Source organism: Diorhabda carinulata, chromosome 1 (genome assembly GCF_026250575.1).
Source record: "Diorhabda carinulata isolate Delta chromosome 1, icDioCari1.1, whole genome shotgun sequence".
Lineage (NCBI taxonomy): Eukaryota > Metazoa > Arthropoda > Insecta > Coleoptera > Chrysomelidae > Diorhabda > Diorhabda carinulata.
The window spans coordinates 22,669,651-22,721,976 of NC_079460.1; the positions used below are offsets into that span (position 1 = coordinate 22,669,651).

Sequence of the window (52,326 nt, forward strand, 5' to 3'; positions counted from 1 at the left end):
ATTCCATTTATCAATCTGATATCATTAATTTTGGGTTTTCCATTTAATTTCCTACGATTAAGCCACAGACAGAGTTTGAACAAATACCTTTGATAGTTATAAACGTATTATATTATCATTAAAGATTTTACAGTCTGTTAACTAATCGTAAGAATAAATTAGATATTTTTTAAAATACGTTGTTGACCTCAACAAAATCATTGTTTCTAAAGAATAGTTTAAAGTCCATGTTAAGAAATTCCGTTTATGTTTGTACTTTGTACTGACTACGTTTAATTTAAAACTCAAATTATAGGTACTTTATCTAGAAAATATTCCAACTGTTATTTTTATTATTAGATCACTAGTTTAATTATTCCAACAATCATTGGCGTACGTAAGACAAAGCAAGGGGCGATATTCCTCTTATCATTTCAAATTGAATCCATTTTTTGGAATTGCATGGCAATGTGAACAATTGACAAATATTAAAAGTTGATTAATATGGATAAAAAATTATATTAATATTCTCCAATTAATGTTCTTATTAAAAATTTTTTAAACATTATTCTATTTTCAATATGATCGGCAAGTCCATACGTTACAGGTTCTCCAGCCAAATGGCCGACGATAGGGAATAATGCAGCCGCAGCTGTACCCGCCCGCCCCTTTTTAAATTTAAAATAAACCAAAAAAACACAAAACATTTCAAAAATAAAAAAAACTGAAACTGAGAAGAGCCGTTTTTGCTTACAAGTTTCATTTTCGTTTTCTTTTGGCCAAAATTTTCCTTCAGAAATAGTTGGACAAATACAACCCCACACAACCAACACACCCCAGCCCTGCAGAGGAGCTATTCCTATATCAGGGCCTACTCCAACAAACCCCCTCCTTACAAAAATCCTTCTTTCCTACCAAACATTAACCAACGAATCTCTCTCTCTCTCTCTCTCTTTCGAGATAAATGGAAATCTGAGGGTGAGATATCGAGCGAGTAGGGTGGATAAGATTTATTTATCCCCTTCTTCAATTCAAGATTCGTTTTGTAGTGTGCAGCTTCTTTTATTAACAATATAATTCTTAACAACGATTTACATTAACAATTTGTCCAGGTTTAAGTACTTCAAACAATTCTAGCTCCTCCATACACACAGAAGCGTTTTGTGATGTTTAAACCCGGCTTCGCTGTTCTTCGTGGCGATTAATTTTGAGAGAGCTACTGATTTGGGAAAGAGGGATAAAAAATGGTTTTGTATAATGCCAGACATATTCTGGAGGATACAAATACGTCTAGTTCCTATTTTCACAATTTGCGGCATAATTTTTTAAACGAGTAAGGGTTTTTGATAGTACTTCGATTGTCCGAGATGGATTTACTTCCACCTCTGCCTTTATTATTTCGCCGACTGATGTTGTTGATCTTCTTGATAGACAAGAATCAAAGAGATCAAAATTATGTAAAATCTTTGGCATTTACGAACTTGATTAAAAATTGCAAAGCTTCAAGAAACTCAAATCTTGTTCCTCTTAATGCAGATTTGACCTTAGAGAAGGGGTAGAAGTTGCACAGTGTAAAATCCGGCGTGTAAGGTGGGTGGTCTGAAAAGTCGTACTAGGGTAGAATCTTCTTGACGGATGGTGAGGAATGAGTCGCAGTTTTCATATAAAATTTCCTACACACATACGAAGATGGTCTCAGCAGTACCTGGCCTGACCTAGAGATGGCGGTAATTGCTTGAAAACTACTACTGTATTAGAAAGTACAAAATCTATACAGCTTAAGTTTCAGGTTTGGAGACGCCATTGTTGTTTAGTGTTTGTTTCGCAGCCAGAAATAATGAACGTTTTCAGTGAATGGAAACAATTGGTCATACAAACATTCATTGCCATACACTTGTTTCGATAAATTCGTTGCTCTGGTTTAACATCGATCATTTTTACCGTAAAACAAAAATACTACCCCTATGTCCTTTGTATTTATTGATGTTATTTATTAGGAAAATTGAATTGGGTCAGTTTTCTATAATTCATATTTCATTGTAAGTATGCAAAAGTTTACCATTAATGTTTACTGACCTATCACTGAATATTCAAAAATTTCTTTCGATATTAGAACAATGGTCAATTGTCCACTATAGGTGAACAACAATGAAATAGTTTCCGCTATATAATTTATTAATTCGAGTATTAATATTTACAAGTTAAAAGTTATGTTATGACGCATTTACTTGAATAATATTAGCAATTTAATTGCCTAAAATCTTCTACGCCGCTTCATTTTGATTTATTTTATTGTTTACCGCAAAATAAATATATCTTAATATGTCTGTTTCTGCCTATAAGACTTAAGAAACATTCGTATTCATTCTATATTCATAGTTTTCCGCTAGATGACGCAAACTATGACCTATAAAATATAATTGTGGTTATAAAGAACTACTTATAAACATATACAGGTCAATAAAAAAATAGAAGTATGACCCAGTCGTTTAAAGAGGAGAAGGCACTTTCCACTAAATATTCCCTCAAATTATTGCGATAAGCGGGAAAAGATGATATCGATTCGATTTTATTTGGCAAGTGATTGTGCATTTTTTGTATTGTAAAATAATGAGCCCTTAACTTAATCTGAACGTGGAGTGGCTTTGTAAAGGTCGTGCCCGCCTTGCAACGATCTTTCTGAAATTGTACATTAATGATAAATTGTTGCATTTTCAATGAAATATGAATTATAGAAAACTGACCCAATTCAATTTTCCTAATAAATAACATCAATACAAACGATTTTACTACACAGCCTCCACAAAAAAGGATCCCTCATAATAGAACCTTCAAAAAAAATTTTTTAGATTAATGATTTCGATATCAGATAATTCTCGTACAAGGTATGGCTATTAAGTAACGAGACTAGCGATGCTACAGAAAAACTACGCATGCTCCAATGGTTAGCGACAGTCAACTGTTAAGCCTGAAGCCTACTTTTTCGAATGTGATGTCAGTAGACAAACCAGTGTAGCAGTGGCCTTCGTTTGTATAGGGACAGTATTTTTGTTTCACGGTAAAAATGATCGATGTAAAAACAGAGCAACGGATAGTGGTAAAATATCACATGAAACTTGAAAAAACTACAACTGAAACTTATAATGTATCGAAACAAGTGTATGGTAATGAATGTTTGTCGCGTCCACGTGTCCATAAAAAGAGAACTGTTAGATATTTACTCGGGCTTAACAGCAGGGCTCACTACAGGGACGTCTTTCCTACTCATCCTCATCTTCAGTGAAATGCCTAGTCATTAAAAAACGATTTCACTGCCGATTTCTATCGACTATAGAATATCTGATGATACGGCGACATAGGGTTTTTGCCTGTCCAAACCTTTTCCTATGGTTTTGTACAATTTATGGATATAAAAGACCGGGTAAAATCATAATAATTTTAGGAAATATTTGGTTATTCTGTATAAATATTTATAATGATTTTACTAAGTTTTTTATTAGGAATTATGTCTTATCGTGCATAAAAATATACTTTAACAAAATAGCTGCGTTCATTTCGGTAGACCTATGCTCATCATTTGATAGTTATAAGCTGCAATGTTGATGAGTAAAAATATCTCGGGGGCTGTTTTATTTCATAATACGGTACTGTGTACGTATTTCCACCGCGTTAAAATTAATCCTATTTATAATGGATGATTGAAAATAAAATTTAGTTATATATTTATTGCAGTAATCACAATTATAATAATTGTTTAATGAAGCAATATAAATTGAAAAATAAATTGAAGTTTTATAACATTAAACACTTTTCTACGAATGGTTTAAAAAGTAAATACGTAGTTACATTTATTGAGGATCGAAGTGAAACAAAAACTGAATGCTATAAGTGACCGTACTATAGCGAAACTTGAATATGGTGCTACTGATAAGATATCTACATACTCAACGCACTACTTGTTTTTTACCTCATCCATCTAGGGCGCCCTCTGGGGGCGCAATCTCGTTATTTAATAGCCAGACCTCGTAGTTTATAATGTTATTTCAAAAAAAAAACAATAGATAACAGTTTTGCTCATTTAAACAAAATTCGACAATATCTTCAAGTGGCCCTTGGAGGAATTTCCGTTTAATTTTTGATAATTCCTTGATTCAAGGTTATATAAATTGCTGGCGGTGATAATATAATTTGTTATCAGTGAGGTTTTTATCGCGTATAAATAATTATTAAATATTCTAAAATAAATTTGATATGACTTAAACTTCGGTTTTGCAACAAAAATTTTTTTAGGGACCATGTATATATTTCGATAATGGACGACTCTCAAGTCGAACGGTTTAAAAGTTTTTTTTAGGAAACCACCCCTTGAAAAACTATAGCCAATTACAAGTTTCATTATAACTCTATAGGAAGTTCATACTCAACGTATTGAGGCTCAGTGGCGACCAAGAAAAAGCTTCTTCCGTTGCGAATTTATTTATTACTTTAATTTATTGATAGGTTAGGTTAATTCGGGTTAGACTTAGTTAGGTTGGGTTACGTTATCGTTGTGGGGATCATGTGCAGAGAAGCTGTTGTAACGTTATCTATGGATTTTACTGTATATTAAAATTTTCCATAGGGTTTTAATGAGACATATAGTTGCTTATCAAGGGATCGTTTCCTAATAAAACTTTTGAGCCGTCCGGCTCACGAGACGGACCTCCATAGAAATATATAAAAATACTTATATTTTTAATCCGATGTTTTATCCTTAAAACTTTATCATAAGAAGAAAAATAAATTCTTCCAATTTTTATTTTGTAGTTAAAAATTTCAAAATAACTACTTGCGAACCTACCTTATATAATAATTTCGATCATCTCACAGATGCATGGTAACCCCTTTTTCATTTGATACACTCACTTATAAAGATAAAATTATTAATTATGGTACTTTGTACCAAATAATGTTTACAAAGTAACTTGTATAAATTATTGTGTGATTAATTTGAGTGTTTTGGCTTAAATAATAATTGATTCATTCACTTGTCTGGGTGATAGTTATCATTAGAACCTTTACTCGGTTAATTTCCTATTATAAATGGATCAAATTGCAGCATAAATTGTTTATATTCAACAACGAAAAATTAGTTTTAGACATATTGTTACTTGCATTATTAAATGATGATGGGGAAGAACTAAGCGCAAATGAAAATAAATCAGAAGAAGAAATTTGTGAAGAGGAAGATCTAGCCACAACGGCACCAACAAAGTTAAAAGTGTGAAGAATAATAATAATGCAGGAAGCATCGATATTCCAATAGGAATTTTCAAAATATGGGGACGAACAAACTGATTATGTCTCCTGTTGACACAACTACGGCTACGAAGAAAAATTCTCGAAAATTGGAACAAGGAATTGTCCATACGAATCCACAAAAATTTCCCAAGGAAGAATGTTATAACTACCGCGGAATAGCACTGTTAGATACAAAGTTCTAGTAAAAATACTTGAAAACAGATTAGACAAATACCACAAAGAAAATTTTAGACAGTACCAAGGGGGTTGTAAAGCACTATAGACCAAATATAGACCCAAGTTCTTCGTATGTGACCGTGAAAAATTGGACTGCAAGCTTCAAAAAACGTAAATTTTCCATTGAAGATGATGACCGATTGTGAAGGCCAGTTTCTATGTCAGTCCCCGAAAATATCGATGCAGTTCATGACATGATTTTATCAGACCGTCGAATTGGGCTGAAACGGATCTGATCTGAAGCACTGAATATTTCATACGAACGCGGTCATCATATAGTTAACGCCAATTTGGACATGAGAAATATTGCTGCAAAGTGGATCCTCAAATGTTTGAATGTTGACAAAAAGCGTGCAAGGGTAGAAGCATCGCGTTCGATCTGTGCTCGATTTGAAAACGATGTAGACTTCTTAAACCGAATTGCTATTATGGATGAGACTTGGGCACATTTCTACGATCCAGAAACAAAGCAACAATCGATGGAATGGTTCTCCCAGACCTAAGAAGTTTCATGTCCAAAAATCTGCTGGAAAAGTTCTTGCTTCAGTTTTATGGGATTGCCATGGAGTAATCATGTTTTATTTTTTGGATAAGGGTAGAACAATAACTGGAGATTACTATTCGACATTACTGACCACTCTACGGGAAACAATTAAAGAGAAAAGACGCGGAAAGCTATCCAAGGGTGTTTTGTTTTTGCAGGATAAGGCCTCTGCACACAAATATCATGTTGCCATGCAATAAAATTCGTGATTTAGAGTTTGAATTACTAGAACACCCCCCTTATTTCATATACTATTAATTGATAACAGACGAGCCTATGATACAATCAAGAAATAAAAAATGTATGAAGGGATATAAAGTTGAATTGAGGAGCCTAATGGATGGTAATGGTAACCAGACCTTGTCAACTAAGGAAGAAGCAGGTGTTTAATGAGGCGACAGTGCCCCTGTTAGTATACGTAGATTGTTTCTACTTAGGTTGATACATTCAGTAGATCTTCTCTGGTTATAGTTTCCCAGAAGAATCTTTGACTGTCTCAGCCACTATAGGTTGTCCCAATAATTGGTTTAACCCCTATCCACCTTTTTTATTATTGCTTTTTCGATTGTTCTGTAGCTGATGCTACAGAAGGGTTTAGGTCCTATCAAGGATATGTCTGCCCCTACTTTCGCGAGCCTGTCAGCTATTTTATTGACCTTCACTACGGTGTGTCCCGGAATTCATTGCAGGGTAACTTTATTTTTGTTATTTAACTCGTTCAGGAATTCCCAAACTAGTTTGGATTTTATGATAATTCAGTTTGAAATCTAAAGGCTGCTTGGATATTGGACAAGATGATAATCTTCTATTTGCCATATCTTTCCACATTGAATACATTCTCCGATTACATATATTTCTGCTTAAAAATATTTAGTATATTGCCCAAGCTTACTGAGTATTTTTTTCTGGATCAGTACACTCCTAAAGCAGTTCTAGCTGCTGTTTTAGAGCTATCCGTGTACCATTCGATGGTATTTCTGTTAATTTTTAGGTCAATTAATATCTAGGATTAAATCACCATTTGAGTAAAGTCTCAGCTGATGAGTCCTTCTCTAAACATTCCAATAATATCTAGAGAAATAGAAGATTTAAAATTACTTCTAGTGAAACCATTTGTGTAGGTCAAAAATTTTTGCCAAACCCATAATCGGTGTCTTGCAAACCAAAAATTATTTGTTTACTTTTGATCGATAGGGTGTACAGTCTTTGCAACTTTGAGAGATGGCTGCCCCATAAGTGACGATTGGTCTAACTAACTACTCTATACATCCATAGCAGGATCATAATTACAACCCCAATTCCATCCTGCAAAACTTCTGTACACCATCAGGGTTTTCGTATGTTTACTGGTAATTTTCTCCTTATGTTTGTTCCACAGGAGATTACTATCTAGAGTATTTTCTATTGAATGACTTGTCCGTCGAAATTGATGAGGTTGAGTTTTTTCTTTAGCGAGGATTAACTTACATAACGGTTACAAAAATGATGCAATGAACAATCACTGATAACCGTTTAATGCATTAAATGTCTTCAACGTGAAAACTATTACTTTTGAAAAGTGGTTTAATGATATGGAAAAATTAGAATCTATGGGAACTTTAGGTAAGCATTCACTGACGATAATTTGTCACGAAACAAATTTCCTAATGGAAATTAACAGTTAGGAAGTACTGATTAGTCGAATATATTCCATAAAGGAAACTTATCATCTTTTTTTATTGTTAAGAAAATTTTGTTGATAATTATTTAAAAAAACCTGAAAAATTTCTGTCACGGGTTAATATACAGTTTAGGAGGTGATAGCTCGTCAAAAATTAAAATAATCTTTTTTATAATAAAATTTTCCTAGCCCAGCCCTTTCCGAGATATCACCCTTAAAAGGTGGTGACTGAAATTGAGTTTTTCAAAAGTTTTAGTAAAGCTAGAAAATAAAAGACTAACTACGGTTATTTATTCAATATTGCTGTACATTATACGAGGGTGAAATGAACAACACTTATTTAATTTCGGTAATTTTATACTTTCGCGGTCCCCCCAGATTTATTAAAAGAAATATGGGAATGAGAAAAAAAACCTATATTGGTTAGGTTAGGTTAGGGGGTGTGCTAAAAATTAAGAGATACCATTTTTTTAATGGTGAAAATTTTCAATTTTTCAAAGTACAAACTTTTAATATTGTACACTTGATTACAATAAGTGATTTCAAAAATGTTTTTGTTCATAAAACTTCAATGATTACTTAATAAAAAAGGTACAAACGATTATATGTGAGAAAAGTCAATTTTAAGAGAGATTGTTATTATTTTTAATTCTAAAAACATGATAAATCAACATTTTTGTATAAATTTTCTTTCCAATTTGTTCGTTTTTCTGTGTAGATTACGAAAAGAAATATAACAAATTCATTTGCTTATTCGGAAAAAAGTTATCAACAATTATACGTAAAAGAATGCATTTTCAAGAATATTTAAGCCCTCAAACCAATATAAGTTTTCGTTTTTGATTATTCCCATAATTTTTTTCGTGAATCCACCGTAAAAACGAAGAATTAAAAAAAAATCATCGAAATCGCATGATTTTTCGATTTTCTAGAGTCAAAAAACGAGGGGACCGCCAAAGTATAAAATTACCTTGATTTCAAATCAAAAGTTTCATAAAATAAAGTTATGACTCATACCTTTGTTTTATTAAAAAATATTTTTTTAATAAATTGAGTAGAAAATAGTAAATGTGATACGATTCACCCCCGTATAATATAACAAGAATATTGAGAAAATTCCCGAAGCTAATCCTTTACTAGTGCACGAAAATTACAGAATTTCAAGTTTTTAGCTTCACTGAAATCTTGGAAAACAAAATAATTTTAGTCACCACCTTTCCTGTCGCATGAATTTAGAAACACCCTGTAGTTGAAACAAACTATGACAGATCTATTCAACTGCGTGGCTGTGTATTATTGTCGTTAATTATACTAATTGAAATTTCAACATTTCTGAGTGTAATTTGTTTTGATTATGCAATGATTTAATGAAATAATTTTTCATATAAAAAAAACGTCATTAAATGTGAAAAACATTGTAGCCATTGAAAAATGCACTAAGAAGTATGAAAGTAAAAAATGCAGTGATTCAAGAAATATTAGCATTTCTATAAAAAGAAAAATGTTTATACACGTTAACGTATTTACGTAATTGCATAATTACCAAATAATTAAATAATTTATATTCGGAAATTTACTAATTTGTGAGTCAAATTGTATACAATTTTTCAATAATTTCCATTGTAAATGTACACCTCAAAAAATTTCCTCCAATTTAACATTAAAAATGTATCCACTATAAGAAAGAAATTGACATAATTTTGCACCAGATTCATAAGAAAAAAATGAGGAAACAAAACGGAAAAGCAGAAAATTACACAACAATATACTTTTCTCTGCTCAGAGGAAAATAACATTCTATGCCGCTTGATGAATTTAGCGTCATGCACGTATGTTATAGTCTAATTCTATGAATGAGAGAGTAATAAAATGATTAAGCATTCGTAATCTATATCACTTATTTCACTAGGCAGTTGAAATATTTTTTCAAGTTATTGCCTATGGATTTTGGTGTTGGCCGAGTTTATTGGGGCGGTTGCTTTGAACAACGACACCAGCTGGCTATCGCAGGCAAAGCCATAGATCGAGTTTGCAGTTTTCTTCAGTATATTGTTGATGTACAGAAGAAAGAGAATAGGTGATAAATTACATCCCTAGGGAATACCAGCGTTGACCACAACTTTTCCTGAGGTGTGTTCGTCGATAGCGACCTGGATGGATACATCTTTGAGTACTTTACTAAGCCAGTTGATAAGTGAAGACGACAAACCGTACGATCTTAATTCATTTAGAAGATTGGCATGCCAGACTCTGTCAAAAGCCTTCGATATTTCCAGCGCAATTGCTCTGGATTCCCCATATTTCTCTATAGTTCCAATCTATACGTTGGTGACATAGACCAGGAGATCCCCAGTCGATATATGTTGGAGAAAGTCGTATTGATGGGCGCTGATGATGTTAGCAGACTTAAGATATCTCAAGATTTGTTAATTAACGAGTTTATCCTTGACAAGGACTGGTACTAGAGCAATCGGACGGTAGTTGTTGGGAACCGTTTTTTCTCCTTTTTTTGTTATAGGTTGAACTCGATCAAGTTTCCAATCCACAGGGAAGAGACTTGGTTGGTGGTATTCAATCGGGGCCAGTGACTTTATTGATGAATTGGAGAAAGAGAGTAGGGGATAAGATGTATCTATCCCTAGGGAACACCAACGTTGACGTCAACCTTTTCTGAGGTGTGCTCATCGATAGCGACCTGGATGTCGGCGTCGAAATTCTATTTCTGGCATCGATGAAACAACTAAAGGCAGGCTCGGTGGTTGTTTTACCTGCGAATCAACACTTGAATTTGAAGCAAACATGTGACCCAATAAGTCCACCTCCTCTTTTGTGGTCACTGCGATTGACCCACCTTTTCCAGTCAATTTGGGAATTTTTTACTTACAAAACCCTTGACTAAGCGCTTTTGTCACAGATCAGAAAGACCTTGATCCATTCGAGCCATTCGACCCAATCGAACATCTATGGTTTGTTGCAGGTATTTCTCTAGACAACGAAAGCTTGTACGATTTGAGCGCCATTCGCGATAAACAGCGTTTTTGTTGTTGACCGCTCTAGCGTTATTTTTATGAAAACATCGATTGTTATCCTTGAAGGAGTAAGGAATATAAACTCCATACGAGTTAAGATCACTTTCGAAATCTCGATCATTAATTCAACTGAAAATAAACTTATCTTGATGTCTAAGCGTCAAAATTAACTTTGTTTTCTCTAATTTCTTAGTATCTGAATGTGCAGCAGAATCAGCATCAACAGAAAGTTCACTGAAATACATGAAGGTATATCGTGGTTTTGATGATTTGAAGAAAGCTTAGAGCTACGAAAATCAATGTCAACGAACTATTGTCAATTTTGATCAAGTGACTATATGAAAATCGAGGCTATTATTAGCCATTATCAAAATATATATTTGAATTTAAGGTGTTACAGTTAAGATTAACTATGTGAGGAAGTAATATGAAGATAACCTAGTTTCCCTTTGTTACTAATTATTGATTAACCAGGACCGATCAAGATTTTCTTGATATAAATACCATATGATCAATTTCGTTGATAACAAAAACCTTGATGTTTAGTTCAAAGTTCAGTTGTACATTCGAGACGTGATATGATGTTATGTCTATCAAAGGACAATCATGTATGAGGATTTTGTATCACATTAATCGTCTTCAGAGTTGGCCCCTTCTATATTGTAACTAATAACTCAATTCCACTTTTCGGTTTTCATCTGATCTAAACGGCCGCTCATTGATTACCACTTCGAATTGGTTGGTCATCAAGCATTTTGCCAACAACTCCAAAATACAGAGTAAATAAACAAATAAACATTTTATAAACATTAACCATAGTTTTCTGGCCATTTTGGCAAGTTTTTCTTCGTCTTCTGCTATTAAAATGTGTGTGTGTGTAGTAAAACGGTTATCCATGCTTAAAAGGTGAGTGAAGTTCAATGATAGGGAGTTGTTTTGTTTAAGAAGTGATTATAATAAACTGTTTGTTTTCTGAATGTAAATGCTGTATCCAAAGAAAATCTGATATCTTCCTTGACTAATCTTCACTCTAAAAATACTTGCCAGATAAAATTTTTAAGTTGGTGACGTAGAGTAGATTTTAAAAAAGTGTTATTTGAGGATCGTGTAGGGATATCCCAAACAGGATGCGAAATTTAATCTTTTATTGGATTAATCGCATCTTTTCCAATACGTTAACAAAAACACCAAATTAAATTTGGCGGTTTTGATTATCTAGATTCTGGGATACTGAATAAGTTTCGAAATTTTGGGACTTTAAACTTGAGAAAATTTTGAAACGCGAATAATTCAAAAACTACGAAGAATTTGTAAAATAGTACCGGAACAAAAAATGTACAGCACAAAATTCTCTACAAATTGATTCGTAAGTATTTTTTCCTAGCCTCAAAGTTTTCATCGTAAAATGGGTTCATGTACTCAAAAACATTTTGAACTGCGGATAACTCGAAAACTATGATGATTTCGGCACAAATTGCGGGGATAAAAAATGTTAAGCACAACATTCTGTAGAAAAAAAGTTTCAATTCAAAATTTCCATTATAAAACTGTAGAGCACCAAATGAGCACCCACATTTTTTTTAAAGTAAAACTATTAAGAACTCCGTGAATATTGAAATAATAATCAACGGAGAATGAAGATTTTTTAAAAGTTAGTTCATTTGAAACCAAGAAGTAGTTCATGTGTGTTATATACATGAAAATATTATTGATAATAATACGAGTGATAAATCTCTCGTTGGATTTGCTTGTTTATAAGGCGCCTCTTCAACTCGCAAGATTTTCGAAAATTATGCTAGCTCACTCCAGTAGAAAATAATTGATTTTTTGAAAACGCAGTAGTTTTCCTAGAGTTAGAGCAGTTTCAATGTGCGCCTGGAACGTAAATTGGCTTGAATTCGCTCTGGAGGGATGCTCCGGCTGATTGGAGGAGATTTACTGAGAAATAGTGGTTCTAACGTAAAAATGATTACAGACCTTTTTTGTAATAAAGTTTGTATACCACATTTTTTGTTCGTACTGTTTTGTCGAATTTCTCTTAGTTCTCGAGCCCTTAATATTTTACAAGGCTTATTCAGTAACCAAAAACCTCTGAGAATCGAGAAAATCAGAAGTGCCCAATTTAATTTCGGGTTTAATCCTATTCTACCTGTACTAATTATTGTCTTGACAGTTAACGATGCTATTATAGTATGGATTTTAACAAAATTGTATTAATGCGGTAAGATTCCGTATAATTAGGAATTATGACTTGAAATGAAGGTTGGCAAGGAATTTTATCGTAGATGTTTTGCACTTTCTCGGCCAAAAAAGCAGTCCATATAACTAACTATATGACAAAAAACGTAAATTCGTTCATTATAACTGCTGCAGTTTGACACCAATACTTATTTTCTTATTCGAAAAACAATATTGAATTTAACACAATTACATAAAAATTTTAAAAACAAAATTGTTGTTATGTTAATCCTGGAGGTTAATGAAATAATTCAATTGTTGACTATTGTATGGTAATGTAAATAATGTTAACAGCCTAGGTTAAGTGGTACTTCGAATTTTAGTCATTATTGAAAAGTCAAGGAATAATTTATAAATTGACAATTTTTTAAGAAGGTCCCAAGTTTTAAGTAATTCCTCTAATATGTCACAAAAATATATTTTGACATGACACCATCCGTCATGTTGTGATTTGTCGTGACGTCACATAAATTGTAAACAAAATGACTTTTAGTAAAGATTTCAGTGGAAATGATCCTATAGTCTATTTTTATTAAAGAGAGAGTAATAAAATGATGATTTGTAATCCATAGGCGTATTACTTCTTTTAGTAGACAGTTAAAAAATTTTTTTCAAATTATACCTCGAGTATTATCATATAAAATAACATTTCTATGAATATATTTGCACATAAATAACTTGCTTATAACTTTCAAACAGCTGAAGGTAAAGCAATTTTTTTATGAAAGAATTGCTTCATTTTTCCCTAAGATATTAAGAACTTTGACCTTCAAAAAACCTTACGTTCATAAAGGATAATTTTAATATAAAAACTCACTAGTATAAGTAGAACTATTTCTTACAAATCAAAATTGGAATCAGGAGGTGTCGCAACCAATACTGAAAATGATAATCAGAAATATTGCTTTTTCTCAGTTTTCCAGCTCCTGATTATTTACAGCCACCCAATTAACTCATTTAAAAAGAAACTTCCCTTTTTATCTGGGAGCATGCTAATTTGGTTAGTAGTGATATGCAGATCAAACTACGATTCTTCCAATTTAACCGATTCTGTAAACCTATTTTCAACCACTTGGTTGTGGGCAATTTTTTTACAAGTTTTGTGCGATGAATTTGTTCGAACCATTCTTCAAAACATCAGCACGGAAGTTGCCGAAACGACTAGATTCAAAAGTCAATAAATCACCTTTAACAAGAGTGTTTGAACTGCCGATGTGTACTATAGGCTAGTTGACAAAATTTGGAAATTAGTTCAAAACTATAGCTTATCATCTATTTCACCCCAAAAATATATTATTTTAAGAAAAATGGTTTTTTTACGTTAGTATTTTGAGTTTTTAGAAATGAACTTGAAATTGACCGCGAAAAACGCCAAGACTGTTATGCCGTCTTGAATGATGTTATACGTCGCAAAACAGCCATGATTGTTTATGACAGTCAATTGTGTTTCTTTAATACATAACGAATTCCTTGTAATATAAATACTGTATAGTGCCCCAATGTGAAAGTACAACGATAAAAACGCCAGACAAATTATTTAATACGTTATGGTACAAAATCTACCATAATATACCACACATATCATATAAAATATTATGTTAAAGTTATTGAAACTTTGTATTCGCTAACCTCAAAATCAGTTAAGTATTTTCATTCGAATGCGACTCTCTGACTGGTAACTGCTAATTAAATAAGACTTTATTTGTTTTTCACATAATATTTACATATAACTTCTAACACTGCGGACTTTCGATGAACAAAACTATGAGTTCAAGGCAAAAAATTTTTCAAGCATAACTACGTCAATTTTGGGCAAATTACTGCAGTTTGCTTTGTTAAATCATGATTCCATGGCAAATTATACCCATCTTTCAAGGTTAAACTAAAATCGAACTTCATTAATTTAACAATAATTGCTGAAAACTCGAAATAACCTGCTTACTTTATACAAAAGTGACAGCTACAATATAGCGTTTCGCGAGGTGTGACGTCACGCTTTTCTGATTGGTGTTCAATGTCACGTGATTAAATGCCTCATTTTTTCGATTTTATTTTCTAAAAATGTTATCAATCTTTTATTATTTTTGCAGAAAAATTGTTTTTTTATTAACTTATTATCATGGTTAATCATTAGAAACTCAAAGCCATCCGATTTATTCTTAATGGAAACAAGCCTATTATCGGTCTGCGCTCCTGTCCTGTGCTGTTGGTGTATTTGGACCAACTGTCCAAATGTTGTCTTCGACTTATTAACAGTTTCATCTTGTCGAAATTTATTCGGTGTTTGTCCTGTAATATATCTTCGGGCTAACCGATGATAGTTGACCATATTCGTTGTATTAAAACATCAAAACTATTATGAAATAAACTATTTATTAAATAATAAAATGAGTAGCTAGACGACTATACTCAAACGAACACCAGATTATTAACACATCTATGTGTTTACAGACCGATCTTGAATACTGAAAAATCCTAGTATAAGAAAGGTATAATTATCAATAAATATGGTCGTTAGAGTGACATCTATACAAAATAAGGTACGTAATTAATGGAACTCAAGTGTCCAAGGGACACCCGGAATCAATCATTGATGATGTGGGTCTCTATTAGGTTCGTTTACCATAAATCTTAATGAATACAATAAACCTTTCAGTAGTTTAATTTATGATTCTTCACAGTAATATCAATATAAAACAAAAATTTCGTAATCCGAGAAGATACGTTACTGAAGGATAAAAATAAGGAACGTTTTTGTATCCTTCAACTAAATGACCAACACATTTACACACAAGAGAGTGTATCTCTGTCTAGGTTACATTTTGGCAATGTTTTTAAATTTGAATAATTTTAAATGGGAATTTATTATGTCAAAAACATGTTCCTCATTAATCCATGTTTTATCTATATATTTCTTCTTTCTTTTCTCGTTTCTTTTATAGTCCTTACGTAATTTAATAGACTACATAATAAACATTGATACACTTCTATGAAGTCATATTCGAGCAACGTTGCCAGACTTTAAATTAAGTATTAACAAAATGTGAAGAAAAAGTCATCATATGATCAAGTAGCCCTTAAAGTTCTACAAATGGCGTTATACATTTCTGATATTGTTTTGAATGACCAGTTACTTCATTTTTAGAATTACTTTTCTATTTAGCCATCATCACACAAAACCTACCAATCTATTTACAAATATTTTTAAGGCAATAACCTATATTCACCATTTCCGTCTCACTGAATCCACGTCTACTTCCCTTAGAGTTTTGTTACTAATAGATTTCGATTCTAATAAGTAATTGATTCGAAATAATTGGAAACGTAAAATTGGCAACCCTGGAATTATCAACTATCATCTGACACTAATTAATAGACCTCCTTAAATTAAAACAACATTGAGTTTTTAAAACTCACGGTATATTTGAATGATTTTTTATTCATAATAAATGTATCGGTAGGTACTTTTATTTTGCTTAGAATCATATAAGAATTTGGAAATCAATGTCATTTGTGCCGTGATCAATTTTTACGATGTATGACGTTTTATATATTTATTGACATTATTTGCTTTTCCTTATATTACCTCAAACCAAAAAAAAAAAAAATAAAACTGTTATTCAATCTACTTTTTATAGTAAAATTAATCATTCTGATATCCCAAAATAGAATTAAATACGTTACAAAACAGTGTGAGTTCTAGCCCTTGACTAGACATCCATTTATTAATTGATTATTAATTCAAGTCCCCAGACCTTTATCGCCCTTAAGAGTCTAGTTTCTCTAACATAGCATAATGTGGAGTAGACAGGGGGTCAAAAAACGAATGAATTTCCGGTTCAAGTTTTCCTTAATGTATTTTGTGTAAGATGCCAATCAGAAAAAAATTTGCATCCTTGCACTAGTATCTCACGAGTATATTGGGAATAAAGATTTGAAACGCGTCCATCGCACCTGTACCACTAACGAAGCGCATGACTGCGATTGTGAGAGTGAGACCGATATTTCAGCGAGGTTGCTGATTCGTCAGACTGCGTCAGACGACTTGGTATCGTCATCGACGTATAAAATTAAAAGGGAACAGAGCATTTCAGAATTTCTAAGTTGTACACACACTCAGGGACTGGGTGTTTCTGCAATTGCAAGGTTGTTTTCGTTTTCATTGACCAAACGTTCTTATAATTGTTATATCTGGTGCGCGAAGTTTAAACATAAATTATGTTAAGTGAAAATCAAAATCTTGCTATGAGCAACTACATAGAAAATATTTCAACCAATTTAGAAAACAGCAGGTAAGATTTTATTTATTTTATTTAGTGGACATTGTTATGTTACTATTTTTGCGAGTGAAAGTCGAGAACTTTGCGTTTGGTGTAAGAATTAAGCAAATTATAACCATAACCTCTAATTTTTAACGTTCTTGAAATTCTAAGGTTATATTATATACATATCGTCACCCTAATATGCTCTCTCAAAATTCGCTTTTGTTATTTCTTAGTACCTTGTACTTAATACTTTTAGCAAAATAATAGAAATTATTTTGAAGGAAATTGTTACCGTTCAATTAAATTGCCGGTTATTGGTCGATAAAATCACGTGCGGGTTTGAGCCAATGACAATCCTTCATTTGGGCCTAAGCAGAATCGTATGATTCTTAAATTACACGCGATTTTATGAATATATTTTAATTTACTCAATATTTGCTTAAAAATTTATTCCTCATCATATTTGTGCTAAATTTAGTTACATGACATGATTTTTATTTCGAACATGATTCCCATACTACCTACACGTAATTTTTCAATATTACTTAAATCAAAACAAACATGTGATATGTTTCATTAATTATTTGTTGTTGATTGTAATTAATTCACCGTGCAATTACAATAACATATTTATCATTTCATTAAGTATTGGGTCAAAAGTTTATTCCGGATTACGAACAGTTACATATTAGGTATACAGGGCGGAACTGTTCGAGGACGTATCAGGCGCAGGATTACGTTTATATAATTACGTTTGCAGCTCCCTTTATTTTTAATTAAAATCATTTATTGCTTACTACTATGTGCATTAAGCTTATTTTTAAGTATTTTAAGGTATTGAGTCAAATGCACTAAAAAGTATATAGAGGATGTCTCAATAAGATTAAAAATAAAACGCCAGTGATAATATTTATATTGTATAGTAAAGTAGATCATATAATTGTTTATTTTGTGACTCCCAATGCTGTGAACAATTGATTTCAGTTGTCGATGAAATTTTGATTTAAAAAAAATTAGAAGCAAACTTCATTATATTACATAACGTCCAGTTTAGACCATACAACTCCTGTAATAAATGCGATTTCGAGTCGTATACTTTTATTGGGACACCCTATATGTTTACAAAATATATCTGATACATACCTAATGTATGAATCATTACAAAAATAGTGAGTATCGAGTGGGTATCTACTGATATGTCGAGTTATTAATTTGAAATAAAAAAAATGAGGGTAGGCAAGTAGAAACGCCCTATAACATATAGGTACTTCTTATTATTTATGTAAATCGACGCCGCCACTGGTGAACTTTCCAGTTTAAAATACAGAAAGAATGACAAATGAAAAAAAAATTATACAAGAGGAACTAACAAAATTTTGCATACTTAGGACGTATATATAATAAATACTCAGACCATAAAGATACGTGGAATGGTATTTTGGCCCAAAAAGTGGCAATGGACTGCGTTAAAACGATATTGCACGACTATGCACGATTGTATATTCTCTTGGCTGTTTTAAATGACGCAATCCAAAAGTGTTTTCAATGAATACCAGGGCAAAAGGCTTTAAAAATAATAAAGAATGGAAAAAAATAATAGTAGGATGAAACCTATTGGGAATGGAGGAGAATATAATAAAAATGAAAGGAAAAATAATTTACGGCCGATCTGTAGTCGAGAGGGGTAAGGGGGTGAGTTTTTACGGTTTATCTCGATTTCCAGCAAAACTACAAGTCCTATTGAAAAAAGTTACATAAAAAAGTTGTAGGTAATGAGAAGATCTATAAATTTTGTATTCCCACTTTTTTCACATAACCTCAAAATTTTTGTAAAAAATTCAAAAAACAAGATTTTTGCTTTTAGTTTTTATCTTTTACGAACAAATTTTTTTTTTCAGGAAATTTGATGAAAACTTATCTTCTTATGCCCCAAATATACTGTAATTCATTTAAATTGAAATATTTATTTTTTAATAATATCGTAAAAGCTTCCTAATTTTCGAACGAAAATTCTCCCGTCAAAATATCAGCCTTTTTTAAAAAGTCAGTGTGATTTTTATTCGTTAAAATCTCTTTTTGAATGTGTAAAAAATATAACCATCACCATTGTAAACTTTCTCAGAAAAGGCAAAAAAAGAAAAAACTTCGCATCCAAAAATTTCATTATGTACAATTTTTACATATTTATTAAAATTTTACACTCCAATTACTTATGTTTATCAATGTAACATGGAATCTCACGTTTTTCGTGCAATTAGAGTGGAAAAATTTAATAAATAACCAAAAATTGTACGTAATGATTGAAAAAAATTCGAGTGCGAGTTTTTTTGTCTTATTTTTTGCCTGTTATGTCAAAATAATGTGAAAAAATACATATTTCAAATCAAATAAATTACAGTGTATGATGTATTATATGGGATATAAAAAGGCAACTTTTCACAAAATTTAGTAGAAAAAAATGTTTTTTGTAAAAGATAAAAATTACAAATTAAAAACTTGGTTTTTTGAATTTTTCACATGAATTTTGAGGTTATGTGAAAAAAGTGTAGATACAAAAGTTGTAGATCTTCCTATTAACTACAACTTTCCTATTTGACTTTTTTCCATAAGACTGGAAATCCAGATAATCTATTTTTCAACTTTAAAAACTCACCCCTTTTCCCTTCCCGATTTTAGATCGCTCGTAAATTATTTTTGACTTTATTTTTATCCTTTTCCAATTGGTTCCACCCTACTATTATTTTTTTTTATTTATAATATTATAGTTCCTGGTCTAATGATTTTATGGTAAAAAAATGGTTTTCCCTAGTATCGGAAACAATTTCAATTGTTTCAGAAGGATCAAAAATGATTTCTATTCATTTCACGAAAAATTCATGATTAATTCTTAAAAATAGAATCAGAAAGTACTGTTTCTAACGTCTTTTGATTTTGAATTGAATTTAGGGAAGCGGATCGAAAATCCTCACAGTTTGACGTTAATCCTAATAGAAATTTTGCTACTTTCTTTTTTCTAGGGGTATTAGGAGTGGTAGTCAACACTTTTATTCCATCTTCTTCTTTGTACCTACACAAAATAAATAGAGAGAAATTTAACATACTTTCACCACTTGAAAAACTTGTTGTAGAAAATAACATTTATTTTTTATTATCCAAATTTTTCGATCTTGACATGAAATCTAGCGGCAGTATTTTCAGAGACATTTAAAGGAATATATTCATTTATTATAATATTATATAAACAGATCTAGTCCTAGAAATTTTTTATCGTGCAAGCAAGTATTCTAAAAACATTTTGATATACAATGGTTGATTCTATTATAGTTTATAATAATATATTAATAATGAAACAATACCAGTAGCGTATCGGCTTAATTTGTATATATTTATAAAACATAGCTCAGGAAAAATTATACAAGGTTAGCACCTGGTTCTTGGAAATTTTGTTCTTATGAAATGTTCCAGCGATTGTAAAAAGTAAAAAATTCTGCAATATTCGCACTGAAATGATGTACCAGGTTTTAAACTTGGAAAATGAGTCGAGAAGTTCGTATCAACGTCTTCTAGAACCGTCGAAAATGTAGACGTTGTTCAGGATGAGTCTGAATTGTCTATTTAGAAGCGTGCTGTTGCTTTGAACGTGCGAAGATTTAGGGCTGCACCCTTTAATAATTCATCATCAGGCTCGACTTCGTGAACCAAATGATTGGGCGCTTTCTAACGTTTACCAGCATCTTGTTTTCATAATAAAAACTTTAGAAACCCCTACATTCACATATAAGACCTTAAAGGCTGCGATGTCAGCGCGAGGAATTATAGACACTTATTTTTTTGAAGATAAAAGTTACAGTGAATTCAGAGCGTTATGTGGAGATGTTGATGACTTCTTTGTGCCAGAACTGCAGAACTTCAATGGTTATAATCAAAGAACAAGGCTCCAGCAGGACGGAGCAACGTCCAATAGATCTCTGTCACGAGTTCTTGATCTCTTAACAAACCAACTTCCCTGGCACAATTAAAAGAAAGTTTCCGTCTCGAAATGGCATCTATTACGGGGAATGTGACTTCTTTTTACCCACCTTGTATAATTTCTCTATTCCACATTTTCTCCTGTGAAACGCTTACCGCGGAGTACGTTTTTAATGCGAAGGACTCAAAATTTATATTATTCACGTCATACCATAAAATGAATGAAATTATAAAAAAACTCACGTAGTAGAAATGAATATATAGTATAAAACATGTTTACTCAGAAAAAATGAATATTTTCATTCTTATCATCAAAAAGATCATTTCATGAATAAAAAATCAGTTAAAAATCTTTATTGGGTTATCTAGTTTGATACTCGTTTTTGCAATGGGAATCAACTAACTAGGAGTGGTCGATACATGGGGATGGGGAAAAGTTTTACTTTTGGAGGTTATTTTTTTAACGTCTTAATTGTTTTGTTTACTCCAAAGTTTTTTTTATTTCTTACTGTTTTTTTATTTACAAACTTTAAGTATACATTGTACCTTGTTTCAAACTATTTTATTTTTTAAATATAGGTTTGTGTCGTCTGAATCGTTTTACTTCTAGATAAGCTTATCTGGATTTTTATTTGAATATATTTTCATTTTATCTATTCGTTATTTACAACAAAAACGAGGATGATTTTCAGAAAATACAAAAAAGGTTCCAATCTAACAGAATGTTATCATCTTTAGACAGCTCAAGCCTAAAAATTACGGTTAATTCGTATAATTTTTCTATTTTATGTACGTAATTATCGTTTAACATCAAAAAACCCACAATTCAACGCAATATGTAATATATATTGATCAAAATCATCAAATTAATTTTGCAACTTCAAATATTTGGCTCCATTTCCATTGCATGTAAGTTTCAATTCCAAGGAGAAATCCATTTCCATTTCGGAGGTTGGTTATTTATCATCTTAACTATTTTGACTTTCAAAGCTGCGGTCCTAAATAAGTCAGTTGATGTGACGTTGAACCATTTTCGAAGATTCCATTATATTCTTTTCCTTCCAATAGATCTTTTTTAGTAAATTTTTGCCCTGAATTGTTAGCTGTAGGATCTCATATTTTGAACTTCTCAATATATGACCAAGATATTTTTTGTGAAGCCATATGCGTGTACAGTAGCCTTGGAAACAGAAGCAACCTGGAGTGGAGCATTGTTATGAAGCCTGGGATGATTATATAGTGTCTTTTTCGATAATTTTTTGACGCAACTGCCTTTGAAAGTCATAGTAATGTGCTGCGTTCATGGTTGTATTTGATACCTTAAAAGTTAATCAAAAGGATACCCTGGCAGTCCCAAAATATTATATTAATCATTTTTTTATGTAGTCCAGGACCTCCCGCAGGTGGATCATCTTCTAATAATTCTCGTCCCCATTGAAATAACTTAGATCAATTTTTAATTGTTGAAAATGATGGACACAAGTCTCTTCCTTTTTTTTGATATGTGTTGATGTTAATCCTTTTTAGTCAAAAATTTAAGACATTTTTTAGACCAACTTGACCAGATAGTCGGTCGAGGTCTACTATAATAAAATGAATCGAAGCATAAAGTGTAAAACTTGTCACTAACGCGTTACAAACGAGACCAAGGTCTCGTGGATTGCACTACTAACATGTTTTTGATGAAAAGTGCAGTGTAAAAATTTCCTCTGAGTAGACATTGAGAAAGAGTGAAAAATTAACACACCCCTGTTTAACTCTTCATCTTATGTCCACTAGATTCTTCGATTTGGACTGAATGCGAACAGACGTAGTTTTATTCAAATACAGTTTGGTTATTATTCTCGTTCCAAGGCTTTTATTAATTTTTTGTGTCTCACTTTATCAAATGCCTTCTTATTATCGATAAAACAAACCTACACATTTTGGTTAACCTTAAGACATCGCTGCATCAAGAAATTGTAGACAAACAGAGCCTCTTTTGTGCCGAAATCATTTCTAAAACTGAACTGTGCTTCTACTACCAACTAAATGTCAATCAGATAATCCAATTGATTGGAGCCCCAATTTTTTCATTTTTTTTTGTAAATCTTTTTGTTGGTTTATTTTGTTACTGCCACTTTGTTTTTAACTTTGGAGGGTTGACAGATACACAGAAAAGGGGATGGCTTTTTTCCTATAGAATAGAATGAAATACGAATGAAGCATTGATGACACGTAGTAAAGTCACCAACATTTCTTGGAATGAAAATTTTATTTACATTAAATATTTCAAATAGTCCATTGGATGACAGCTTCGTTTCCACTATTTCTAACTAACCGATATGAAAGTTTTCACTTTCTCTAAACTTTCGATTGAGTTTCATACATTCTCTAAACTTTCGTTTGAGTTTCATACATCTTATTTTGTTGCAATTAAGAGTAGGAATGTACACCACGTAGGTATATATATTTTTTTATCTCTACACCTTTTTTTGGGAAAAATAATCACATGATTTTATTTGTGAAAATGTAAACGAAATTAAAATTTTCTGATAACGAAATTACATGGACGTGGTTATTAGTTTTAATGGCTTTGTTTTGATAAGAAATTTCAAGATTACTATAATTTAAAAAATAATTCTAAGTATATATAAAAATTATAACTACACTCGTGAGCAGTAGCACTCAAGTCCTACCGTCGTAGTCAAAGTCTTTAGCAAAAAATCTGTAGCTTCCATTCTTTCATCATTTTAGCATCTCAAAGCCATTATTTTTTTGTTAAAAAAAAATTAAAAAGAGTCTTTATTAATGAAAAATTGTTATAATCAACAATAAAGAAAATACGAGCTTAAATTATAAATATTTCTCTGGCGCTTTTCAATCGCTCTACTTGATCTAATTCGATGCTATCCCAATCTTAAATGAGAACCGTTTTGAGGTCCGATTTCGTAGTTGGTGCACGTTTCCCAACCGGAACTTCTCTCTTAATTTCATCTCATGAATTCTTGATAGGATTTGAGTCCGGGCTAAGCGTTGGCTAATCCATGACGGCAATTTTGACATCCCCATTGTTCGTAAATTGAGTTAACGTGTTCTCTGGCAATTCGTATACGTTCGTTAGGCTGGGGTTAATTTGGGGCCAGTAGCTGGCTTTTTTGACTCAAAGTTAGCTGTCTTAAGTCTGAATGCCCATCCACTCCTCGCGTTTCGATGAAAGTTACCAGTCTGCTTGGTAACGACAGTAAACCCTGGCAATAGCAGACTCGATTCCAAATATTTCCATCCAGGAACATCCTCCAAAAACAAGGTTTTCTTTCATGCAATCTTTCTCCAGGTCTTCTGTACACTCATTCGCAAGGTTTCAGGCATACTCTGCTTTCATCTGAGAAAATATCGGAGCCATATTGATCGTTAATCCAATTAACGTGTTCTCTGGCAAATCGTAGACGAGGGATGCTCGGTGGGCTTGAGTTAACTTGGGGCTAGTAGCTGAATTTTTGGTTCAAGGTTAGCTGTCTTAAGTCTTCTTCTGACTATCCAGCCCCTCACAGTCACACCTGGTGCTCCTCTGTTAACTCTGGAAACAGCAGACTGACTTTTGTTCAACGCACTGGGCACTTCTCGCTGATTTTGGTCTTGTCGCAATAGGGTGACCGCTTGAGTGGCTTTATCCCTTGTTGTGTTCATTTACAATACAATTTCGTGTTCATTTTTTTGCCAGTTTTTTGCGATTGCAAGTGTGTCGTTGTTTTTGCTCACGGGTGTTTATTAGACGTAAATACCAATATCATGATTAATAACCTCTTCAATTTTGGTTTTCTTAACGAAAAATTCGTTTTTAAAAATATATTTATTCAAGCAATTACAAGTTTATTGTTAGAGATCTGAACAGAGAACGAATTATATTAATTGATATTACAAGAAAGTAAGATTTATCAAGTTTCCTTGATAAGCGGCGTATGTAACTCTCCTGGTATTACGAATAAGACCGAATGATTCATACAAATATCTTTTTATCTAATTTTGATAAGCGATGTTCACATTATTTATATTTATTCATTTGAATTTTGGTGTTTATTAGAAAGATGTTTTCGCGCGATTTCACCTCATGTCACTTGTATTAGCAAATCAAATTTTAGTAAAAACATTCAAGTCTTACTCAAGATATTTGTTTCTTAATTACAAGAACCTTGTTTTTATAATATAGTTTGATAAAATGATGGAAAATTACAGTCCAGGTTTGGGGGATATCGTATTTTTCGAAAATTTCTGCGTGTATTTTAAATAGGTTTTAGTCCAATGGTATTTTCCACTCTTTTACACCAATTTTATAGTTGCAATTTCCCAATAACCTAATAATTAATTTGTATAATCATATTTGCATGTGAAAAATGTGTAACTTGGAGTTTTTCTTCTTTTTGCGACCTTCTGTTGATGACATAACATATATCTCGTGGTTATCAGCCGAGGCAAACATTATTATTTTTAAATATGTGCAACTTAGACTGTTTTTTATATAAATTATGAAATTTCAATATTATTTTGTTATTAGTTCAGTTATAATTTGATATATTGTTTATAATGACGTCCGGTATGTATTTACATAATCACAACCCATGTAGCAGTTTATTTTTCATTCGTGAACGAACTTCCACTATTTTTCTTTATTTTTTTTTATTTCTAGTTTTTTTTCTAAAATCATTTTTTCTTGTATAAAACGGGAAATTGTTTTTGGCTTTTTTTATTTTGCCTACATTAGCTTGCTAAATCTTTTTTTCACGGTCTAGAGAGATATCAAAATCAGCTGACTTGGTTTCAAATTTTCTTATGTTATATTTGACTACCCCCTTTTTATTTCATTTCTTATTTTATCATTTCTGGTAGCATCTTTGGCATTGGAAAAGTACTTCTTTGTTGTTGTTTGTATTCCTTTCTTGATAGTATTCACTAGTTTCAATACAGTGTCGTGTATAAAAACTACTAACGACATGCAAGTCGTTTTCGGCGTTGTCTTCACTACCTACATAATTTTTATGTCAGTACCAATAACCTAACCTAACTTTAGATTGTGTATTGTTAAGACAAGTTTGAAGCAGCCGTGGCAGTAAGGAAAATATGTGAAATTGAGTATGAAGACATAATTAAAGAGCGAACGGCATAGCATTGGTTTAATTCTTTGTAATAGTGGAGATTTGACGCTCGGAGATCATTCTTCTAAATATTTACATATATATGTGTATATAGCTTTGGAGTCTCGTATACAATGGGACGCCCTTTCTTGCTGCGATACTGGAGAACCCATTGTTTACAACTGATCCGTTAATCCCATTCCTATAAAAAAGTCTAAAATTTGGGATGGCTCTATATGCCAGAGATCTTCGTCTTCTATACCATACGCTCCCAGGTGTAGTGCTTTGGAGCTCCTAGTGTTTCACACTTCGAAAGAATGTGGAAAGAAGTTTCGTTTTCTGTGCAACAAAATCTGCACGCCGCATTATCGTCTAGGTCTAGCATCTTCAGGTGTCCATTGATGCCACAGTGCCTCGATAGAACTCCTGTTAGTATTCGGAGTCTTCGACTGTCTAAGCCTCTGTAGGTTGACCCAATAATTGGTTCTTCAACTGATACCATTGTGATATTTTTTCACAAAAATCGAAAAATGAGGAAATTTTCAATTTGAAATTGGGGCACTTCTTGAGGTCGGATTTGAAAGTAATGACATATTCATGTTCAAGAGGGTCAAAATATGTAAAATCGACCCTTCGCTCCGGTGAACCTTCGAAAAATACCAGTTGCGTGAATAGATAAATCTGTCATAACCTCCATTTTAACTTTCGTAGTTTTTTGTGTTTGTATCAGTTCTTTTTTCCATCTTCCTTTCTTCATCTAGTGCTATTTGTTTATTTTCCTTAGATGAAACAATCGGAATCGAAAATTTGGCACAATTGCTTTAGAATTTTATGCAAATCATATCTTTATGTAATTACCTCAGTAAATAAGCATCATTCAAATCAAGTTTAGCTCAAAATTAGTTTTTAATGATTAGAAAAGAAAACAATAAATTTTTTCTCATTAAATCAAATTTGGTTTTGATTTAATACAATCAATAATTTTTGTATAAATTAAAGTATCATTAGGTATAAACTGTATTAATCAGTTTTAAATACACTTCTGGAATTTTATCGGTAATTCCTCAATATTATCGATATAGACGAACCATAATTCCCAATATTATTATAATCGCTGGTAATTAAAAAGTTCAGGAATCCCTCCATTTAACAAGTATATTAATTTTGGAAAAATCGTTTTTTCTATCTCATGACCTATAAACGCTTGTTTTCTAATGATAATTTAAAATTCCAAGTTTTTTACAGAGCAACGTGACTCAATTTTGAAAATTATAGGAAATTCATTCGATATTTTAATCAAACATTACATTATTGAACATAAATATTACATTGCGTTTTATTGATGTCTATTTATCTATCAGTTAACACATCACTCTATAAGTCGTATGATTAACTTTGAAAAAAGCTTTCTCGTGGTCAGATGTTCATGCATAATTGTAAATACACTTTCTTCTGATATCTTTATTGCCTCAACTATCTAACGCAATTATAATTTACGATTAGATATAACCAATTCGTGGATCATTGTCTGTAGGACCACGTTTAAATTCAGCAAACCAATAAAAAATGGTTATTTTCTATGAAGTATAACACTTTTGAAGCCATTGCTGAGCTAGTACAGTATTTTTTTCTTTTTTCATCACTTGTGACTGATCGAAATGTCATGAAATTCCACACATAGTCTTTTGAAAGTTGATACTTCATAAACGTCATATGGATTTGACGATGTTATCTGTGTGTCAGTCACACGAAGTAGTGAAGTATTTTTATTATAGAAAATACAATTTTTACAACTATAGTTGAGAACCCAATCGAAAGATTAGCACATCCACGAATTTTGACCTCATCATCGTCGTTACCAAAAGATTGATAACTTTAATCAAAGAGGCGGTTCCGGAAGAAAAAAGTGCATATCCAAGAGAGATGACGAATTTATTCTCAACACATCGCTGAGTGTTTGAGTCAAACAAGAGCGCAGAGACATGGGAGAAGTGGCCGTGAGTGGCTGGACAGGCTTCTGGTCCAAAAATAATCATAGCCCACGAAGCAGCTCGTCTACGATTTGCCAGAGAACACGTTAATTGGACTACAGAAGACCTGGAGAATGATTCGCGCAGTGTTGTTTCTGGAGGAGGTTTTTGGATGGTTCGGGCATTCCAATGGAAGCAAAAACCGAGTTGGTTTTTATTGAAACTGACGGTGGAATGGAGAGATTAACGGCGAAACGATACACAGAAGAAATTTCAGGAGATCACGTCGTTCTCTTCGACAGTTTCGGGCTAGAAATTTTGCATCAGCTACGAAATCGGACCTCAAAATGGCGCTAACTGAAGAATTTTTGTTGTTCGCTGCTCATCACCAAAAAAAAATAACTCAATAAAGCTTAGACTAATAGATTTGAGATGCTACAATCAAAAAAATAATGAAAGCTATAGATTCTTTGTTAGAGACTTTTCACCGCGAGCATGCGACTCTATTTTTATGCGCGCGACTGTAGTAGTAGGAGTTCAAACATTTAATGATATTTCTTCCTGTCAAGAGAGCAAAGGTCAGTCATTATTTGCGGTTTAATGTCACAGGATAATACATCGTCACCCGCTGTACAGTATAAAGTTGAAATTTTACAAGATTTGAATTGAATATCCACACTATTCGCCCGATTTGAGTTTATGGTTATTCTTTAACATAAAAAAACCCTATACTTTGTCGATATTTCACAAAGGAAGATGAGATTAATAAATTTTTGAAAGTATTCCAAAATATGACTGGCTGGAAGCTTTCATGTATATATAGCGTCACCCTCGTATGCATCATTCAAAATATCCTCGTCAGAGAATGTCAATATAAAATTTGGTATATATATTTGGTAAAAAATAATTTGCTTTTCATAGATATTGTTTTAGACCAAACAAAATTTGTTTGCTCCACAAATTTTATTTTATTTGTTCAAATAATAACAATTTAGTAACTTATTGAACCGGAAGCTTGAGATTCTTGTTAAGTGAAAGTGTTATTAATGGTCTAATGATTGCGGCAAAGAATTTTTTAAATCATACATACAGAGTTGGATACAATAACAACTAAAAAAATTACTAAGAGGATGTTTTGTTCAAGACACCAACCATTACTAGAATTTTATCTCTAATGCTACAATATACAAGTTTTGGTGATTTAGTGATACAATGTGTTCTAAAATAATAAATTTATTTAATTTCTTAGACCTTTTGATATATTAATGCATCTAAATGTTCTCGATTTTAGGTCTCTTCTGTTTTAAAATTAGTTTTTTTAATAATTTTTTGAAAAAAGATAAAATTTGACGTTTCGACTTTTCTTTAAGGCTTTAGCAAAATAATATACATATATTTGTATACAAAATCAATATTGACTCGAAAAAGACAAAATCTATTGAAAATTTTTGTTAGAAATATCATTAAATTCTTGAGGAATGTCAAGAATCAAATATTTGAGAATTATATCATAATAAAATTAAGTAAAAATATCAAACGACCTTTTTGTCGATATCAACATCCCCAATAGCTCGCAATTGCAAGGAGTGATTAGTGAATAGTTTCGATGTTATTACGTCTCATCAGAGTGGTTTAACAAACCTCGTTCGGGCTTGAGACCCAAACTGAAGACTACGTCAAAAAGCGTCGCTATTTGGTTCATGTAGTTAAACATTCTGAAATAATTTCGAAATTTAATATACTGCTGTAGGCATACACAACAAAAAAACTAGTAAAATGAGTCATTAGAAGAAGAAAATTCGCCAAAACACAGAAAAGAACGTGGTACTAGATTAGTGCGCGAGCTAGCAGACATATTAGGCATTTCAAAAAGTGCGGTACCTGAAAATTTGGACATGAGAAAGCTGTTTGCTCACAATGGAGCCAAAACAGATGTTTCCATCGAGTGTTTGACAATGTTTAATAAAAATAAAACCGAATTTTTGCGCCGTTTAATAACCATGGATGAAACGTCATTTCACATCCGAAACAAAAGCACAATCTGAAAAGGAAGAACCTGCCCAAAAAAAGGCGAAGTCCGTTCCAGGTAATGGTGTTTTTTATGATGCGCGTGGGATAATTTTTATTGTCTATCTTGAAAAAGGAAGAACTATCAAAGGCGAGTAAAATTCGAATTTATTGCAACGTTTGAGTGAAGAAATCAAGCAAAAACGGCCGCATTTGACTAAGAAGAAACTGTTGTTCCATCAAGACTATGCACCAGCTCATACATCAGTTATTGCAATGACCAAAATTAATGAATTGAAGTTTGAATTGCTATCTCATTCACCCCGTTCGCCAGATTTAGCCCCCTCGGAATATTTTCCGTTCCCAGACTTGAAAAAAGGTCAAAGATTTTCTAACAAAGAAGTGGTGATGTCGGCAGTTAATGAGGACGATTCTTATTATAAAAATGGTATCGAACTTATTGAAAAGTATGCTAAAAGTACATTACGTTGAAAAATAAATAAATTTTTTGTGTTTTCTTTGTTTGGCCATCTTCGTAAAACTTGAGGTTTAAATGCTAATTTTCTCCATATTATATCGATGGTCAGATTATCCGACCATTGCCACGTCTAAAATTGTTAATCCAATTCATGCGTCTTATTCAGTATGGCACTTCAACCAAATTAATTTTCTTTGAGTGCCCTACTTATTAGAATCGAAATCGATAAGTATCAAATCAATAACAGGAAGTGTTTACATTGAAATTCTGTCAAACTCGTTTCAACATCGTTTACCATTGAATTTATATATTCTCGTTTTTTAAGCAACAAATTCAATAAGAGTTTTCATTTGAACTTAAAAAAAACAAGACATATTGTCTACAAACAATGGCAATTAAATTAACAATAATCAACATCCAATTTATTGAAATATTCTATTGTTTTTAAACATTGTATGTACTCTATTTTCAAAGGTTAAATATTTAACATTACATTGTATTCCTAATGTTATTTAACCGATTTTTGACTTTTACACACTTATATTGACCTCTAATTATTATATAAAATCTCACTAAATACAATAATTAATATATAATTAATAATAAATAGTAATCGTTGTCGATTATTTATACTGACAATTTAATTAGCAAAAAAGGTTGTTTAAATTTCGGTACGTGTTATTGCCTGTTACAATGTAGAGACATGATATCAGTAAACTGAAAAGCAAGTAAAAATAAAGTTGATTTAAAAAAAATTATATACCAGAACAGGTCAAAAAGTATATTTTTATAATATTTGTGTTTTTTAATGGCGATACTGCTCCTGTCAACAGGAATTTGACATTTGATAGCTTTTCGTAGAAGACTGTTCGTGATCTAAAGAGTGTTCTCAAAAGTAGTTTACTTACTTAAAATGCTGAAAGTTTTAGACGCAGACGAAGCAGCAATTAAAACAATGGGTTTCTTGGGGTGAATCTTTCTGAAATAGTACTGGTGAAATAGGATTAAACTCGAAATTAAATTGGACGCTTCTGATTTTCTCAGAAGTTTTCGGTTACTGAATAAGCTTAGTAACTCTTAACAAAATTACGAGTACGATTTATCGAAATTTTGAAACTTGTAACTTGAAAAAATTATGAAACGCGAATAGCTCGAAAACTAAGAATTCGAAAAAAAAAACTGCACAAACAAAAAATTTAGAGCACGAAATTCTCTACAAAAAATTCTTAAACGATTTTTGGTAATATTCTGTAGTGGGTTGGATCCCCTGAACAACAGTTTCATTTTTTCCTGAAAAGGACCAGAAATTTTATGAGTGCGTAATCATTAAGCTGAAAGAAAGATGGCAAGAAGTCATTGAGCAAAATGGAAAATATATAATTGATTAAAAACTATTATTTGTTATTTTATACTACAAAACCGAAATTACTTTGTCGCCAACCCAATATGGTGGTGTAAATTGTAGTTTTTTATTTCTGAATTAACCTTTAAATTCGAATAATATTAGTTAATTGTCAAACATGAATCAGTGCTGCCAACCAACCACTTACGTTACGATGGAATCATCCTAATGTATATTTTTAACAATTTTTCTTATAATAATGTTAATACAAGCCGAAATAGAAAAAAAATGTATAAACTATAAGTAACAGAAGGTTTTTCATTGCAGCATTCGTTCATTCGGACACGAGCGCGTTATTTCTGTCACTTAGTGTTTTAATATTAATTTCTAAACTTATATAGCTTCAAAATGTTAGTACGTCTCTGTTCAAATATAAACATTTTCGATGTTTGTGTTAGTGATGTCAACTATAATTCTATATAAACATGTCCTACAAAAAGTATGTCAGGTCGGTAATTATTGTATTGAATGAGTTAAAACAAATTTTCAACATTTTTTATGCAAACTCAGCTTGTACTTTACGTTGTAGTCCATTATCGACAACTTGTACAGGTAATATGTTTCTACTTCCGCTTTTTTTCAGTCACCAAATTAACGATAGTCAACCTCAATATTAGAGATCTTGACATGTTATTAGTTTGTTATCAATTATTAATTAACACCTTATGTCGTGTTATTTTTAATAAAAACAACTGAAAGAGCCAAAAATTTTCCCCAGAAAATCTACCAAACAATAATTAGGCTACGCATATGAAACCTGGACAATGAACAAAAAAATATCATCTCACATTCCCGAAAATATGGGAATGTGAGATGCTAAGAAATATTTATAATTAAAGCACAGACATAGGGGTAGAATGACAGAAGATAAGAGATAAGTTGGAATTTCTGGAACCGTGGCGATATTACTGAACATTACAGACATTGTAGTGGAGGTGTAAACAGTGTAATCAGTAAGGAGATAGAAGGGTAAAAATAGTACTCAAAAGTGGAGAAGGTGGGATCTAAAGAAGAGGAAAACATGGTTGGAGGAAGCTAGAACAGAAATCGGGCACTCACTAGTGTTTAAGTCAATCAAGAGCGCAGAGACATGGGAGAAGTGGCTGGGCAGGTAGAAGAAGACTAGAGACCTAACCTTGAGCTAAAAGCCCAGCTTCTGGTCCAAAATTAATCATAACCCACGGAGCAGCTCGTCTACGATTTGCCAGAGAACACGTTAATTGGACTACAGAAGACCTGGAGAATGGTTCGCGCAGTGTTGCTTCTGGATGGTTCGGGCATTCCAATGGAAGCAAAAACCGAGTTGGTTTTTATTAAAACTGTATTAAAATTAACTCAATAAAGCTTACATTAATGGATTTGAGATGCTACAATAAAAAAAAATAATGAAAGCTATAGATTTTTTGCTAGAGACTTTTGACCGCGATCATGCGACTTTATTTTTATGCGCACGACTGTAGTAGTAGGAGTTCAAACATTTAATGATATTCCTTCTTGTCAAGAGAGCAAGACATGATTGGAGGAAGTTGGAAGAGATTTGCCATCAGTGGGGGGCATAATGAGGCAGAAGACAGAAAGAAAGAATGAAAGATCTCGAAACCGAGATAATATAGATTGAGAATTTTCTATACACCCATCGGTCTTGCTCAGTTAATTAATGTTTGTGTATTTTCAATATTTTTTTTTATGAAAATAACTGGACAGTAGAAGATTTCGCTCACTTTTTGGCCACTAGCGACGTTTGACCCCCATGGTAATATAAAACTACCGAAAAAGCGCCAAAAGGTCAAGAGTAATAATGTAATTGAATAAATTTTTTTCGCAAATAAAAATGTTATTCAAATATTGAGAATCGGAAAATACGTTTCAGATGACCTTATACGTGTTAGTCAGTACTGTAGATATATTTTTAACTGTTTTCGCATTATCGTTAAAAAAATTGGGTATTCACCATAAGAGAACAAGTTATTTTTACACAATCCCATTGGTTTTAAACAAAAAAATTTCAATATTCACCTGATGAATAACTAATAATTATTTCAATGTCAAAATACAAAAGATTTGCTTAATGTTGTATATTATATGCGAAGTTACGTATCTTTATCCTTGATGGTCCTATAAGGTACCATTTCGACTACTATACTAAATTTCATAACCATCTACACGGTTTCATATTGAACTGAGATAAGATTATTTTTTTTAATAAAAAATGATTAAACTTTTGATTAATTAAATAAGATATCGTAAAATCATTTCAATCGTTAATTGATGTAGGCGTTTCGTTTTATAAATAATTTTTTATCAGACTGCTGTGAATATTTCCATCACTGTCCGTTCCACTTAACGTTGATCGATAGCTTTTATTATTATCAAATTATTATCAAAGAAATATTTTAATAAAATCATTTTTTTCCACTCCAGTTTATTTAACAGTCTCTGCCTCTTACGGAACAAGTGAAAATTTCGGCATTGGTAAATGACAAGATTTCCAGTGAAAACCTTTCTTTGAAAAACTCACTAACAAATGTAAAATTAATACAAAAACTTTTAGAATCCGGAAAATAAGTCGACGCACTTCACCACGAGTCTCAAAGAATTTATAAGCACGATGATCGATAGTTTCTACGCCATCATTATCAAAAGAATTTTTTTTATCGAATCATAATATGATTTTCAAATATAGAGCTCAAGTAAGAGAATGAATAATAACATGTAAAGGTTTTTTGAGAAGCTTTCTACCTAAAAAAAGACTTTTTTTAGCTATGCTCCAAACTTGTTAACCACAAATAACACAAAATTTAACTTATTGTTTGTTGGCGCGGAGTTTGTGGGGGATAATAACTAATGACAATTCTCGTTGTTTAAAAAAAAGTGTCAACAATCCAGATCATTTTTGCTGTATATGCCGAAAATAAGAACATGGTCTTGGAAGTACCTGGCCAAACAAAGAAAACACAAAAGGTAATCTCCTTTCAGCTCCATACGCTTTTCCCGACGATGTTCAATAAGTTCTAAACCCCTTTTTATAATGAGAGTCCTCAAGCTCCTTATAATAACCATTAACTACCGACATAACCTCTTCATTGTTTGAAAATCTTTTCCTGCAAATGGAACTGCAGCAAAGTCTTTGGAAGCGGCTCTCCTTTTTTTTTGTAGTTTCTAGTTTTCTAGAAAATTCAATTTTCATGAATATTTCTTATTTTTTCTCCTATAATAATTTATTGTCCGAGCAACCGATATCTTTTTTGTATTTCTCTACAGAAATCTGAAACAAATTTTGTCTCTATTTTCAAAGAAACCTGATATTTTGTTTCACAACTTCTAACTCTATTGTCACGAGAAAGCTGTAGTAGTATCAACGTTCCTCTTCCTATTTTATGGTATTACAAAGTTGCCATTCCACAACTGTAGAAACTATAAATTTATATAGTAATATTGGTAAAAAATAGAATAGACAAACCAAAAACAAATGGTTAAATGAGATGACATCAAACAGTCGAAACGTGAGAATAATTGAGTGGAGAGCAAGAACAGAGGACAGAAATAGATGGAAAAATAAAGTAAATGTCTAAATGTAAAGAAATTTTTTATATTTATGTTCGTTCTTATAAACCACCATCGTGAATGCATGTTGAACAATCGTATGTCAATCATACGTCGTGAAATGGTTGAAACGAATATTTCGACATTATCATATAATCGCATAATTTCAAAAGTAAGTCATATAAAAAATAGTAATCACATAATGAGTTTTTGTATAGTTCGATTGTACGTAGTTCTGATAACAAGGTAATGAAAATGAAAGCTGATGTCTTTTATCTTCGAAAAAATATTTACCGTGGAATTATACATATTCATTAATGAAACTAACTATATAATTCATCGGCTGATAAGTGCCCGATGTAAAAAAAAACAGATGGTGCCAATACAAAATAATATTTTTTCACTAAAAGATCGAATTTTCTATTATATGTAAGTTTAAAAGCGACATCTATAGAGCAGTATAAACTAGTAAAATATCTTATAATCGAAACAGTCTGATAATTGGTTGACATTATACATTTTTTCAAAATGATATACTACTCTTCAAACAGCCCTTTTTATACCCCCTCTGATTTTATTCTGGAAAACGAATTTTCAAACCAAAAATCATTAACAAAATTAAATTATTTGCAGAAATAATAACAAAATATTCAAACTTACTGTTGAGCGATCATCAAAATTATTTATTACTTTTCTGACTTGATACGGCGCGCGACCAATACTCTGCATTTAACCTTAAGATTCACCGTTTTATTTTACATTTTAATATTTTTAATTAGGGCAGTAAACCGTATATTTTATTCAATAACTTTACATATTAATAAATAACTCTTTATAGAAACTGATTCCGCAATTATAAATAAAAAAACTATACCTCAATACCCTATCCATGCCTCTAATTTAGTCCCTCCAAAGACATTCCCAAACAGTTCTCTTTCCCATCTGTTGATTTTATTTTCTCCAATACAGTAGGCTGGGTACCCATCTGGTCTACTCTAAGTTAGGTATCTCTTAATATAGAGTGTGTCTTATAAATAATATCGGTTTCTAATTTTCCGATGATAGCCAATGATTGTCTATGGCTTCAACCCAATGTTCAACAAACTCTTAAAGATCATAGCAAAACCATTCATTGGGCTTATATGCAAAAAAGTCTCGCACTATATTTTCAACGTCTTCTCTCCATACATTTTTTTTTCTGAATAATCTGAATAAATAGTAATCTGACGGAGCAAGGTCCGGACTATATGCTGGATGTTGTAGGATTTCAATACCATTCAATACCAAGCATTGTCTTGTTGACATGCTTTCTGTTAAAATTTGCATGAGCTGTCCACTGTATACCTTTGAATTGATGGATCGACCATCTGGAATGATTTCGAGGTAAACTAATCCTTAATAATTCCACCAGACAGACAACAAGACTTTCCGCTCTTTTTGCGACAAGTTCTGGTAATTGTCCTTTGTCTAACCACTTACTTCCTTAGCAATTCCTCTTTGATCTTGTTATTCCTAATCATCAATTAACTTTCTCAAACTTATTCCACTCTCGTACTTCCCTTTGACTAAAAGTTTTTGGTTAGGCTCTTACCGGTCAAAAATTTTACCCACCTTATAGTTTGCGCGATGTAACTCTCCATTTGCTTTAATTATTTCGGTACACAATTTTTGCAATCTCTGTAATAATTTCGAGAGATAATCGTCTATTTGGTTCCATTCGTTTTTCAGAATATCCCAAAGATGTGAAGTGGAAATAAGACGCTGCTCTCAGACATTCCTGTCCAATTTCTCCCACAACAACTCAATCGGGTTGAAGTCAGGAGAATGTCACGCTCAAATCATTACTTCCAATACATTCTTCCTTGACAATTTCTTGCACAGCTTCGAGGAATGCTTGGGATGGTTGTCATGCTGGCAGATAAATTCTCAGAACGTACCATATATTTTTATAGCCTTCTTTCTGCAAAATCCCAACCGGTCTCCAGTCGCCCTTTCTCCAAAACATCACCGAGCCTGACTCATCACTCCATAAAATTATGTCCCATTCTTCACGCATCTATTAAGGAGGCCCTACTCTATCAAGCCCTACTCTATCAAATGCTTGAAACTCCGATTGATGGGTGCTTCAAGCGTACTTCAATCAACACTTCAATCTTTTGATCAAATGTAGATTTGAGCTTCCTGGCCTTAAAAATGGTTGCTGTAAAGGGGGGAAACCACAAAAAGAAAAAAAGACGGTGGTTTTTATCAATCACCGTCAATGCTTGCTTCAAACTTCAAACAGGTTTCTAAACTATCGATCACGCATGATACAGTCAATTTGCTCAAGCATTTGGATTGGGGATTAAGGAGGTTTCTCCACTGCCGTTCACTCTCAAAAAGGCCAGCTCCTCCGACTCTAATTTTTACTGTAGAAGTACTCAAAGGCAGATTTATTGATCTGAGCTGCTATCTTGGGCTCGAGACTCTTCGATCAAGTTTACTGATGAATTCACTACGTTTATCTTCAGCAGTTATGGTTTTTTGAGGCCGCCCTCAACGTTTTCTATTGCCAAAGCTCCTGGTGGATACATATTTTTTCACATTATAGTCGCGGTATTTTTGATGGTATGGCTATTTTTGAAGTTACTATTATTTTTAGTTTTTAAAACAACGTTTCGACCTTCGCTTGACAATATAAAAGATAAATTTGTTAAAGTGTATTATTTTGAAATTTGATAATTGGATTATGGTGTGGGCAAAAATTGTATTATCAAACTTTCCCCAGAGATATTTAATAGCAAATTTGCGTCTTGTGACATCCACCTTGACATTATTTCAACAAATGCTTCGTAGTTTCAATATTAAATATCGTTGGGCAAAAGTATTTTTAGTTTCTTTTAATTGCAGTATTCCGGAAATTGTCGACAGTTCAATGGCTTATTCAGAAATGAGTTTCATTGATTTTTAACCAAGTCGAAGCCCAAAGAATGTACAAATTAAACAAACATTTTTTGAGTCTACAATCGACAAATATGTAACAACTTTTTTGTTTTTTTTTTCTACTAAATAACTATATATAATTAACGAATTGAAACTTTCGCATGGTATTTGTAAAAATATACTTGGTACTACCAGACATAATTGGTGATAAAATCTAAAAATACAGGTACTTATCAGTAAGAAACCTTATCTTTTATACTGTTTATACATTATACAATTACATTAAGTTATTTAATCGTTCGTTGAATCATAAATAAATTTTATTTTATTTATAATTAAGAGAATAATTAGTTTATTATCACCACCTTGCCTGACCTACGAAATTGGAATTTCGACCTGATATGAATTCCTAAAATTTCAAGCATTCGCCACTTGAGATATCTCTATCTTAGTTAAAGAGAATCTGAACTCCCAAGTTATGCAATGAGCACTAAATTGAGAATTTACAAAACAGAACTTAACCAGTCATTACACATGGAGCAGAAACCATGTGCCTGATAAGGAAAGACCAAATTGGCGAGAAATATCTTAAGAAACATAGTTAGACCTATCAAGACAGGCAGAGAAAGCCTAAGAAGGTTAATGAATCACGAGATCACGAGGTAAACATGGGTGATATAGTGATAACGATCTAAAGGCTTAAATGATTAGAACATATACGAAGAAGAAATCCGAAAGCTCTAATACGGAAGAAAACTGGTCGTGAAGTATAGGAAGAAGTGGAATATAGTTTCCATTAGGGTTAACACGTTTCTAATGCATTTCACAATTAATCCAACACGTATTATCCGAAGAAAGTAGTTTACCACCACACAAGTTCCGTTAATCTCCGAGGGTCAATCTGGAGGATATGGTGGCTGCGAAATCTGCCTAAACTATTGCGATTGTTTCTATGGTGAACTCCCTCCGGAATTTTTTATGTAATACAAATATGGTAACATCAAAGGCAACGATGGATGTTACATAGAAAATTGTTCCAATGACGTGAAATATGAATCCAAAAAGCAATTTGAGGATGGGTGTCATATCCGAAGCAAGCATTTCACGTTTATTTTGACCGGATCTAGCCTCTTGTCACTACGCCACGTGAGAGACTAACGACATACCATTTGTACTGAAAGAAGATAATCCCCCAAATGTTTCCCAGACTCGTTCTATTAAAGAGTTTTGATATTGAGTGGAAAAGTATATTGTGATGTTTGGGAAACTGAAAATGAGCAACAGTTTCGACGGTATATAACTTAATTCGTGCAGTTTGATAAGAGATGGCGTAACTTGTTTAATATTACAACGTTCTAGTATTCCGAACCTTCTTCATTACTTTCATATGAAGAAAAATGCTGCCGAAAGTCATCATATTTTGGTGGAAGTTTATGGTGAACACACTCTAGCTGAGCGAACGTGCCAAAATTGGTGATATTGGCTTGGAAGACGATGAACGTCCTGGGCAACTAAAAAAGTTTGAATATAAAGAACTGGAAGCATTACCTGATGAGGATTGTTGGCAAACACAAGAAGAGCTTGCAGAATATTTGGGTGTCAGTCAGGCAGCCATTTCAAAACGTTTAAAAGCAGCTGGATATATTCAAAAGCAAGGAAATTGGGATCCACATGAACTCAAGCCGAGAGACGACGAAAGGCGATTTTGCATGTGCTGGAGGAAGTCATTTTTGCATCGGATTTTTAGTGTTTTACCTCACCCGATTTATAGCCCAGACCTTACCCCTTCTGACTACCATTTCTTCTGGTTGATGCAGAACGCCCTCACTGGAATACGGTTCACATGAGAGCAAAATATCAAAAATTGGTTTGATTCTTTCTTGGCTGCCAAACCGGCGAAGTTCTTTTGGGACGGGATCCACAAATTGCCAGAAAGATGGGAAAAGTTCATAGACTTCAGATGGGCAATACTTTGAATAATACTATTGTACAATATTTAAAAAAATTTGTAAAATTGACAATCACACTGTCCAGCATATGACGCAAGGCGTTATGCAAAAAATTAGTAGAATAGTAGCAGCAGATATGGAATAACTGAGAAAAATAGACAATGGACTGGATAAGAAATGAGAAAAGCTTAAACAGGAACCAGTAGGAAAGAAAATGTTTGAAACTCGTATGGCCTCAAAGAGTGCACCTCAAAACATAAAGGTAAAGTGACAGAACCAAAAAAAGAAAAAAAGGAAACCGCAGAAAAACTTGAGTACAGGATGGAAGACGAAAGGAAAAACAACACAAACAATTAATTAAGTAAAAATAGAGTGAAAGTTAAAATGCACCCATGCTTATATGGAGTTTTTACATCAGTATCGGTCTATATAGTCATTATTTTACATTTTGTTCAATTTATTTAATACAGAAAATATTTTTTCATTTCTTAATACTCTATATTAAGATTATATTACAAAAATAAATGAAACAGATGAATAATGACCTTGTCGAATACTTTTATACGAATGAAGTTACACAACGAGATTTCCAAACAACATGAGTTAAAATTTAGGAAAGGTGAATAAATACGTGCTGGCAAGAACACAACTCATATTTAGAATGTCTGAATTGTATACAGAATACCATACAAGTTTATTCATCTATAAATTATATTACAAACCGACTAATATTTAAATTATATATAATTAAAAAAAGTATACAATCGATTAAAAAAACTCTCCGATGTTAAATACAGTATGTCCCGGAATGTGTGTGTCTATAGTAAAAACTCCCATAACTTTTTATCGAGGTGGATTTAACGGATTAGTTTTTTAACTTCAACTCATTGCATAAGTGTTTTTGAAATTAAATTCCAACTAATTTTGAAAAACATCATAATAGAGAAGCTATAATGGATTAATTTTTAAAACGCGATCATTGCAGAATTGAATATAAGCCTATTTTGAATACATAAATCCGGCAACATTGCAAATATTAAATCTTGTATCCTCATATTATAAAAAAAAGAAATGTCCATCATCGAGGTTAATTGCTGAGTGGGGATTCACACACCTTATTTTTTAGAAATTGTTTGTAAATTAAATGTAGTTGTAAAATTATTCCGTCATACTTAGTCATCGACTGATGATTCGAAGTCTTATTGTGCTGATTTTATTATTTTTTGTTTCAGAAACTGCCTTCGCCGTATAGCCCGGCACGATGATACCGAATTTTCCAACCAAAGCGTACTAAACGTAATGGAGAAATTCGTTAAAACCGTCAATAAGATGGATGAAACCATACTAGTGCCTTGTCGGCTAATGGATCTGAAGGTTGGAGATGAACAAGATCCAGCCGGACAGAATCCAAAGACAAAATCCTCTCATTCAGTACATCAACTTCTCAGTTCAACTGATTTATTTGAAATTTATAATATGCTGAATGGTGTGAAAGAGTCTCTTCTATGGGGAGGACAAGGCGAAGTCCCAGAACCCGTAAAACCTTCAGGAAATGCTCCGGCAACTTCAGTAACTACTCCAATGGTCAAGGGCCACATTCGTAGACCCTCTTCTGTTAGTGTGACTTCCACGAACTCATCATCAACTCTCAGTGACACAGATTCAGAATCTGGAAGCAACGAAATCGATTCAGGAATCGACGAAACTTCTCTAGAAGAAGGAAAAGTCGAACGAATTGCTCAGGATTTCAAACGACACCTTCATGGCCTCACAAGTTCCTTGCGACACATGACCGAAGCTGCACAGTACCTAACTTGGCGTTACCAATATGATATTGGAGGTCCAGTTTAACACGCTTTTTGTTTTAGGTCAATGAACTGATATTTTATATTAGGTATAGTTAATTTTTGGATACAGGGCGACTCATAGATATTTTGCGGGTGTTCAAGCCATATTTGACACAAATTTCAACCACGCTTACTCGATATTGTGTATACAAAGTGTAGCAAATCATCCAATCCTTAATTTTTCTTTCAAAGTATTGTCATTATTATACTGGCATACTTATTAGGACCACTCGAAAATGCTACTAGTTATTTTAGTCCAAAACAGGGACTGTCAAACTGTTTTAGACAAAAAAAAACTTTTCCCAAAATAAACTGATAGCCCAGTTCAATACCAATTTGAAAAAAACATTTTCGGTTAGGTATGATGATGGAATTTTTCTGTGTACTCTATTTCATACGCTTCCAGATGTAGTGCTCTGGAGTTCCTTAGTGTTTCACACTTCAAGTGAATGTGGAAAGAGATTTCGTCCTCTGTGCAACAAAATCTGCATTATCTGCTAGGTCTAGCGTATTCAGGTGTCCGTTGAGGCTACTTAGGTTGATACATTCAGCAGATCTACTCTGGTTATAGTTTTCCAGAAGAGTATTTGTTTGTCTCAGCACCTATAGGTTATCTCAATAATTGGTCCTATCTATCTTCTTTACCATTGTTCTGTAGCTGATACCATAGAAGGGTTTGGGCTTGTTCCCGCTTTAGCAAACTTATCGTCTTTTTTTATTTCTCTTCGCTCTGTTCTAACCGTACTCCAAACCCAGGACCGAATCGTATTTTTGTTGAAAACTGAAAGCCTGTTGTGAAGGGATCACAGATCTTCATAATACGTCATGTTGTCCAAACCATGATAGATACGCGGGACTGCATATTCCTACCACACCCCAAATGGTAATCTATAGAAACTACTTAGTTGGTTTTGCATACCCGGTATTATTTTAAATATAAAAAATGGATTAATCAGAACAGTAGTGTTTTAAACTACCCTACAAACGTTGTGAATAATTATAATTGAAAGCTTATATAGCTTAACAGTATTACCCTTTTTAATTGAACTATTTGGGCGATTCAACAGCGATCGATTTATTTATAGCACAAGTAAAAAAACCGTCAAAATCAACGTATATAATTATAAAACATATAGTTTTGTTTTAAGTGCTTCTACACTAGTTTTGTTAGTTTGAAAATATGTCTTGTTATAATTTTAAACTATATTTTTTATTAGACCAATTTGTGTCAAATATGTGAATTTAAAAAAGCAGAAAGTGTTGTGACACTCTGTATAATGTGGAAAAGTGATAATATTTATATACTAAATTTATCTATTTTTGCTCATAAATTTACGAATCTATTTATTTTTAAAATATTTAGTATTATTGTTTATTTTACCTCTGTATTGTTTTAATTTATAATAAATATTATTGAGGTTTACATTAATTTTTGATTTCATACTATGCGAGCTAAACTCCTCAAATACCTTAAAATTGATAAACCCTAAAAAAATTCCCTCTACAACGGAAACTATAGGACAACAAATCCACCAATGTGCCCAGAACTCATTCATACTGTATCCAAAAGTGTTATATCTCTCAGTAGTCTTTTCACAAAACAAACCCTGCAGAGTTGGATGGAAAAACCTGGTATGAAACGAGCTAAAACATATAGATGGGCCAGACAACTGCTCGACTTAAATAGTCACGAAATTCATCTGGTGATTGACACTTTAAACATGCAAGGTTAGCTAAGACGCCATCTAGACATTATATACATCACAGGCGACCTGGAATGCTACTTGTGCAGGTGGAAAAGGAAATTACTGCAAACCACGTCATCGGTGAGAGGCCAGCAAGAGGTTTTAACACTTGGCAAGCCTTACAATTTGCCTGCGTTTTCGATAATGAATCAGACAACATGAACAAATCTACTTTCACTAAACGTACCAAACTGATGATCATTTTTAACGAACAGGTGTCTCATGTTTATTATTCATTCAGTTTAACTGACTAGTAAGAACCCCGCTTTAGTAACACTACAAGGTTCAAGGCGAGGTGTCTGATTAACTTGAGGTTTGTTCTTGGTAGCTACACTGGAACTGGACCGGTGCAAGCCCGTTGATGAGTGTATAGAATTAGATCGATCAGATACACAGAACTATATAGTCCAGACATCAATGGAGCATTTATATATAATGGCAAACGAATTGGTACTGACTGAACTGACTCTAGACCCAGTGTAAGCAGTGCAGTGAACTAGTTCTCTTGCTCTGCTGCTAAGAACAGCGACAGCAACGCTGGTTCTACTACAAAGAATGCTTTACTGTACACTTCCTAAACTAGATCTACCAGTGCAGCTACCAAGAACAAACCCTTGAATAACATCATCCTGTGGTAAGTATATTTTTATCAAGTTATTTAATTTACCATTTGTTAAATTAACTTGTGCAACTACAACTACACTAGAAAAGTGAGGTTATGTATTTTAGTTTAATTAAAAACAAAAATATTTATAATAAATTTATTAAGTATCATACAAAATATATAATTTATACACTTAATAGCTACAGTTGTAAAATTGTGATTCATTATTGAAAAATAAAAAAAAATTAATACAAAGAAATTAAATAGGTACAATAAAATAACAGTGTATGCGTTTCGGTATGATTTATCTTAAAACATTCAACATATATATGGAATCAAACACACAATAGTTATTTAATGAACAAATACATAAGCAAGATATCATTCATTCAGATATTAGTGGTTGCAATAATTGATAACCCTTTGAATCCACCCCATATTTTAAGGAAAATGAGACCAAAAACATTTTGTAATACTACTTGACATATTTGAATTAATGATATCTTTAAGTTTACCACTTTATAGAAAAAAATATAGTGATATTTAAACCTAATTATTAACATTTTGAAATGAATAAAAAATCAGAAATAAATAGAAAAACGCCATATGACAAAAAATTTTTTGTTCCTTGTATATACACCTTGGCCGCGTTGCACCTTAATCCTAATCCACGGGGTTTTCACATGCAATGATTAATTTTTGACGAGTCGATGTTGCCAAATTTCAATTTTTGTAATTGATTGTAATTTTCTTATTACTACTTAGACCTTTTTATGTCTTCGTGATGATTTATCTTTATCTTAGGTCTTTTTTCACATAGAATCATTGACAATTTTCTGTTAAGAAATCATAACAAAAAGACAATTATAGATCAATTTCTATTTTTTATTATATATTTTCTATTTTTAACTTTTGTTAATCCAAAGTGCGTATAAGAATTGAATTTCCTTTTCACGATTACAGTGTTGCAATTTCAAGATGACTGTCATTGTTCTCTGTAATGATGTCTACATAAATTTATTCAACTCTGATAATACATAAATAAGGCGATAAATTAGTTATTTTCTTTTTTTAGTGTAATCCAAATCTATATACCCGTTGATTCATTCTATTTATCTACGAGGGTTGCTTTGAATCGATTGAATCAGTTCGTCCAATTTTTGGTAATGAAGGACCATCAGAGAACAGTTGTATAAATGGAAGATCGGCTAAAATCGATTGTCATCCCGAGACATCCCTTAAGATATTGCAGACTGTAATACAACCGATTTTGCATCGAATTAATGTTTTTACTCTATTTATCGCCTAGTGACTGCCCACAGTCAAACAAAAGATGCGCTTCAATAGCGAATATTTGGTTTTTTTGATTTTGTTTCACTTTTTGTAAAAATTTGAAATACAACTCTCGTATTTCATCAATTTTTTCTTTACTTTACCTTAAAAATTCCAGAATTTGAATATTTCGTGATTTAACGGGAAGAGGAAAATAGTAGAATACAGTTTAAATCAAGTGGATCAAGATCATGGAGGAGCTAGTAAAGGTGGAACAAGTGGAAAACAAGCAATTCTTCTACAAAGTGGTACAACAGTTACAACATTTAATCATTTCTTATATATATATATATATATATATATATATATATATATATATATATATATATATATATAGAGTTACAACCTTGCCACAATATAATTTCTACTAATTTCATCAGTTTTGTGTATAAATCTCATTAAAAAGTTGAGTAAACACAGACTTCAGTGGATATATATTATAGTAGATACATTCAAAATTTATCTACGAGATCATGAGTCCTCGCTGCAGCCTTTAGTCGGCCGCCCACAATGCAACTATTATGAAACAAAAGTTGCAAACCGTTGATCTTGCAACGGTTTGGCAACTGATTACGAGTCGTATCCGTGTGCGCTCAAAAGTTTTATTTTGATTGCCAAACTATTGCAAGATCAACTGATTTACCTTTCTTTCAAAACAGTTGCATCGTGGGTGGACGACCTTTTAGTTTTGTGTTATTTAAAATATGCAGTCTTCTTCTTCAAGCTTAGTACTATTCAGTTTCATTATGTCTTTACAATTTCTAGTCCAATGAATGTTTTAATACATATAAACTATTAGTAGATAAATAAATTGTGTTGGTTGTTACTCTATTTAGCGAACATTGTCAACCAGAAGGCACATTTGGATGTAAATAATTAAAAAATGTTCAACATGGCAACTCGGAAAAATTTAAATTCTACTAAGTAATCTCTTTACATTATAATACAATAAATTTTCGAGTCAAATTTTGATGTAAAAATCTTATAAAAACTGGAATACTGCTATGTGGCAGATATCGTTATATGAAAAGTCTTTTTAGGAATGATTGTTAATACTAAATAAGTCATATGGCTCCAATTAATAAAAAAAACTAAGTATCTACTAAAAAACAGAGAGCAGCGCGTGTACTTCAGTCAAATTATTACAATTGTCAAAAAAATAATTTGTATATTTTCAAAATAATTAGATCAATACGGATCCCACTGAAAAATTATACCAAATGTTGATTCAAAAAATCGACTGAAATAAAAGAAACGAACGTAAGTTTCGAAGTAATCGCGTCATATTTAGTCATAAATACGAGAAATGAAATGAACAAAAAAATGCTATATACCTAAAATATTGATAGATATAAAAATAAAAATTCTCTCCAAGAAAATGGTTTCTCAAAATCTTTTTTTAGTACTGACAAGTCAAAAGTTGAAAATTGGTTGAGTTTAAAATTTTTCAAATGAAATTGATAACAAACACGAATTACTAAAAAAAGAAGAATAACCTAACCAACAGAATAATGTATCTAACCTCTACAACAATTTCATATGTTTATGATAGAAAACCCACCAAAATGGTGCTAGTTGTACATACATTGTTGTAGACGAATTAAAGTTTGATATTTTATAGCAATTAATAACAAACTCGAATATAAGCGTAGTTCGAAATAATTCTTTTCCAGAATTCTTCAAGTCTTTTTGAGTGACAAAGAATTGGGGTTCTTGTTTTCTTCATCAAAGTAATTCATATATTCAACTGTCTACAGGAAATGTTAGCCTACACAGGTTTACCTGCGCAGGTCAACCGTTGATAGCGTTTAAGGGGACGTACTAGCACAGGTAGACCCCTCCGGTAAAACGTAACATGTGTGACAACCATTAATTTTGATGTTGTGAAATAATTTTTAAAAAATGAAATATACACATGACTATAATATGTAATATGCAATGGTATAGAATATAAGATAAATTATAAAATATTTTGATGAGATGTTTCCAGTTAGTTCCATACAATGCGAATCAAATTTTAGGCGAGAAAAGATGAATATATATGAAATATCAATGAACAAATGATTTTAGTTTCAATTAATGACCTTCCAAAAAAAGTTTTGTTTCAGTCGGGCTTTTACTGAATTGTTTTCCTACTGAAAATCAGTCTTGAAACTCAACATGAAGCGAATTTAACTGAAGTACAAATGTTTGGCTAGTTAAGTCTTCAGTTTTACAAAAAAAGCAATATAAAAAAATAAAATAAGTAATAGACCACCACTATAAGGGGACCCCATACACAACAGTGTATTTTTAACCAACTAATCAAACTAAACACTGTTTACTACCACTAAACCAATCCTCAACACTGTTTGGTTCTTCAAGCCAGTTAATAACCTATGAAAAACTAGAAGAATCAGATAATGTTATTGTTAGGGTAGTGGTTAGTAGTGGACAGCGTGTTCAGAATGTAGTTTAAACAATAAGAAAGGTTGAGTTAGTCAAATCATTCATAATTAACCTAAAATAAATATTTTGCTGTTATGATAATCAAAATTAAACTTGATCTGTATGTAATATAAAATGGCGTTAAAGTAACTTTAAAAAAATATAAATAAATTATAATTGAGTCCCTGAAAATATGGGATCTTTTAAAATCAAGATGATAAGTACAAAATTATTGGATCTTACAATTAACTGAAACTTATTTTTTTTAATTTTAATATGTATGGGTTCCTTTACAATGAAAACAATATTCACTTCCTGTTTAGCTTTAGGTGCAGATCAACATCGACAGGGTACACAAAAATTCATATTAACAATTTTTCATTTTGTCTAACAGCTGCCAGATTCAAGTAAATTGCATTAGTTTACAATTTACAAACATTTTAGATCACCCTGTATACTTAATTATTAGGTACAACCTCATTTTTATTTACATACCTTCATGGCTTCGATGTTTTACTAATTGACAAGTATCTTCCACTATATAGAAGAATATTGCACAGTATACAGGGTGAAGCCAATAAACAATAAATGTAATAAATAAATGTTTCCTGTATCAAAAACACCCTGTGTAAGTCAATCTACATGAGAAGGCCACAATCTTTGAGATTATTCTTTATGATTACGTCAGTGACAGCATCAAAAACAAATTGTATATTATTAGTATCCGTAGCACAAGTGAAATGTGTGTAGATTTCTTTCTGGTCCTTCAGTTTGTTGAGATTTTCAAATTTCATCCTTATATAGGCCGAAGCATCTTCGTATGTATTTGATCCTGTGTATTCAGGGAAGCAAATAGTGAGAGGACTACGTACTATTTTTTCTTCAAATAGGTCCTTCTTATTAAGAAATAAAATTATAGAAGTGGTTACAAACCACTTACTATTGCAGATAGAATCAAATAACTTCATAGATTCCACCATTCTGTTCATTTCTTCATCTTCAGCGAGTACCAGGTCATAACCTAACACAATAAATGTTATTATAAATATAAAGTCTCTTTTCTAAGAACAAGAATTTATTTTTGTCATAAATATGTAGAATTTTAGACATTATAACAAATTTTAACATGATTCTTTTACATTTATTTGTTCCAAAAAGGCAAATTCTAATTTGGATACAAAAAATTTTTATTAAAGCCAAAGATTTATTGGTACCATATCTAAAATTTTTGAAATAACTCACCAGATAATGCTACACAAAAAATGATAGCGGTAACTCCTTCGAAGCAATGAATCCATTTCTTTCTTTCTGAACGTTGTCCACCAACATCAAACATTCTAAAATCAAATTCTTTAAATAATACTTGCCTTATTATTTTTAGAGTAAAATTAATATAAAATAAACTAAAATAGATGCGAAAACAGTAAAGTATTGTAATGCTAAAATATTATCAATTTTCACAAAGCACATTAATCAGGATAGTTTTTTAAAATATAGTCTTACAAAGATCAATTCAACTTACTTGAAATGTAGATTTTTGAAAGAAAAGTTGGTCTCCACAATCCCTGTAGTCTTAACTCTGGTCCGCAATACATCTTGTTGTGATGGAATATAATTAGGATGGGAAATTCTGTCTAAGGCATTGAGATAATAAGCTGCAGAGTCGTTTAATTGATATTCTCTGGATCTAGCAAAGCACAATTGTACACCAGAATCTTGCCATAGCTTTTTCATCATTATTACCAAATCAGGGGTGAGCTCACCTTCTTCTGCAGAACTTGCATAAGTGAAAAACTGTCTTGCAATTTCCTACATGAAATAAATGATATAAATCTGTAAGATAATTAGCATGGGAATTATGCTTTTGAACAGAATTCAGGAGTAATCATTCAATCAGTACTGATTCTCCACTTTGATAAGAAAATAGCTCAAAATTATTTCCCAAATACACTCAGCAATATCAAACTGAGATAAGAACCCAACAAAAAACTGTCACAAAACAGTTCATAACCTAACTGTTTCTGAGCACAGAATTTACAATGTTCAAACGATTTGAAATATATCAAGTTAGAATAATTGCAATACTGTCATTCAGTGGCTGATAACAGTAGAAAGTTTTAGATAAGAATGGTAATGAAAATATCCACTCACAATAATATGTTTGAATACTACTTTCTCTAAAATTTGAAATAGAATAAATAAATTAATACAATTTAGTATGTGTGAAAAACATACTTATATTTTTTTTTAATTTTTCATTCTGTAATTATAACTTTAAATCATATGGATTTGGAATATTAGTATTAAAAGTGGAGGATATTCAGAATATTGGGAAATTTAGTCTATTGATTTTCAGCTTATGACTATGTACTGAAATAATTATTTAGAAACTGTTCTCAAACAGCTAGAAAATTAGGTGCAACATTTTCAAAACTGTCAGATGAACAGATCTATATTCATTTGGAAAACCCTTTCAGTACTGAACCCATGAGTATTATCATTTCTTAAGTATGTTTGATGAAGAAGAAAAACATCAAATCTCAAATTGAGTTGAAATTTATTGTTAAACTATTACATCATTGCTAGAAAACAAAAAATTGGGAAGATAAAGTTGGAAAAACCTAAGGCGCCCTCATATAACTGGAAGAATTACTCAGTTATTTTTAAACAAAATAAATATGTAAAGTATATTTACTATAACAAAGGCAAGATTTGTGACCAGTACTATAATACTATATTTCATCATAAAATTATCATATTTCTTTGAAAAGCATGAATCAGTGAAATATAAAATTCATAACACAATTTTCCAGCTGAATCCTGTTTTAATTATCAGGCATACAGATTTTATGAATCACTAATTCAAAATATTAGATATGATAAAGATACCAGGAACATGTTGACATTACTGATAAGCCTTATATTTATGTAATCTGATGTATGTGCCTGGAATTTATAATAATTTTTAAATACTTACGGTTTTACTGGAATCCGCAAAATCTATTCTCAACTGTCCCATGGCTCTTATTATGGCCATTAAACTTTGTATAGTGTTGCTATAAACAACTGGCCTGTACTGTTCACATTCTTCTTGTGTATATCCTAGTTCATGAATAATTTTCATTTGTTTAACTATTGTGCTCTTCCCGGATTCTCCAGCACCTAAAAAAACAATTTAATCAATTTTAAACACATCGGAGGGCTCATTCTCTTACCAAGAAGCAATAGTTTGACTTCGCTAGCAGCCTTTTCTCCAGCTGCTCGCAGATCCCTGTCTATTTTTCTAGACCTAGCAAGGGCTGCCTTTTCTCCAGTTGTACTAACCGCACAACCCATGTTTTTTCTTCAATTTTTTCAATTATCACACACTTGTTGCTATACCTAAAGATAAAACGACTCCACCCGCTTAGTAAAAACAATTCTCTTGTCGGTTAAAAAGTTACTAAGTCACCAACTTCGTGACAACATTACGATCCGAAAGTCCCTAACACAACATAGGCGTTTTTATCAATGTATTGTTTTTGGAATCTAAAGCATGTGAAGGTACTTTAATTTCATTTGTCATTGTAACGCAAGTGACATCTATGAGCTATCTGACTTATCTAGAATTGACCTATTTTATATAATAATTTTGGTAAATCAATTTGACGAAGAATAATTGATTATCGTTTATATATAACGCTGAAAGAATCATATAGTTAAAAAAAGACTGATATAAGTATTTATTCCATTTATTTTCCAATTAGCTACCGTATTGTCATCTTTTGATGAGTAAATGAAGTACTAAA

The 52,326-nt window shown here is 32.1% G+C and overlaps 2 protein-coding genes across 2 annotated transcripts; one reads left to right on the forward strand and one right to left on the reverse strand.

Moving 5' to 3' along the window:
- The first annotated feature begins 16,870 nt into the window (after window positions 1–16,870).
- Window positions 16,871–43,853, forward strand: LOC130903848 (mid1-interacting protein 1-like). Its single transcript, XM_057816197.1, has 2 exons — window positions 16,871–17,259; window positions 41,816–43,853. Exons 1-2 carry the CDS (start codon window positions 17,186–17,188, stop codon window positions 42,432–42,434), a joined length of 693 nt encoding a protein of 230 aa, XP_057672180.1. The 5' UTR covers window positions 16,871–17,185; the 3' UTR covers window positions 42,435–43,853.
- Window positions 43,854–47,815: 3,962 nt separating this feature from the next.
- LOC130903823 (guanine nucleotide-binding protein G(i) subunit alpha) lies at window positions 47,816–52,022 on the reverse strand. Its single transcript, XM_057816165.1, has 5 exons — window positions 51,754–52,022; window positions 51,516–51,700; window positions 50,061–50,347; window positions 49,781–49,875; window positions 47,816–49,559 (listed from the first exon to the last, which is right to left on the reverse strand). The coding sequence occupies exons 1-5, from the start codon at window positions 51,872–51,874 to the stop codon at window positions 49,177–49,179; spliced, it is 1,071 nt and encodes a 356-aa protein (XP_057672148.1). The 5' UTR covers window positions 51,875–52,022; the 3' UTR covers window positions 47,816–49,176.
- Window positions 52,023–52,326: the final 304 nt, after the last annotated feature.

Excerpts from the sequence above, each read along its gene's own strand:
- LOC130903823 (XM_057816165.1), bottom strand. The coding sequence starts at position 51,874 with ATGGGTTGTGCGGTTAGTACAACTGGAGAAAAGGCAGCCCTTGCTAGG. Across the intron at positions 50,348-51,515 it reads TTGCGGATTCCAGTAAAACC|GAAATTGCAAGACAGTTTTT; the intron begins GTAAGTATTTAA and ends TATTTCATGTAG. Across the intron at positions 49,876-50,060 it reads TTCAAAAATCTACATTTCAA|AATGTTTGATGTTGGTGGAC; the intron begins GTAAGTTGAATT and ends ATTTGATTTTAG.
- LOC130903848 (XM_057816197.1), top strand. The coding sequence starts at position 17,186 with ATGTTAAGTGAAAATCAAAATCTTGCTATGAGCAACTACATAGAAAAT. Across the intron at positions 17,260-41,815 it reads ACCAATTTAGAAAACAGCAG|AAACTGCCTTCGCCGTATAG; the intron begins GTAAGATTTTAT and ends TTTTTGTTTCAG.